At 53.5% G+C, this 70,531-nt stretch overlaps 1 protein-coding gene across 2 annotated transcripts; it reads right to left on the bottom strand.

The window, feature by feature from the left end:
• Window positions 1-12,341: 12,341 nt before the first annotated feature.
• TESPA1 (thymocyte expressed, positive selection associated 1) lies at window positions 12,342-40,520 on the bottom strand. 2 transcript variants are annotated; one of them, XM_075902084.2, is made up of 11 exons: window positions 40,368-40,520; window positions 31,212-31,451; window positions 30,523-30,565; window positions 26,501-26,550; window positions 26,131-26,184; window positions 25,585-25,621; window positions 25,104-25,205; window positions 22,983-23,191; window positions 19,721-20,943; window positions 19,247-19,331; window positions 12,342-17,550 (listed from the first exon to the last, which is right to left on the bottom strand). In XM_075902084.2, the coding sequence occupies exons 2-11, from the start codon at window positions 31,408-31,410 to the stop codon at window positions 17,300-17,302; spliced, it is 2,253 nt and encodes a 750-aa protein (XP_075758199.2). In that variant the 5' UTR covers window positions 31,411-31,451; window positions 40,368-40,520; the 3' UTR covers window positions 12,342-17,299. The 2 variants fall into 2 exon arrangements, with proteins under 2 accessions (XP_075758199.2, XP_014430863.3); XM_014575377.4 differs by lacking the exons at window positions 26,501-26,550; window positions 40,368-40,520 and having other exon boundaries at window positions 31,212-31,232.
• Window positions 40,521-70,531: the final 30,011 nt, after the last annotated feature.

The raw sequence follows: 70,531 nt of genomic DNA on the forward strand, positions 1-70,531 counted from the left end.
TCAGAGGCTGGAGAGGGATGGCAGGAGACAAATCGCTTGATCATTGTCTTTGGTCCACCCTCTCTGGGGCACCTGGTGCTGGCCACTGTCGGCAGACAGGCTACTGGGCTGGATGGACCTTTGGTCTGACCCAGTACAGCTGTTCTTATCTCTTCCGGAAAAGCTTCTTCTGAAAGAAGCCTGCAGTCTAGACAGATCCCCCATCCCAAACCCCCAATGCTCACTTCAACCTGTGAAGACTACATAAGAACATAAGAACAATCACACTGGATCAGACCAAAGCTCCATCTAGCCCAGTATCCTGTCTGCCGACAGTGGCCAATGCCAAGTGCTTCAGAGGGAATGAACAGAACAGGGAATCATCAAATGATCCAGCCCCTGTAGCCCATGCCAGGATTCTGGCAGTCAGAGGGTTAGGAACATCCAGAGCACGGGGTTGCACGCTGGGCCATCTTGTCTCCTGTCCTTCAGGAACTTTTCTCATTCTCATTCTTTTTTGAACCCACTTACAGCTTTGGCCTCCTTAACATCCCCTGGCAAAGTGTGTCATCGGCTGACTACACACTTTGAAAAAATACTTCCTTTTAAACCTGCTGCCTATTCATTTCATTGGGTGACGCCTGGCTCTCATGTTATGTGAAGGGTAAATAACCCTTCCTTCTTCACTTTCTCCACACCAGTCATGATTTGATAGACCTCTTTCATACCCGCCCCCACACACACACTTAATCATTTCTTTTCCGAGTTGAACAGTCTCAATCTTTTTAATCTCTCCTGTTCCAAACTCTTCATCATTTGTGTTGCTCTTCTCTGTACCTTTATCATTTCTAATAATGTTTTTTTGAGATCGGGCAAACAGAACTGCACTTAGTATTCAAGGTGTGAGCATACCATGGATTTATAGACTGGTGTTATGGTACTTACCTTTCCTAATGGTTCCTAACATTTTGTTTGCTTTTTGGACTGTAACTAGCATTTTTTGGTAAACAACTTCAAACAAAGAGTCATTATTATTGAAACGATGTCAGCTTGGGGAAGGGGGAGGGGCATGGGAGCTTCCACAGGCATCTGTTCTGGGTCCTGTGTATTTTAGCATCATTATGAATAACCTGGCTTTAGGAACAGAGAGTTTACTAATCAAATCTGCAGAAGACCCAAAACTGGGGGGTAAGTTACTCGGCTACAATAAAACAAACCCAGGCTATGTCCAGACTGCGGAGTTTTTCATCCCAGAAAAATTCCGCTATGTCCAGGGAGTGCATCTGCGCTTCTGACATTTTTTGTGAAAGAGCAGATGCGTGCTTTCAGAAGCCCTGTCTTCCTCATTTCAAGAGGAAGAAGGGCTCTTCCAAAAGAGAAGGTTTTTCTGAAATTTGGCCCCGTGTAGATGGGCCAAATTTTGGAAAAGCCTCTTCCGAAAAAATAATCAGAAAAAGGTATGCAAATTACGGAGTGCAATTTGCGTACCTTTTACCAATAAAAAGCGGCACACCAGCTAAGCCTAATGCACTCAAAGCATGTCCACACTACAAAGTTATTTCAAAATAACTTATTTCGATATAATAACTCCTGAAACAACTATTCCAAACTAGCATCTCCACACTACCTGGAAGCCTTGAAATTACTCTGAGGCACGCTCCCTTAATGTGGACACGCTACCCCCAACTTAGAGCCCCAGGAAGCTTGGGGAGTAATTACTTTGAATGACTCTGGGGAATAGTTATTTTTAAAATAGCAACAGTGGAGCATGCACACTATTGCTATTTTGAAATAACTATTTCAAACTAAGTGATATTCTTTGTGGAAAGCAGGAGTTATTATTTCAAAATAACCAGCCCCTTATTTTTAAATAACAGGCTTGGTAGGCTACATCTACACTGCACTGTAATTCAAAATTAGATACCCAATTTGAGCTATGCAAATTGCGTATCTTATTTCAATCTTATTTTGAAATAGCTTATTTTGTACTTTCATATTGTCTACATAGCACCAAATTTTAAAATAACCCGCTATTCTGAAACATCCCTTTCTCCTCGTGGAATGAGGTTTACAGGGACGTTGGAATAGCGAGCCCAAAATAATGGGCTTGCTGTGAAAACAAAGTACAGCTATTTCGGGATATTCTGATGTCCCGAAAGAGCATTGCAGTGTAGCCGTAGCCATAGTGTGGACACTCCACTTGTTATTTAGAAATAACTCTCTAGTGTAAACCAGGGCAAAGAGAAGTTGTTACAAATCATAATTTCTCATCCAAGTTCTCATTTCAGGTGAAGTCTTTTCAGGCCAGAGCTGTTCTTTCTGACTGGATCCAACAGCTCATCTCCACCTCTGTCCTTGGAGCACTTTTGTTTACAGGCGCTACATCTTCCGGCTGTGCTCATGGGCGCACTTTCACATCCCCCCCCCCCCCCGGCTGCCTTCACCACCATTGGAACAATCCCACATGTGCCTAGGAGCCCCACAGCCTACCTGGACTATTTTAAAGGGGTGGGGCGGGCCCAGCTGTCACTGTTGCTGTGGTAACAGTAGCAGCAGCTGAGGGCCCTGGGTCCCTTTTAAATTATTTGGGCCCTTGAGCAATTGTCCCCTTTTCCCCCACTCTGCCAGCGGGCCAGTGTACAACCAGGAAGCCCAGCCTGAGTGCCCCAACAGATCTCTACATTTCATGGATAAGATCAGAACAGGACCTGGGAGCTGGTCTACACCTAAAACCCAGCTTGACCTAGAAACATAATTAAGCTGACTTAAGCCCCAGTCTAGACACCCTGAGGCTGACAGAAGAATTCTTCCAGTGACTTAGCTCTCTCCTCTAGGATTATTGTCAGCTACTACAGAAAAACCCCTTTGGTCCTCGCAACACAAGTATCTACACCAGGGGTGGCCAACCCGTTACAGACTGAGGGTATGTCTACACTACCCCGCTAGTTCGAACTAGCGGGGTAATGTAGGCATACCGCACTTGCAAATGAAGCCCGGGATTTGAATTTCCCGGGCTTCATTTTCATAAGCGGAGCTCCGCCATTTTTAAATCCCCGCTCGTTCGAACCCTGTGCCGCGCGGCTACACGCGGCACGAACTAGGTAGTTCGAACTAGGCTTCATTTGCAAGTGCGGTATGCCTACATTACCCTCCTAGTTCGAAGTAGGAGGGTAGTGTAGACATACCCAAAGAGACAAAATAGTGGTGGATACAGCGCAAAGAGCTGAGGGAAAGAAGTTGTTGAGAAAAAAAAAGGCTGCCCCATTAAGAGCTGTGTGTGGCCCAAGCGGGCTTCCATTGGCCACAGCGCCAGCTCTCACTGCGCCAAGAACCCTGACCGGTCAAGGGAAAAAGGGTCAGAGCAGGGGACTGTGAGAACAGCCATGGGTGCTGGTGCCACAATTTTTCCTTTGAAGAGTTGCATGGGGCTCACGAGCCGTGGGTTGGCCACCCCTGATCTACGCTATGGGGTTATGGTTGCAACATCTTAACTGTGCCGTTGCAGGGTCTGTAGCATAGAAAATCCCTGTGCATCTCGGCGGGAATTCTATGTGCAGTGTCAGCCCAAAAACAAACAAGCTGTTGGGGTGCATAAAGAATAAGGCAATGGACAATCTGGGCGTAGTATACTGCATTTATATAAATCAGTGGTTGGAATACACGGTGCAGTATGGCTGCTGGTGTGTTGAGACCTATCATGCTGACCAACATCGTCTCATTGCTTCCTTCCATCTGCTTGTATCCATCCATTGTTACTTGTCTCAGTATGTCTACACTGCAGAGGTTTTTTTTTGAAAAAGTCCATTTTTCCAATAAAACTTCACTTACATCCACACTGCAATTAGGTTCTTTTGAAAAAAAATCAAAAGAACAGAGGGTTTTTTCTGGCATTGGTAAACCTCTTTCTACGAGAAAAAAGCCTTTTTGCAAAAGAGCTTGGAAAAAGGCATGTGTGGATGGGGAAGAGGGAGTTCTTTCGGAAGAAGAGGAAAGAGGAAAAAGCACAGGTGCCCTGGTGGCCACTCCATCCATAGCAATCACAGCTTACATGCGAGATAGCATCCATTCAGTGTGGATGCTAACTTTCGAAAAAGCAGGTCACTTTTTCGATGAGCTTTGGCAGTGTGGATGCTCTCTTTCGGAAGTGTTTATGGACAATCTCTTCTGAAAAAGCTTCTTCTGAAAGAAGCCTGTAGTCTAGATGTAGCCCCAGACTGGTAAGCTCCAAGCCAGTTTCCAATAGCTCCTTTACCTGGCAACGCATAAGCCGGACTCACACCTCTAAAAACCTTCTACTTTAGTGTTTCCCCCCTTGGTGCCTAACAAGAAACTCCAGCCCCAGACAATCCAATGAAAATGACAAAAGATAATGGAAGGTTCATATCTGCTTCCAGCTGACAGAACAAAGGCATGGTTTAGGCAAGTGGGGAGGAGAAAGAAAGAAAGAAAGAAAGAAAGAAAGAAAGAAAGAAAGAAAGAAAGAAAGAAAGAAAGAAAGAAAGAAAGAAAGAAAGAAAGAAAGAAAGAAAGAAAGAAAGAACCCCAGGCCTCACCCCAACTTTCCACGTTACAAGGTCTTTTTCTTAGCATAATTGTCAAGCAAATGGCAGTACAGTACAAAGACTGTCAAAGATGCCTGGGAGGTTATGGGCACCCCAATGAACATGAAAGGGAATGAATGGGATGTCCAGAACCATAGAGGGCTGTGTAAATTGCCATGTGTTCAGACATTCCTTGAAAATACTGTTAACAATGACAGCTCTCTCACAGTCTTGTAACTCCCTCCACAGCCACAAGGGTTGTCACCAGTCAACCTTATGCATTTTCCAAACCATTAGCTTCCTCTCAGCACTTAAGACAATGAGGATCAACGTTCACAAAATACAGAATCAACCTGTGGAACTCCTCGCCTGAGGCTTTAGTGAAGCTACACTACAACAGGGTTCAAAAAAAGAGCTAGATAAATTCATGGAGGATAGGTCCATCAGTGGCTGTTAGCTTGGTCTCTGGTATCCCTGGCCTCTGTTTGTCAGAAGCTGGGAATGAGTGCCAAGGGATGGATCACTTAATTGCCTCTTCTGTTCATTCCTTCTGGGGCACCTACATTGGCCACTGCTGGAAGACAGGACACTGGCAAAGATAGACTGATTCTTATCATCAATAGGCCCCTCCCAAGAGATGGGACATCTTGTCTGGGGAGCGTTAACTAAGCTAATACACAATTCTTAGGATAGGAGAGATCTGATACTTGAGAAAGAATCTTTCAACTATTGTTAGTTCTTCAAACCAAAGAGAGTCCCTTCCAGCTGAGAGACAAATGTAACTGTCCCTTTTCCTGGGTTTACACCTTTGCAAGAACCAAAGGCCGGGGCAGATATGGAAACCACAGGAGTGAAACTGCCTAGAAATAACTGGCTGTGAGTCCCAGAAAACTGAAGTGGGGCAAACTGCCTCTTACCCCATGAAACCCAACCCAAATTACAATTGTTTGCCTTGTGAATCAGATCTACCTCTTGATATACAGTCTGTCATGTTCCTCCATGTCTCCTACCCTATGATCAGCCCAGAAAGCTGTGAAATGAAAGGTACTAGCTGAGAGAAGCACAGGGACTTATTGGAACTCTGCCAGGCAGGGTTCCCTCTAAGATTTTCCATCCGTGAACAGAGGGAGTTTTGTCTTGTGCACCAATACCAGTTACTAACAAGATTACATATATACATAATATCAATTGTAATATAAGAACAAATAATAAAACAATGGATAATCAACAGGGTGCATGGCCCTGCACCCACTCACCCTGAAAACCACCCAGCTTGTTGGCCCCTGCCCCCAACATACACTGTGTGTGCCCCACTGACTGTGCCCCCATCAGGACCACACACAGCCAGCTGGTACCTGTACAAGCCTGGCTAACTGTCTACCCCCTTCCATACCCTGTAGTTGTGCCCAGCCTTGCAATCTTCCCCCCCCCATATGCCACCAGTATATATGCCAAGCACCACTGCCCAGAGACCTGTGCCCGCACCTCGCCTGTCCCCACCCCCCACTATCACCCAGAGACTTGTGTCCAACCTGCACCTTGCCCCCCTGAATTTACCTGCACCTCATACTTCCCTCCGCCACAGATGGCTGGTGCCTTTGCCCCTCACCTGGCTGGCTTCTGTGCTGGGATCCCGCTGTTCTTGGCTCCCCTGTCCCCCCACTGGTATCCACGCAGCTCCAGTCCCAGCTGCCAGAGCAGCCACCACCCGCCACACAGCCTGCCCTGGCCACAGCTCCAGCCTTGGGGAAGGGCTGAAGCTAGAGCCAGGGCTGTGTGGTGGCTCCCCTGCTGCTCCTGGAGCGGGCCAGCTGCCCACCACGTGGCCCTACCCCAGAACAGCTGAGCAGCCACTGCGTGGCTCTACTGAGGAGGTGGGTGAGCCTCAAATTCTTGGTGTGCACCTGTGCAAGCACTCACCTTAGCGGGAACTATTCTGCCAGTACCAGCTCCAGCTGGTGGCTCTGAACTTCTTGCTACACCACAACCTCCCTCCCCCGCCAATCAGATACAATGTAACACAGAAGGCAACAACTTAACATTATGGCCTAGTCTAAACTAGGACATTGGGTGGGTACGCTTACTTTGCTCAGGAGTGGGAAAAATCCACGCCCAGATCAACTGAAGGACCCAAGCGACAGTAGGTAAGTCCAGTGTACTGGAAGGAAAAGGCACATGGAAGAAATCTGTTATCCACTGGGGCCCTCTTCTGGATAGTGCGGGAAGCAGCAGAGAAGGGGAGAGCGGAAAGCTGAGTGCAATACAGCAAATGGCCAATAGCAATCAGAGGGCGGCCCCCCTCCAGGGGAGCCCAGGAGCAGGGTGAACAAGACTGAGGTCCGTCACCACGTGGGACCCCAGAGCCTCGCTGAACTCTCATCTGGGAAAGATTCACCCTCATCGAGGACCAGCGGCCTAAGAAGATTTGACTGAATCCACAAAGAGGCTGCAGAATCCAAATTTGCAAGGAGCACGCGGAGCAGCCTTGTGAGCAGCTCTGCCCTGCCGCAGGGCTACAGGACACTCGGGATGAGATTTCATTGCAGAGCTCGTTGCTCCCCTTGGTTCTTCAATAGAAATAAAGCCAGGGGGTCTTGCTGAGGCTGCACTTCCTAGAAGATCTCAAGTAGCCATGCTCTGTAGCATAGCCAAGGGATGCAATAGGTAGGGGGAATTCATGGCCGGGAAAAACACACCATGGATTGTGAAAGCTGGTCTCTTGTGCAATCTGGTCTATGTGTCTTTTCCCTTCACTGAACAGCTTCCACAGGGCAAACCAGCATTTCTCACACCAAGGGTCCTGACCCAAAAGGGAGTTGCAGGGGGATCACTAGGCTATTTGAGGGGGGTCACGGTATTGCCACCCTTACTTCTGCACTTCCCAGAGCTGGGCAGCCAGAGAGCAGTGGCTGTTGGCTGGGCATCATGCTCAGAATACAGCACCTTTCTAGAAGCAGCACAGAAGTAACGGAAATGGGTATTCACCTTTATTCGGCACTAGTGAGGCCATATCTGGAGTACTGCGTCCAGTTCTGGGCCCCCCACTGCAGAAGGGATATGGACGCACATTGGAGAGAGTCCAGCGGAGGGCAACAAAACTGATGAGGGGGCTGGATCACATGACCTATGAGGAGAGGCTGAGGGATTTGGGCTTATTTAGTCTGCAGAAGCGAAGAGTGAGGGGGGATTTGATAGCAGCCTTCAACTTCCTGAAGGGAGGTTCCAAAGATGATGGAGAGAGGCTGTTCTCAGTAGTGACAGATGGCAGAACAAGGAGCAATGGTCTCAAGTTACAGTGGGGGAGGTCGAGGTTGAATATTAGGAAAACTACTTTACTAGGCGGGTGGGGAAGCACTGGGATGGGTCCCTAGGGAGGGGGTGGAATCTCCATCCCTAGAGGTTTTTAAGTCCTGGACTGACAAAGCCCTGGCTGGGATGATTGAGTTGGGATTAAATCATTGGGCAGGGAACTGGACTCCATGACCTCCTGAGGTCTTTTCCAACCCTAAGACTCTATGATTCGCTGCAGGGTGGCAACTCCATAGCACGCCTCCCCTCTGTGCTTCTGCCTACAGCGCTGGGCAGCCACAGAGTGGTGGCTGCTGACTGAGGGCCCAGCTCTGCAGGGAGCAGCGCTAAAGTCAGAGGGGCAATACCATACCCTGCCATCCCTACTTCTGCACTGCTGCTGCTGGCAGTGGCCCTGACTTCAAAACAGGGCTCCCGGTCAGCAGCCACCATTCTCCAGCTGCCCAGCCCTGAAAGCATCACTGTAGGCAGCAACAGCACAGAAGTAAGTATAATAATAAACCAGGGATCTGTGGCTGGTTTCTCGGAACTGGACAGAACTTGTTTGGGGTAGGTGGGATTGGGTTCTATGACCCCCCACCTGTGCTCTGGGGCATGGATATTGCTGGGGTGTCAGGACCGGGCCGTGTCTGAGCACTGCTGAGGGCATCCGCTCAGGGCAAATTGCTCAACTTCGGGGCTCCTTACAGCCCCCAGACTGGTGACTTCTCCAAAGAGGCCACAAACCAGTCCCACAGAGCACTTCAGCAGCCTGCCGGAAGCCTCACGAGTTAAACCCCTCTGACACCCCAGCAATATCCATGCCCCAGATGGCCCCGGGCATCATACACAGGTGGGGGGTCATAGAACCCAATCCCACCTACCCCAAACAAGTTCTGTCCAGTTCCGAGAAACCAGCCACAGATCCCTGGTCAGTTTACCCTCTGGATCTTACCCACAAATCATGCTGAGCCAGTCCTTTAGCATCTAACATCTAAAGGTTTATTATTACAATAAAGAAAAGCATGAGAGTAAGGTTGTTAAAGGATAGTACATTACATGTATCGAATCTCCCAGTCCTCCATGCAGGCTCTAGCAGAGATGTTACAGCTGCTGGCTTAAAAGTCCTTGTTGCGCATCCTAGGATCAGGATGGCTCCACAGTTCTTCCCGGATCTTCGATCCCTGCAATGCTGCCTCTGGGATGAAGTGCTGAGCTGAGAACAAAAGATGGAGTCCACCACATGGCCTCTTTATACATCCTTCCTGGTCTCTTCTTGGCTGCAGCAGGTCATCTGGCCAGCGGCCTATCCCTGTGTTCCTTGCTGGCAGCCCTTATGTGTCAGCCCTCATTCTTTAGGTGTGTCCTTGGCCCATTGAATGCCATTGTCCCACAGGGCCTCGCTAATTAGCATGTCCATAGGCCCAGGCTCTGCCCAATGCTCAACCACATACAGAGAAATATTCAGTATCCACACAGATTACAGATTCCTAACTACACACACAGACATCACACAATCACACGACTAGCGTACACAGGGTTAGCAGACAGTAAGCTTCTATTCAAAACCTCACATGGCCCCCTTTTATACCATTTTTGGGGCCAACACCCCCACCTATGGGTGCATCAGTGATCTGGCTGCTTCCCTCAAATTCAGTAACACGACACAGGGAATGAACACTCCCAGCCACCCGGGTGCCCCAGTGATTCATCCGGGGGTTCGGCGCCCTCAGCTTCCCCAACTGCAGGGGGGCCATCGATGGGATTCACATCCCCATCTGTGCCCCGGAACACCAGGCCTCCCAGTACATCAACAGGAAGGGGTACTTCTCCGTGCTCCTGCAGGCCATGTGTGACCACCGGGGCCAGTTCACAGACATTAATGTGGGCTGGTCCAGCAAGGCACATGACGCCAGGGTGTTCCGCAACTCCTCCGTGTGCCAGAGGCTGCAGGCCGGGACCTTTTTTCTTGACCACCACATCAGGGTTGGGGATGTGGACATGCCCGTGTGCCTGGTGAAGGATGCAGCCTACCCCCTACAGCCCTGGCTGATGAAGCCGTACACAGGGCACCTCAACCCCTCCCGCCAGGCCTTCAATTCCAGGCTCACCAGGGCCCACATCGTGGTTGAGGGGGCCTTTGGATGCCTGAAAGCCAGATTTAGGTGCCTCCTCACCTGCCCCAACCTCGCCGAACACAATATCCCTCCCTTGGTGGCAGCATGTTGTGTGCTGCACAATTTGTGCGAGTGGAAGGGGGAGGCTTTCCTGCCAGCCTGGATGGCTGAGGCTTACTGCATGACTGGCCAGTACGCGCAGCCTCGCACTGCTGCCATCTGGGAAGCCCAGTGGGGGGCCGTCCGGATTCAGGAAGCCCTGAGGGAGAGCTTCCAGGTGGAGGAGGAGGACTGAACTCTCCCTGCATGCCCCACTGGGGCCTTCTTTCACCCTTCCCTCCTTCCCCTTTCCCCTCCCTAACCCCCCTTCCTAATGTCAAATAAAGACACTTGTTTTGCCAACAAAAATCTCTTTTTATTTTATATAACTGGGGTGGGGGGAGGGAGGAGGGAAGGTGGGAGAGGGGAGGAGAAAACCTGGGAGGAGGGAGCTGGAAGGGGAGGAAGGGAAGGGAAAGCTCAGGGTTGGGGGTCCTGCTGGCTCTCTTGTCTCACAACACTGCGGGTTCGGGGGCGTCGGGGGGGAGTGGGTATGGAGGGTGGGGCAGGAGGGGGAGCAGGGGTGGGAAGAGGAGCAAGAGCTGGGGTGGCCGCAGGGGCTGGAGCAGGAGGAGGCAGGAACCTGTCCACCAGGGTCTGGAGGTGCCCTCTGAGGGCACGGCTCTGCTCCTCCAGCACCTCCAAGCTCCGCTGCTGCAGCCGCAGGTCCTCCTGGACCCAGTTCTCCTGGATGCGGATCTGGTGCTCCAGTAGCTGCAGGTGCCGCCTCTGGTAGTCCTCCAGGTTCCTGGTGCGCCTGCTGGCCCGGGTGCGGGTGGCTGTTGCAGGTGGGGTGGTGCACCCTGCAGTCCCAGGTGCTGCGGCCGTGGTGAAACAAGAGCAGTGGTCAGTTCTTCCTGGGGACATGGTGGGTGAAACGAGCCCCCCTCTGCAAGGTGAGGTCGGCATGTGGGGAACGGTCCAGGGCCCCTGCATGACACCCAGCTGCTGCTCCATGGTGGGCAAGGCCCAGGTGCACGGTCCCTGGACTCCCTCTCCCCCCACAATCCCCATACTCATAAGGGGAGCATGATGGCACTCACGTGTGGAGCCCTCCCCGGCCTCGGACGACACAGCCGATGTGCTTTGTGGGGTGCCTTGGGGATCCTGGGTCCTGGGCAGGCTCCCTGCAGGCTCCTGGCTCTCGGCGTCCTCCTCCTCCGTGTCCAGGATGGGTCCCTCTGCCCCGGGGTCTATCACCACCCAGGGGGCATGGATGGCATGAGCCCCCAGGATGCAGTCCAGGGCCTCAAAGTGGGGGGTCGGCCCCTGACTGGGCGGCCCTGGAGTAGGCCTGCCGCAGGTCCTTAACCTTGCAGCGGACCTGCTCCCGGGTCCGCATGTGGCCCCTGGCGGCCAGGCTGTCAGCCATGCGGCTGTAGATGGCCGCGTTCCTGTGGCTATTGCAGAGATCATGGACATTGGAGGCTTCCCCCCAAACCTTGATGAGGTCCACGATCTCTGCACTAGACCAGGTGGGTGCCCGCCTCTTGCGGCCCTGGGCAGGCTCCTGTGAGCCGCCAGTCTGGTCCTGGGAAGAGGGGGAAGGTCTGCACTATAAAGAGAGGGGGTGAACCCTGAAGTTTATCCTTCACCTGGGGAGACAAGGAAAACCAGCTCCTTGAACTCTGTGGGGCTCCTGACTAAAGCTCGCCCACTGTTGCTGGAAAAGGAAGACAGGTGAGGATATGTCCTTGACTAGAGTGTAGCTTAGGTCAGAGCCTTCGGAAAGTGTGTTCGTACCTTGGTTTGTCTGCATCCCTTTCTATCTCTAGCCCTTGTACATATTGCTTGAACCTGCTCTCCGTTTAATTAAATAACTTGCTTTACTTTTTCTATAAGCAACCCTGGGCTTGGGTTGCGCTGGTCTCCAGTCACTGTAACAAGCTGTTTGTTTCCTTAAAGGAGCAATGAATTTATAACTCCTGTGCATGCTCTGGGAGGGTATGTCTACACTTGCCCCCTAGTTCAAACTAGGGAGGTAAATGAAGCATACCGAAGTTGCTAATGAAGCGTGGGATTTAAATATTCCATGCTTGATTAGCATATTCACAACTGGTCGCCATTTTAAAAACTGGTAGCCTGAATTAACTCACCGTGTGTAGACGTGGTAGTCTGATCCAAAACCCTTGCACGAGGAATAACAGTTAATTCGAGGGAAGGGTTTTGGATCAGACTACCGCGTCTACATGCGGCGAGTCAATTCAGGCTACTGGCTTTTTAAAATGGTGACCGGTCGCAAATATGCTAATCAAGGGCAGGATTTTAAATCCCACACGTCATTAGCAACTTTGGTATGCTTCATTTGCCTCCCTAGTTCAAACTAGGGGGAAAGTGTAAACATACGTGGAGAGGGTGGGACACACCTGCCCTACGTGTGCAAGAAGTCTTGCACAAGAAAACGTCCACGCTGCCATGTGCGAGCTGTGCTTTTGCACAAGAGCGCCCGTGGCAGTGTAGACGCTCTCTTGCGCAAGAAATCCCTGATGAGCATCCGCACTGCCCTCTTGCGCAAGAGCTCCTGTGCAAAAGGGCTTACACCTGTTAAAAAGGAGCGTAGCTCTGCGCAAGAAGTCCTCTCTTCCCACGCCGTACTGTACATTTCCTTGCACAAGAGTGGGTGGGCAGTGTGGACGCTCTGCAGATTCCTGCGCAAGAACAGCGGTACTTGCGCTAGAAGCTGCGAGTGTAGACATAGCCTAAATGTTTAGGATTGCTGCCCGTTTCATCACACGGGGGGGGGGAGGGGGGGCAGAGGGGGTAGGGAGAGCGTTGTTCCTCTGTTGTCCTCTGCCCTGGCTTTGTGTTTATGACAACCGAAATGGTACCATGCCAGCACAGGAAATCCTGAGATTCCAGATAAAGTTTTTTCGTGGTGGTACAGAGCAAGACGGGGGGTGGGGTGCACTGCATGCAATGCAATACAGGAGTGTTTCTTGGTTTACACAGCTCTTCTGTGAGGGGTGAAGGTCGGGGACAGAGTCCCTCTGGCTGCACCCCCCGGCCCCCTAGGGAAACTGGCAGCCCTCTTCCCTGGCTTCTGCTGGTCTGCGCAGCTGCCCTACAGAGCAGCCCTCCCTGCCTCGGAAATGCTGCTGCCTGCACAGCTCAGCGGAAGGCAGGATGGGCAGGTCCCGTGGAGGAAAGGCATCTGGGCTCCTCTGGATGTTTCCCTGCAGTGTGACAGTGCCAGCCCTGCCACTTCCAGGGCTTCTCCAGTAACAGGCATGGTGCCTCCCCTGTACCTGGAGGTGTAGGGCCCATGGGCAGATGCATGGGGAGGCAGATGCCGATCGTCCATCTAGGGATGCAGGACAGTGGCAGTGCTAGAGTGCTCCTGGCGGCCATATGGGACGTGGGCTGCTGCTTTCCCGCTGGGTGCCACCTAGACCACAGCCCAGATAGCACCGGCCAACGAGTCACTGCGCTGCTGTTCCCCTAGCGGGGGGAGGAGAGAGCTGAGCTCAAGTCGTGGACCACCTGGGAGCCAGGTGTGGACCACTAGTGATTCGTGGACTGTACTTTGTACCTGCCCTAGGGTGTGGTAAGAGCCGCCTATGGAGATCAGGCAGCTGTGGAGCATCCTGGGTACCAGGGTGCCCAAAAGCAGGCCCCGACCCATGTCTCTGCCCCCCAGGGCATGTGGCCCAGGGCAGGTGGAGAGTCCAGGGCTCCACACAGCAGCCCAGGCTACCTGAGCAGCTCTTACCACAGTTGAGGTTCTGGCCAGGTCAGGGCGTGGGGCGCTTAGGGAAGGGAAGGAGCAGGGGACAGGGCCCCAGAGGCTGGGGGGCAGTGTTCTCTGTAAACTGAGAACTTGGGCAGCCACTTTCAGTAGAGATTCAAATACCACCCACCTGATTAGCAGAGTGCCCACAGCTGGCAGCACGTGTTTCCACTGGTGGTGCATGTCCACACATGCCTTGATGCACAGAACAGCACAGAACAAAATTTATTCCATGCACGAAAGGGAAAAATTAAAGGGAATGTTGCTGGGGGGTTGGGGGGGGAGACCAAATGTTCTTTGTGACTGGGGCCCCAATAAATCTCCATCTGCCTCCGCTCGGAAGAGGCTGTGGGAGCCCCAATCAGTGCAGACCCTGCATCGGCTTTGGGAGCCCCATTTGAGGGACACTGGCAGATTATGGTGCATGTCAGGTGTCTCCTCCCTTTCCGAGACAGTTCCATTGATGAGCTTTCCCTGGCTGGAAATCCCATTCACACCCACAGGGTTCTGGGGCAGCCACCATGACACGCTTCACCCCGTACCCAGCGCTGCCTGCAAGTCGGTTCTCTGTGGGTGGATTTCCTGTAAACACTTATTTGCTGGCTTAGAAACTGCAGAAGGAAACAGCAGCTGGGATTTGCATAAACTGGTTTTAGGGGCTCTTAGAGCCATCGCTGAGCTGCTGGGGGAACCACAGGGTGGCTACGACTTGGGTATTTGTACACCCCTCCTGGCTGACCTCGCTCTGAGCAAACCCACCCTGAGTGAGAGCTGGGGGCTGTGCCCACACCTGTGACTATTTCAGTGATGGTAACCAGCAGCATGGCTCAAGCTGCTTCTCTTTTCCTGTCCTAGATGCCTCTGCAGCGCTGAGTCCCTTGCCCAGGTCCACAGTGGGACTGAACCTCGGGTGCTAAAAGCAGAAGCCAGCACAGCTAGAGCTAACAGACCATCTGCACTCGCTTAGGGGAGCAGTAGGTTCTTGTCCTCTTCTGTCTCGCACACCCAGAGGACACACGCTGCACAGACTCAGGCGGTTTGGGTTGATGAACTAAGTGTCACATCCCCTCCTGCCAGCGCGGGGCTGGGCAAACCTGCTGGGATCAGCTCCCGAGTGACTGGAACTGTCACTGCAGCTCCTGACGGGCCTGCTCCCAGCTCTGGGGATGGCTGCTTCATGCGTGAGGGGCTTGTGATGGGGCGTACAAACCCCACACGAGGCAACAAGGGATCATTTGGGGCTTACCTGCCTCACCACACCTGTGGCAAATGCTCCATCTCCATTTGCTCCTTTGAGTGACAGAGCTGGAGCAGGCCCACAGCGTGAGCAGAGGGAAGCCCAAGACTCTGATGTAACTGACCAAAGGGGGACCCACCCCAGAGACAACCAGAAGGGAAAGTACCTGGTGGTGGCCCATGGGCCTTGGGAACCCTTCTTACCTGTTGTGGGTTAACTTTCCCCATCTGGAGAAAACCTTGGACTAACCTGGAGGTTCTCAAACTTCACTGCGCCACAACCCCCCCCCCCCGACAATAACAATTGCTTCATGACCCCAGGAGGGGGAGGGGCAGCAGCCCTGGCAACCCCATTCAAAGGGAGTTGTGACCCACGTTAGGGTCCCTGCCCCACAGTCTGAGAACAACTGGACTAAGGTGACCCCAGGGGGGCAGGTGGGAGGAAGAGGCGTAGGGAGGACAATTTTAAGCAGCGACTACTGTTAGCCCAAAGGGCCCTGGATCAGAGCCCAGTGAAGTGAGAGGGCCTGGCCTCCCCTCCTTTGCAGTCTGGTGTTACAGCTGTGACCATTAGGCCACATTTCCCAAGGGGGAGCTGTTACAGGGTGCCTGCGCTTACAGGTGGGAAAAGGCATGAGAAGCGGCTTGTGAATGTGCTGAGGTCCAGGCACACCCAGAGCCCTCCAAGGTGCCAACTCTGCGGGTGCTCTGGAACTGGGAAAATAGAGGGGGGGCTCAGGACCCACCGATCAGCTCCTCCCCCTCCCTCCCAGAGCCTCCCACTTGATGTGATCAGCTGTTCAGTGTGCCGGGAGGGCTGGGGGGAGGGTGGGCCTTGCATGGCAGGTGGGGTGGGTGGGGGCGGCACGGGGTGGGGCCTTGGGGAGGGAGTGGAGTGGGGACACCCATGTTGAGATAGTGGAGAGCACCCATGGCCCTGCCCTGTGGAGAGAGGGGACTGCCGGGGGCCAATCTCTTTAGTCCCTCGGGGCCTGTTTCTAATCAGTGAGTGGGGATCAAGCCTCCCCATGTCACAGAACTACAGGGAGTGTCGGGGCAGGGCTCAGCCATGGGCAGCAGGGCAGGCATGGCCTGGTCTGGAAAAGGATCACAATGGTCACCCCCCACCAGTGCCTAGGAGTGCTGTGTGGGGGCAGCATGGAGCCCTACCCCTGGGGGGCACTGGCCATGCCTCAGGCAGTGCAGCTGAGTCACCATGGCAAGAAGTAAGCATACAGCCCAGGGAGGGAAGGTGCAGGCAGCAGCTTGTCCGGACATTGCAAAGCAACCTACAGGTACCACTCTCAGGAGCCTACAGCAGGCGGGGATCCAGACAGACCTAGCGCCAGGCTACAGGTGGGGAAACTGAGGTACAAAGAAGAGACTCACAGTCAACCAGCAAGGACTCCAAGCCCTGGCTGTAACTACCTGTATCCCAACCCCCTTGCCCAGTGACTGTGAGGGAGGGATGGAGGGAGGGGAACAGCGACTGAGGGAGAGCATGGGGGCTCAGGAGGTGTGCGTGTCAGGGCAGGGGACTGGGCATGGATGTTCGGTTTTGTGCAGTTAGACAGTCTAGTTGCTGGGATTGGTGAATTAACCCACAGAATCAATTCTGTCCCCCCACAGCCAGCCTCTGGGGTGCGGGGCACCCAAAGCTGGCGCCTTTGGGCCTGGAGGAAGGTACCTTAAACTTGTATCCAACATACAGCTCCACAAAAGTGCACAGCCATCTTCTCCCATGTGTTTATTTACAGTGTGCATGGACTGTTGCTGGGCACTATCCAGCTGTCCTAGTGTTGCAAGCGCTACAGCGTGAGTAACAAAACCAGTCCCAAAGTGCTAGTGAGGGTGTGAGCGGTGAGCCCTAGACCCCATGGATCCGTGGAGCAATTTGTGCCAGCAGGGGGCACACAACAAAGACAAGTGAAACCCCATAACTCCATCTGACTGTTACTCATGGCGGTGCCCAAGTGTTGCTGATGGTGCCGGTGAACCAGGGGCTGGGGGAGGAAGGACAATTTGCTGCTTTTGGCAGAAGTTCTGAGTCCACTTTTCTTTTTTAAACCCCAGAGCTGTCCCCACAAGCCCACCACACCCTGCCCCTCTGGGTCACCATGGCTGCCTGGCAGGTGGCTATCCCCTGCCAAGCTTGCTCTGGGGAGCAGTGCCCCTCCTCCCACTCTGCACGCCTGGGCTCTTCCCAGGCCAGGCACTGTTCCATGCCCCATGACACAGAGTGCAGGGGATCTAGCTCCCCCTGACCCAGGAAGCCATCATCCTGCTGCCCTAAGGGACATGTCCAGACCCTGTCATAGCTCCAGAAGGGGCTTGGGATGGGCTGCGAAGCCGTGTGTGACCTGGAGACAGCTGGTGTCTCCTTGCTGCTCAGATGAATTCTCAGCCAGGGAGACCTGCCCTGTGTCACATGGACCCTCCATTGGCCTGCAGAGCGGGGAGCCGGCCGTGCCAGGAAGCTGGGTGCTGGGCGTCAAGTCGGGCACTGGCTCCTCCACGAAACCGCTGCTGTCAGACTGTGCACTGTGGGCATGGAGCATGAAACCTAAAGCCAAGAGAAATACAGGCTGGGACCAGGCCAGGCACGGCACCTCTCTTCATCAGTACAGTGCACCACCCCTCTGTACACGCTACAACTGCGCAGGGAGGCTGTGGGCAGGGCTGTGCTGGACGCAGGTTTGGGGACAGGGCACGGCAGGGTAGGGCAGGGCTGTGTGGCTGTGTGAGGGGCTGTGGGCAAGGCAGTGCAGGACTCAGGGATAGGGGTTGGAGGCAGGGCTGTGCGAGGGGCTGGGCTGTGTGAGGGGCTGGGCTGTGTGAGGGGCTGTGTGCAGCAGGGCAGGGCGGTATGAGGGCTGGGGGGCAGGGCTGTGTGAGGGGCTGGGCTGTGTGAGGGGCTGAGGGCAGGGCAGCAGCAGGGCAGGACTGTGTGAGGGGCTGGGGGCAGGGCCACGGCAGGGCAGGACTGTGTGAGGGGCTGGGGACAGGGCAGCAGCAGGGCAGGACTGTGTGAGGGGCTGGGGGCCACATGCAGAGCTGGGGGCTGGGTGAGGAGCTGAAGATCGTCTGCAGGGGCTGGGTAGGGGACCGAGGGGACAAGTGCAGGACTGGGGGCTCAGCGCAGGGCTGCAAGTGAGGCTGACTCTGCTCTCTCCACACCCAGCCTACCAAGACAGGATCTCCAGGCTCAGTTGGGCCCTTTGAGATCCCAAGCCCAGAAGGGCCCACTATGATCATCTAGCAGCCTGACCTCCGCTGTCACTCTGATGAGAGACCTGCCCCCAAAACCATTCCTAGGGCAGAGCTGGGAGAAAACCATCCAGGCTGGATTTTAAAATTGTCGGTGCCAGAAAATACGGTTGCCAGGTGTCCGGTATTCACCCGGACAGTCCGGTATTTTCGGCTCCTGTCCAGTAAAAAAAATTCAGAGTGTGCCGGACACCTGAAATGTTGGGTATTCTCTGAAATTTTCCTCGGCCAGGAGGCGAAAATGCCGGGCACCTGGCAATCCTACAAACACTCAGCGCCCGGCCTCCCCTGAGCCCTCCCCTGGCTCCCAACACCCCCAGTCCCTGCTTACCTGGTTCCCCAAGGCTGCCGGTCAAAAGACCTAGGAGAAGCAATGCTCAACCGCTCCCCTGTTCCTATCCCTGCGCTCACTCTTAAAGGGGACAAGCTTTTAGTGCTGTTTTATTTTAATTTGGGGGGGGCTTACTTGGAGTCTTTTTTTTGTTGTTTTTGCTCAACAACTTTGGTCTCCTCCCCCCCTTTTTTTTCCCCCTTCAACAGAATTTTTTCCCTTTTTTGGGGGGAGGGAGTTTGGTATTTTTGTTTCAACCATCTGGCAACCCTAGCCAAGGGTGAGTTCTCCTCGCTGTCAAATATGTACACTCTGGATTTGTCTGGCTTCAACTTCTAGCCCCTGGGAGGCGTGGGACCTGTCCCAGCGTTCCCCTTCTGGTGTGGCTGACACCCCGGCTCCCAGACTGCCTGGCTCTGTTGGGCGTAAGGGCCTCCCACTCAGCTGTGCATCAGGGCGAGATTCTGAGCACCCATCGGCTCCAAACAGGGCAATGCCCAGAGCCATGCCTGGCCCAGCTCCTCTGCTATCTGCAGCCCCCAGACATTGCTGCTGTCCCCTCCCTTCTGGTCCCAAGACTCTGACCCAGCCCCCTCCAGAGAGCACTGGCAGCTGGAGCACGGCCATTCCCTGCACATGGCCCCAGCCAGAGCCTACTTACTTCTCCGGTGTCTTGGCAAGGCTGGTGCAGGCAACCAGGCGTCTGCCTCGGGGGCACCATCCTCATCCTCACTGGCGCTTTGCACCTGAAATCAAGAACTGGTTGAGTGCAGGTCTTGCACTGAGGCCAAGGGGGGCTGGGGCTAGCAGCTCGGAGTGACCGGGGCACCCGCACATGGCCCACAGCTGTCTTTCAGTGCATCTGTGACAGGCAGCTGGGGCATCCTGTGCTCTGTGACCAGGCGAGGGCATGACCAGTGTCCCAGGGGAGTGCTATATGCCCTGCTGTGGGACCTGCGTGCTGCGCTCTGGGAGGTGAGGAGGTCCAGGCATACCAGGCCAGGGGGAGGGTTGCTGAGGCATGCAAGCAGTACCTGCGGCTGTCTATGGGGCACTCCTTGCTGGTGGGGAGAAGGTCTTGGCCCCCCGAGGGGCTCAGTGATTAGGCTCAGGGCATCCACATGGCAACACCCACCTCTTCCATTTCAAAGGAGTCATCCTCCTGGAGGGGCAGCGTCAGTGTCCGTCGGGGCCCGTGGAGCATGGAGCCCCCACCTGCTGCCCACGAAGCAGGAACCTCCCCACTGGAGAGCAAGGCTGGCCCTGAGTCTTTGCTGTCCCACACTTGGGGACATACAGCGTCCTGAGAGCCACACGTGCGGGAGCTCCCTGTGGGCGGGGCGTGTGGTTTGCCGTCAGCCCTTGGCTCCTCTTCCCTGCGATCCTCTCGTCCATCCTTCTCAGGGGCTCCCCTTGGGTCGGCCAGACAGGCTACGCAGGCTCTGGCATTATCCCAGCTCAGGGTCCTTGACAAGTCTAAGGCAAACCCAGCCTCACTTCTGAGCCCCTCTCTGGGCTCCAGGTGCAACCACATTGTCCCAAGAGTGCCCCTGGCGTTGCCGGCCTCGCAGTGTGTCCCAGGAGATGGGATGAGATAAGACCATGGTGCAACAGTGTCTCCAACCTGGGAACCCTGCTCATCAGACCCTGCTCCCCGTGAGGGGCAGGACACGTCCAAGGGCACCTCCCATTTGGAAGGAGCTACCTCCAAAGGGGCTTCTCCAGGGCCTTTCTTCTCCTTCTGGCCTGGATTACTTAGCCCCTCTGCACAAGCCCTGCCTCTTCCATCAGGTAGCCCCTGTGGGGCCCATTGCAGCCTGCGCAGGGCTGGCACTGTGTGGCGCTCTCCTTGCCCTCCTGGGGGCGTGGGGACTGTCTCACCTCCATGGCAGACATGCTCTGGACTGTTGTTCTCTGGCTCTGATAGCTCTTGGGAGGAGCTCTGCTCTCTGTACCAGCACTGCACTGTCCCTGTGGGCATCTCCCAGTCTGCCCCTTCCATGCCCTCTATGTCTGTTTGGGCAAATTGGAACCGCTCTTCCCTTGCCCTCTCCAGCACCTCCTGCACTACCCTGCCCAAGCTGCTCCTCTGGCAGCTGGGTGCCTTGCTGGCTCTGTGTGGGGACTCAGATTTGGGTGAGGTGTACAGGCACATCTTGGAAATGGCTTTCTTCAGACGGTCCACAGGAGATGTAGCCTCAACCTTTGTGGGCACAACCCAGGTGCTGGGGATTTCTGGGCAGCTCCAGAAAACCTGGGCTGGTGAGATCTTCTGCAGGGGTGTCTTGGAGACGTAGGAATAGAGGCAGAAGAAGGCGTCTGCCGTTGCAGCCAGCGCCTCCACCTGCTGGAACCGACCTGGCAGCATGGAGAGGAGAGAGAACGTCAGAGCAAAGATCGGGGATGCTCATGTGTCAAGAAGAACATAAGGACATAAGAATGATCAAATTGGGTCAGGCCAAAGATCCATCCAGCCCAGTGTCCTGTCTGCTGACAGTGGCCAATGCCAACGCCCCAGAGGGAGTAATCGGAACAGGGAATCATCATGTGATCCCTCTCTTCTCATTCATTTCCAGCCTCTGACAGAGGCTAAGGACACCATTTCTACCCATCCTGGCTAATAAGTATTGATGGACCTAACCTCCATGAATTTATCTAGTTCTTTTTTGAATCCTGTTAAAGACCTGGTCTTCGCAACATCCTCTGGCAAGGAGTTCCACAGGTTGACTCTGCACTGCATAAAGAAAAACGTCCTTCTGTTTGTTTTAAACCTGATACCTATCAATTTCATTTGGTGACCTCTAGCTGTTATATTATAGGAACAAGTAAATAACTTTTCCTTATTCACTTTTTCCACACCGGTCATGATTTTATAGACCTCTGCCATATCCCCACTTAGTCTCCTGGGGTATGTCTACACTACCCTCCTAGTTCGCACTAGGAGGGTAATGTAGGCATACGGAACTTGCAAATGAAGCCCGGGATTTGAATTTCCCGGGCTTCATTTGCATAAGCGGGAAGCCGCCATTTTTAAATCCCCGCTTGTTCGAACCCTGTGCAGCGCGGGTTCGAACTAGGTAGTTCGGACTAGGATTCCTATTCTACGAGGTGTACTGGTAGTTCGGAATAGGAATCCTAGTCCGAACTACCTAGTTCGAACCCCGTGTAGCCACGCTGCACGGGGTTCGAACAAGCGGGGATTTAAAAATGGCGGCTCCCCGCTTATGCAAATGAAGCCCGGGAAATTCAAATCCCGGGCTTCATTTGCAAGTGCGGTATGCCTACATTACCCTCCTAGTGCGAACTAGGAGGGTAGTGTAGACATACCCCTGTTTTCTAAGCTGAAAAGGCACAGTCTTTTTAATCTCTCTTGATATGACACCCATGCCAACCCCTAATAATTTTTGTTGCCCTTTTCTAAACTTTTTCCAATGCCAATATATCTTTTTTGAGATGAGGCAACCACACCTGTACACAGTATTCAAAATATGGGCGTACCATGGATTTTTATAGAGGCAGTAAGATATTCTGTCTTATTTTCTATCCCTTTTCAAATGATTTCTAACATTCTGTTTGCTTTTTCGACTGCCGCTGCCCATTGAGTGGATGTTTCTGTGAACTATCCACAATGACTCCAAGATCTCTCTCTTGAGTGATTACAGCTAAATTATTCCCCATCATTTTGTATGTGTAGAATTTACTTGGCCAGAGGTAAGAGTCCCTGGGCCACGCCCCAGGCCACACTAGATGGTCAGAACAGTCCCTGCTGGCCTTGACTCGTGTGGATCTTTTAGCAGGGTTGCTGTGAGGGGCTTCAGTATCCAGACTGTTCTGATGGCCTGTTCAGTATTGGTTGACGGGGGGCAGTGAGAACAGGAGCAAACCTCCCCAAGGATTAGAGAGGCTCCATGCACTTTCCTGTAGCAGATCTCATTCTGCCCAGCTCACAGGTGAGGAAACTGCAGCCCCAGAGAGGAAGCACCTTGCCCAAGGTTGCAGTGTGATGAGGTGGGAATAGAACCCAGGAGTCTTGGCATCTAATCATCTTCTCTTACCACTATAGCCCACTCCCCATCCTCCACTGCCACAACCCTTTCCACCACATCATTCCCCCACGGGCATGCCCCACCCCCACCAGCTCAGGCCAATCCCTGCTCCAAGCACCCACCTGAAATGGGAACCTGCCTTAGGGGGGTTGAATCCCCGGAGCGCAGTGACAGGAAAATAAGCGGGGCTGGGGCTGGGGCTGGGCTCACAGTCTGTCCCAGCTTTGGATACAGCTCATGGCCCCTTGCCCCTGACTGCAGGTGTCTCAGCCTGGCTGTTTTAACCCCCTCTCCCTTCCAGGCTCCTCTGGAACACCCAGATATCCCCACGGTAACCCCAGCAACACCTACTGGCCAGGGTCAGGCAGGGGTCCTCCATCTCCAGGCGCTGCACCTGGGCCTTCAGGAAGAGCTGGAAATTGATGCCTTTGGCTTGGGAAGGAGCCGAGAAGAAGCGAGATGGGATCCGGGCTGCGGCCTGAGGTTCATCCTGCACAAAGCCCAAGTTGAAGAGAATCTCCTCAGCATCCTCCTGGCACCACTCCAGGATCTCGGAGAGGCTGCAGAGGGAACAGCAGGATTTACACCCCATCCCCACATGTTGTCCCCACTGCCACACCCCTTGCCTACACACCAGCCACGGCCCTTCCTTCTGTCCCTGTGAATACAGGCTACCCCCTCCATACACCATCCCTCCACCACGCCCATCTCCACATGCCATCCCCCTGCTACATCCCCATGGATACAAACTACCCCCACCACACTCCGTCCCTCCACTACGCCCATCTCCACATGCCATCAGTGCCGACTTATCCATTAGGCACAGTAGGCACAGTGCCTGGGGCCCACGATACTTTTAGGGGCCCACGAAAATGTTTTAATTTCTTTTAAAATCAGAAGAAAAAAAATGAACTTTTAAGGTCAAAGAAAACGTTTTAATTTTTTTCTCACATCAGAAAAAAATGAAACTTTTAGGGCCCACGAAAATCTATTTCAAAGAAGGGCCACTAGGATGATCCGAGGAATGGAAAACCTGTCTTATGAAAAGAGACTTAAGGAGCTTGTCTTGTTTACCTTAACCAAAAGAAGGCTGAGGGGGGACATGATTGCACTCTTTAAATATATTAGAGGGATAAATACCAGGGAGGGAGAGGAATTATTTAAGCTTAATACCAATGTGGACACAAGAACAAATGGATATAAGCTGGCTAGTAGGAAGTTTAGACTTGAGATTAGACGAAGGTTTCTAACCATTAGAGGAGTGAAGTTCTGGAACGGCCTTCCAAGGGAAGTAGTGGGGGCAAAAGATCTATCTGGTTTCAAGATTAAACTAGATGGGTTTATGAAGGGGATGGTTTGATGAGATAACATGATCTTGGTAACTAATTGACCATTCATTATCAGTGGGAAATAGATCAATGGAGGGATGATAGGAGTTACTATAGAGAACTTTCTGGGTGTCTGGCTGGTGAGTCTTGCCCACATGCTTAGGGTTCAGCTGATCGCCATATTTGGGGTCGGGAAGGAATTTTCCTCCGGGGTAGATTGGCAGAGGCCCTGGAGGTTTTTCGCCTTCCTCTGTAGCATGGGGTACAGATCACAGCTAGAGGATTATCTGCATCTTGGGGTCTTCAAACTATTTGAAGGCTTCAATATCTGAGACATAGGTAAGAGGATTATTCTAAGAGGGGTGGGTGAGATTCTGTGGCCTGCACTGTGCAGGGAGTCAGACTAGATGATCATAATGGTCCCTTCTGACCTTAAAGTCTATGAGTCTATGAGTCTATTACATTTTTCCTAAAACAGAAAAAAAATAAAATGTTGAAGTATTTAAAGTTATATCAAAAATAATTTTTAATATTTTGCCACGAAGGCAAAAGTGCCTAGGGCCCACAAAAGTCATAATGCGGCCCTGAATGCCATCCCCCTGTTACATCCTATCCCCATACTCTGTCCCCATGGATACAAGCTACCCCCACCACACACCATCCCTCCACAAGGCCCATTTCCACACACCATACCCCCACATCCCCATGGATACAAACTACCCCCACCACACGCTGTCCCCACCACCACACCCTCTTTCCATATCCCCACCTCACACACCACCTCATTTCCACATCATCTCATCACACAGCATCTCCATGTGCTGCCCCCCACCACACAGCTCGTCCCCACCCCTCCATCCCCACCCATTGCCTCTCCAAGTGCCCTAGCTGAGGCCGGTGTGTGTCAGGTTGGAGGATATTCTGAGGAATTTGTTGCTTGCTGCTCTATAGATACCAAAGGCGAATGCTTGGCTGTATCTGAGAGACCCCCAAGCAACCTGGCTTGGCTGCAATGGAGAGACCTCCACAGGGCCAGGACTGACTGCAGTTGCCTCACCAGAGTTCAAGGGCCAGATGGACTTGCTGCCCCTGGGAAATACCAGCCAGTTCCCAGGACCCTGTCCTGAGGCCCTCAGGGTCCTACCTGGAGGCGGTCTTGTTGGTGCCGCTAGAGAGGGCACTGGATGCCATGCTGTTCCCGAGGTGAAGGTTCTGGCCTGGCCAGGGCTTCGCCAGCAGGGTCTTTCTGTGGCACAGAAGGCAGAGGAGGTCACAAACAGGGGTAGTGTGGCCTGGCCAGAGTCATCCGCGGCCAGAGCCCCGGTCACCATTTCCTGAGCAGTAATGTCCCTGCTCCAGATTGTGTCCTACATCCCGCCAGGGCTCAGGCCCAGCGAATGGCACGCACAGCAGGGTGCAGGGCCTAATGGGAGCAAGGCCTGCAGATGGGAGGCAGGCCATGCAGAGGGCTTGTTGGGCGGGTGAGTGAAGATGGGGCCTGAGGGGGTGGGCAGTCTGGGTGCAGGGCATGTTGGGGCACAAGAGCCAGTGCTCAGGGCTGGAAGTGGGAAGAAGAGGCGGAGTCAGAGCTTAGAGACCTCTGTGGTGGTATTAAATACTCTCACCTGTTAGCGGCTTTGTCATTGCCAGGTAACAACAGAGCTGGAAGAACAAGGCAAAGAAACAGGTGAGTAACACAAGGTGTCTCCAAATCCCAGCTTGACACTCTCAGCACATACACACACAGCCAGGGCTCCCCCGATTTGGGCACCAAGAGGCAGGCCTCATGGGGGGCAAACAGATAGCACTGGGGAGGCCTCTACCAGATACTCTATCAGTGCCTGCCCTATAGGGTGGCTGGGTCAGATGTGCTGGACCAGGGGGATGGGCCATCACACCGCTGAGGGAGGGACAGGGATCTGAGGATACCCAGCCCCCTCCATTCTCCCCCAGCAAGCACCCTCCCGCCTCCAAGTCGGGGGATCTGGCCGTGGCTCATTCTTAGTGCCTGGTCTCCTCCCCCTGGAGGTGGCAGGGCTGTGCTGCCCTAAGGCAGCTGAGACTGGTGAGAGCTGATGTGTATGGCACTGCACTGCACCAGGAGTGACTCTGCCCCCGCTCTCTGCTGTTGGGGGAACTGGCTGGGAGCTGGCATCCCTCACGGCTGGTACCTTCTGCTCCAAGCGTCAAATCATCCTCAAAGCTGGTCCCGTTACTACTGCATCCTGCAAGAGAGCAATGGCTGAGTAGTACCCTGGAAGTTGGGCTAGCAGGCTCTGGGCTGGGCAGGGCGCTCACCCTGTAGGCTCTGGGCTGGTCACTGGGAGCAAAGGGGGTTGTGCTTCTGGGAGTGCTCAGACTTTCCCCAGGTCCTTGGTACACATGGGACACCCCAAGCATAGACTGCTCCCTATGCAGTGACCTGTCCCTGGGATCTGCGGTTCCCGCCACCAGCACCATTCCCCTCTGAGCTCCACAGCTCCAACCAGCTCCCAGTTCCTCATGTCTGGAAGGGGTCAAGCACAGGGGACAGCAACCTACCAAAGGGGGCAAGCAGGCCAGGCTCCTCAGGCGGGACCTCCATGGACACCCTGAGCCAGAGAGAACAGCCCATTAGTGTGACATTCTATACCTTGGGGAGTGTCCTGTCACCAGCATATCCCTCAATTGTACGTAACGGTGAGCTCGCATCTAAAGCAGGCCATGTGCGGTAGCAGGGAAAGGGTCTGAGGCTCTACCTGAACATGTCTCTCAGTGCATATGAAGCTATGCGATTGTGTTGTGTGGTTGTCACTAAAACATGCTGTAAGTTGGAGAATCAGCCCCAATATTAGCTCCTCAGAGAGTAAGAAAGTAACCTGCACTCAGGCGGGTGACAAACATTGATGACCATTGTCCAGCCAGGGAGCTACAATTCGATGACTCACCTGCATAATGCCACTGCAGGAGAACTGCTCAGCCTTCCTGGTGACTCAGCAATGCCCCTGGATGTGCCTGGACTTCTGTTCTCAAGGTACATGGACTAAACCAAATCAAAACACAGGAGCCCATGTGCTGCCTTTCAACTGCCCTCACCTATGCTGCAAGCAACAGGGACACTGAACAGGAAAGTGTGCAGACTCCAACAGAGGATACTTGCCCAGGATTCAAGGGTAAAATATCCACTGGAGTGTGAAAAACTGATTCATCTAGTGGTTGCCCAAACTAATAGGGTTGAGAGTTTAGACTGCGTGCTGAAATTGTATTTTCTTTTATTATTTTTCTTTTCATTTTCAGATTAATTAACTCTGACTTTTTGTCTATCACTTAAAATCACTTAAAGTCTATCTTTTGTTGTCAATAAACTTGCTTTGCCAGTGAGTTTGCCTTAAGCACCTGGAAAATCTGCTCAAATTATACAAACGGGTGTATTGAGGAACAAATTAATAAAATCTAAGCAGTGAAAGATGATATATTCCTGAGGTACAAGGGGATGCCTTTCTCTGAGTAATTCATGAGCCGCTTTGGGCACAGTCATGAAATCTAGCTGGGCGTGGGGGGCCACATGTTGTTATGATAAGTGAAACAGCACCTGGAGGGGTTTCCAGCTTGTCACTAGCAAAGCATTGTGAGAAACAGCCCAGGATGGCAAGCTGGGAGAGCGGTAGCTCAGTGGTTTGAGCATTGCTATGGGCTTATGAGCTCAATCCTTGAGGGGGCCACTTGGGGATCTGGGGCAAATCTGCCAGGGATGGTACTTGGTCCTGCTGTAAGGGCAGGGGACTGGACTCAATGACCTCTCAAGGTCCCTCCCACTTCTATGAGATAGGTATATCTCCATATATTATAGTGGTCCCACAGTCCCGGGCTGCAGCCTGGGGGTCCTGTCCTAGCTATCAGCTGTTGTTGTTATTTCAATGGCAGGATCTCCCAGTGCCCCTTGCATACTGAGGGGGGTCTCTTCCTACTGCCTCTCAATGCAACTTCTTGACACTAATCCACTTTGCCCCCAGAGAGAGTACAAAGCATTCAGCCCCATGGAAGAAGGGAGTGAAGTACAATGAGTAAGGGGGAGGGCCAGAATGGGGGTTGGGAAGGGCATAAGAGGGGCAGCGATGATGGGAGGGAAGCATGCAGGGGGAGGGCCGGAACGGATGTGGGGAAGGGAACAGAATATGTGCGAGGGAAGGGGCTGGGATGGTGATGGGTGTAAGGGGAGGGCTGTGATGGGAGCAGGGATGAGGGATATGTAAGGGGATGTGTGTGGGAGAGGGATGAGATGGGGACAGATATGGTAGATAAGTAAGGGGATGGTGTGAGTAAGGGGATGGGCTGGAATGGGGGCAGGATTGGGGGAGGTGTAAGGGGATCGGTGTGGGGGGAGAGCTGGAATTGGGGTAAGCAAGGGGGAAATGGGTGTGAGGGGTGCCCCTTGGGCTCCCCAAATGGAGAGCATTGAAGGGTTCCAGGAGAACAGCTCTGTCTGTGCTTGGGGGGCCCTGGAGAGACTCCGTCCATCCGTGTGCCCGCACCCCCGGGCCTGGAGCCTCTGCCCTGCACCAGGGAAGTGCCTGCAATAAACTAGTGTGTTCTGCCCTTGGAGCTGGCGTGTTGTGGCATCATCATGTGGGAGCGGAGCCAGCTGCACATCCTGTTCAGGGAGCGGGCAGGGGGTGATCCAGGGGCAGCATCTCTCTCTCTCTCTCTCTGACACACACACAGAGCGTGGGCAGCAGAGACATATGCACACAGTAGTCTCTCCACAGGAGGTGGGGAGGAATGGACCTGCAGGATGAAGGGATTAATCACTAGCAGCCGGTATGGATTTACCAAGAACAAATCCAGGTCCATACGTGGTGGGAGGTTGCGCCCCCCCCCCCCCTTGGTCGCCCAAGTAAACACGCTCCAGCTGGCCTGGGGAAGGCAGGAGCAGTGCGCCACCTAAATCTCCCTCCCCCGTGCTCTGACCAACCAGCGGAAGGCTGGGGCTGATTTCTCTGCTTACTTGGGGGAGCATGGGGGGGGGGGTGCATTCACACCCTTGCAGTCCACATTTACAAAAAAAGCACACAACCCCACCACAAAAATTCCTGCATACAGGCCTGAAATCCTGGCTCCGTGGTGTGTACATACATTGGTTAAACAACTACAAACGAAGCCTGGCATGGGGCAACTAGCTGCAGGTAGGAGAGGCCTTGGGGCAGGACATAGGTGGAGCTGTGCAGGGCTGTTTGGAGGGGCACAGCCGTCATGCTGTGCACTGCTCATGACTTGGATGTTGGGGTAGAGTGTGCTGATCAAATGTACAGATGACACACAGCAGCCAGGAAGGGGAGGGGCTGCCAACACTTTGCAGAATAGTGCGAAAATTCAGAAGGATCTTTATAAACTGAAGAACTGGGCTCCAGACAACAAACTGAAATGCCACAAAGACACATCAGGGGTACACTTAGGGAAGCAAAACCAAATGCACAAATCCAGACGGGGGCTAACTGGCCAGACAGCAGCACAGCTGAGCAGGGTCTGGGAGTTGTGGGTGGACCCAAACTCAACACGAGTCAGCAATGCACTGCAGTTTCAAAAAAAATGCAACTTTAGAATGCCACTCTATTCAGCATTGGCTAGGCCTCCTGGGGAGTACTGAGTCCAATCTGGGTCACCGTTGTATAGAAAAGATGGAGAGAAACTAGTAAAAATCTAAAAGGGAGCAATATAGACGAGCAAAGAGGAGGGAAGCAAAGGCTGAAGGAATTGGGTCTGCTTCACTGGAGAAGAGGCAATGGAGCAGGGACATGAGAGTGACCTTCAGATACTTGAAAGGCTGCCATGAAAAAGATGGAGAAAAGTTGTTCTCTCTTGCCACAGGGGCCAGGACAAGAGTTAACGGGCGTCGCTGTAGATTGAATCTCAGGAAAACCTTCCCAAGGCTATGTCTAAACTGCAAGTTAATTTCGGAAGAAGCTTTTCCAGGCGAGATCTTCCGAAAAAACTTCTTCCGAAAGAGAGCGTCCACGCAGCAAAAGCGCATTGAAAAAGCGATCTGCTTTTTCGAAAGATAGCATCCACATTTAAGGGATGCTATCTTGCATTTTAACTGTGATTACTGTGGACGGAGTGGCCACCAGGGCACCTGTGCTTTTTCCTCTCTCCTCTTCTTTTGAGAGAACTCCCTCTTCCCTGTCCACACACGCCTTTTTCCGAAAGAGCTCCTTCCTCGCAGAAAGAGGTTTACCAATGTTGGAAAAACCCCTCTGTTCTTTTCGATTTTTTTTCGAAAGAACGTGATTGCAGTGTGGATGTAAGTGACGTTTTTTCAGAAAAACAGTTGTTTTTCTGAAAAAACTCTACAGTGTAGACATACCCCAACTGTAAGAGCAACAGGACCGCGGAACAGAGGCCTTGGAGGTTGTGGAAGCCAAAAGGAGGCTGGAGCCATTTGCCTTGGATGGTTCAGACACAACAAATCCTGTATCATGGCAGGACTTAGACTAGATGTCCCTCGTGGTTCTGTGGTTCTATGATTCTGTCACATGCGCCAACACACACACACACACAACACACATACACAGGGCAGCTGGACTCACCCACAATCCTGCAGCCAGGTCTCGATCTTGCTGGAGGAGCTTCCTGTTGGAAATACAAAAGTCCATCAGATAAACCAGGGAGAACCCTTCCCTCCCCCACCCCCAACCAGTACCAGCTGCCCCATGACTTCTCCAGGGCCAACCCCAGAACAGCAGCTCATTGGCATGAGCAAGGTGGGTGCACCAGCCTGGGGCTCCCAGCATGTCCCCCTGGGCAGTGGGCCCTGCTAAGGCTGGGAGCCCCACCTCCTGGGCTGAGCACTGAGCCGCGTCCTCCTGTGGAGAGAGGATGCAAGGCCAAGAGAGAAGGGCCAGTCCTGGCCGCTCCACAAAGAGAGGTCTCGGCCCAGGAGCAGGGACAGGGGGTTGGCACTGGGGGCTGTGGCATCAAGAAAGAGCAGGTGGGGTCAGGGATGCAGCCACAGGCCTCGGCACAAGATGCAAGAGTTTGAAATGGGATCATCAGGGACAGGAACAGGGGCATTTGATGGGCATTTTTTCCAGTGACTGAAACTTTCCCAGGGGTGTTTTTGCAGGCCCCAAAAAACCTGAGGGGGAGGGGTGGGGGTGTTCAGACCAATCCTGGGGCAAGTGCAGTACCAGTCCCACTATGCATGCTGGGCACAGGAGTTAAAGAAAGATCCCAGCACTCCCCAACACATACAGCCAGTCACACACGCTCCACCCACCTCTGTCCACTTCCCCGCTTGGTCTTCCACCATCGAGGAAGACATCATCTAGGTGCGGTGGCTGTAGCTCAGGCACATCCTGCAGGACCACTGCTGCCTCCTCCTCCAGGAGCACGGTGGTGCGCCAGCACCGGCTCTGCCGGACCCATGCTCTGCGTTTCTCCCAGGAGGAGGGGCTCAGTGCTGATGCCCCCTCCATGGCTGGTGGGGCCGCAGGATGTTCTGGGAAGAGCCAAGAACCTGAGAGAAACCAACATTCAGTCAGTGTATCAGGTCTCAGCTGAGCCACCTCCTCTGCCACAGCACAGACGGGGCTCCGCTTCTGCAGCTCGCCAGCTGAGCCATGCCTCCCAGCACCCGGAACTGCTCCTGGACTCCAGCGCCTGGAACCCCTCCCATTCCCCAGCATCTGGAACCCCTCCCATTCCCCAGCGCCTGGAACCCCTCCCATTCCCCAGCATCTGGAACCCCTCCCATTCCCCAGCATCTGGAACCCCTCCCATTCCCCAGCGCCTGGAACCCCTCCCATTCCCCAGCGCCTGGAACCCCTCCCATTCCCCAGCATCTGGAACCCCTCCCATTCCCCAGCATCTGGAACCCCTCCCATTCCCCAGCGCCTGGAACCCCTCCCATTCCCCAGCATCTGGAACCACTCCCATTCCCCAGCACCCAGAACTGCTTCCCTTTCCCAGCACCTGGAATCACTCCCATTCCCCGGAGCTTGGAACCCCTCCCATTCCCCAGTGCCCGGAACTGTTCCCATTCCCCAGCACCCAGAACTGCTTCCCTTCCCCAGCATCTGGAATCACTCCCATTCCCCGGAGCTTGGAACCCCTCCCATTCCCCAGGGCCCGGAACTGCTCACATTCCCCAGTGCCTGGAACCCCACACATTCCCCAGCACCTGGAACCACTCCTGTTCCCAGCACCTAGAGCAGGAGCATGGAACCTGTGGTCCCCAGCTTGCATGGATCCAACACCCAAGGCTCAGTCTCCCCCCCCAGCATTGGGGAGCCTGTGCTGGCACTCCACGCACCCCCTCACCCCCTGCTATCCCACTCTGGGCGAGCACACAAAATGTACTTGCTTGGGGGTCAGTAGCCCCTGACCCAGAAAAGGTTCCCCACCCTAATCTACAACCTTTATTTTTCCCTAGTGTCCAGGACCTCTTCTGTTCCCAGCACTGAAAGCTCTCCCATTCCTAGAACCTGGAATTTCTCCCATTCTCAGCACCCAGATCCCCATTGCCCAGAATCTCTCCTGGAACTGCTCCCATTCCCTGTGCATGGAACCACTCCCATTCCCTTTGCCTGGAACCACTGCCATTCCCGTGCCCAGAGCTGAGAAGTTTCTGAGTGTTTTCATCACAGTCTGTAAATACCTAGAAGGGGAACAAATATTTCCGAACAGGCTCTTTGTGGTCTAACATGATCCAGTGGCGGAAAGGTGAAGCTAGACAAACTCAGAGTGGGGAAAAGGGTAATTAAGTAGTGGAACAGTTTACCAGGCCCCTGGTGGATTCTCCCTCACTAGCAATTTTAGACTGGATTGATTTCACGCTCTGGTTCAATGGGGAACTATTTAGGGCAGCTCTCTGGCCTGTGTCACACAAAAGTCACACTTGATGTTCCCATCTGGCTTTGGAACCGATGTATGAATTGCTGCCCATCCCAGATCTCAGAAGGATTCCCGAGCTGAGCGGAGCAGGCTGGGAGAAGGCAAGGGGGTAGGGTAGAATAGAGCACATTGCCAGGTCACTCCAGCTCCTGCCACCCTTGGGAGAGCAGGGGGCCGAACCCCTGCCTCGGCCCCATGCCAGGCTCCCCTGGAACCTGTCCATAGGATGGCTGAGGTGGGCAATAGGAGAGTGCAAAGCATGGGGCCTGGGTCTGTGAGTGATGCCCCCCAGGCATCTGTAGTAGTACCAGTGCTGATCAACATATTCATAAATGGTCTGGGAAAAGGGTGAAGTGGCAACATTTGCAGATGATATAAAATTACTCAAGATACAAAGTCCAAAGCTGACTATGAAGAGCTACAAAAGGATCTCACCAAACAGGGAGACCGGGCAGCAAGCTAGTAAATCAGATGCAATGTAGGGACTGTCCCTAAAAGAATCAATGGACACAAATCTGATATTAGGAATGGCAACATAGAAAAACCTGTAGGGGAACACTTCAATCTTCCTGGACACACAATTGCAGATCTAAAAGTAGCCATCCTGCAGCAAAAAAACTTCAGGACCAGACTTCAAAGAGAAACTGCTGAGCTACAGTTCATCTTTAAGTTTGACACAATCAACTCTGGATTAAACAAAGACTGTGAATGGCTTGCTAACTACAAAAGCAGCTTCTGTTCTCTTGGAATTCACACCTCCAGATCAGCTGCTAGAAGTGGGCCTCATCCTCCTTGATTGGATCCACCTGGTCATCTCCAGCCTGATCCTGGCCTGCATATTTATTCCTGCCTCTGGAAATTTCCACTACATGCATCTGACGAAGTGGGTCTTTGCCCACGAAAGCTTATGCTCCTACACTTCAGTTAGTCTATAAGGTGCCACAGGACTCCTCGTCGCTTTTGCAGAAATGATGAGGGGGATGAAACAGTGTGTACCTGACGAGAAAGTAAAAAGACTGGGACTGTTAACTGAGAAAGGAGGCAAGCGACCAGGGGATGATAGAGGACTTTCAGGTGGCATGGAGAACATTGAATAAGGAAGAGTCATTTACCCTTTCACATACCATGAGACCAGGGGTCACTCAATGAAATAGGCAACCGATTTTAAACAAACACACACTGCAGAGCCAACCTGTGGGACTCATTGCCAGGGGATGTTGTGAAGGCCAAAAGCTTAAGTGGTTTCAATGAAGGAGGCCAGTTCATGGAGGATCGGTCCACCTATGGCTGTTAGCCAAGAATCCCAGGGATCTCCTACTCAGGGTATTCTTGAACGTCTGAGATAATTGCCCTGTTCTGTTCATTCCTTCTGAAGCATCTGGCATAAGCCACTGTCAGAAAACAGGACTAGAAGGGCCATTGGTCTGAGCCAGTATGGCCATTCTCTATGTCCTTACCACGGTGGGGTGTATATCACATGGCCTCCCCTCCCCACACAAATACCCAAGAGCAGGTGAGGAGAGGCATGGCCTGTGATAACCCCACCCAATCACTGAGTGGAAAATTGCGCCCCACTCTTGTAGATGGAAACTCCTGCAGCATGACGGCTGCGCAGGCACCAGGTGTCCAGGCAAGGGAAGCGAGCGACTCCCCCAGCGTCAATGTAGTTCGCGGATTCCTTCACCAGCTGCCGCTATGGAAACTACCGCCCACCCCCTGCGGCCACGCAGATATCAGAGACGCCGCTTTGCTACATCGCATGCGTTCCAAAGAAGATGGAGAGAGGCTGTTCTCAGGGGTGACGGATGGCAGAACAAGGAGCAATGGTCTCAAGTTATAGTTGGGGAGGTCCACGAGGAGTTCCACGAGGAGTAACTGTAGTTCGGAATAGGAAGCCTAATCCGACTACCTAGTTCGTGCCGCATGTAGCACGGAGTCCGCACTAGCGGACATTTAAAAATGGCGGCGCACGGAAAAATGCAAATGAAGCCCGGGAAATTCAAATCCCGGGCTTCATTTGCAACTCCGGTTGCCTACATTACCACCCTAGTTCGAACTAGGGTGGTAGTGTAGACATACCCTTAGTTCAGATTAACTTCTGACTGCCGCGTGTAGTCACTGGCAGTCAGTTCGAACAAAGGGGATTTAAAAATGGCGCCCGTCCAGGAACATGCAAATGAAGCCCGAGATATTTAAATCCCGAACTTCATTTGCAAGTTCAAATGCCTACATTAGCCACCCTAGTTCGAACTAGGGGGCTAGTGTAGACATCCCCCTCCCGCCTGAGTTTTGTGAGGTTCCTTTGTAACTCTTTACTGTTCTTCTGGCACTTAACTCTCCTGAGGAATTTTGTATCATCTGCAAACTTTGCCACCTCACTCTTTGCCCCTCTTCTTAGGAACACAGGGTACGTCTAGACTACAGGGTTTTGTCGACAGAAGTTTTGTCGACAGATACTGTTGACAAAGCTTCTGTCGACAAAGAGTGTCTAGACTACATTCAGTTCTGTCAACAAAGCAAGCTGCTTTGTCGACATAACAGTGTGGACGCTAAGGACAGTTTAGATGCAATCGTGCCTTCTATTGACAGAACTCTGTCGACAAAAGGCGTTATTCCTCGTAAAATGAGGTTTACCAGCGTCGACAAAACTGCTGAGTTCTGTTGACGTTATGTCGACAAAAGTGGACTTTTGTCGACAAAATCCTGTAGTCTAGACACACCCGTGAACAGCACTCATCCCAGACCTCTTTACTTCTCTCCATTCAGAGAATGGACCGTCTATTCCTACTCTGTAGATGCTGTCATGAAGGTACCATGAGCTCGGAAGTGGGCTGTGCCACTCGAAAGCTCATGATACCTTCTACATTTTTTGTTACTCTATAAAGTGCTACCAGACCATTTGTTGTTTTCTCAGTGTATCCTGCAGAGACTAACTCAGCTACCCCCAAAGCTTCTATTCCTCCACTGTCATTCCTTATCTTGTAACTGCATTCCGGGAGCATCATCCAACCTCCCTAATTTAATGTAATTTAATGAGAAGACTTTTGTTCTCTTGATCATCCTGCCTCCGTTATAAACAGACTCCTGGGGGGGGGGGGGTGCTGTTAGCAGCACGGACTCATCATATTCCAGCCACACTCACTCCTCTGACTCCTGGGTTCTGCTGGGCCCTTGCCCCTGTGGTGACCCTGGGAGCCCCCCATGTGTCTCCCGGGTTGGGAGGGTCTCAGCCCCATTCTAAATTGCCTTCTCTGCCAGTAATGAGGTACCCAGCCAGTGTAGAAGGAAGAGCTCTCTGCCCCACTCCCTGCGGAGGGGGAAGCTGCTCTGGCCCTGCCGCCGCCAGACACTCATGGAGAGCAACCCCCAGACACCTGTCACCCACCTGGGAGAACTGCCATGGCCAGTCGGGCAGAGAGACAGCTCTGTGCCCCACCCCCACCCCACTGGATGTGTGGTCATGCCCCATGGCTTGCAACATGCCCCCCGCTCCACCTCCAGAGCCAGGAGCTGGACTGGCTCTCCTAGCTCCTGCCACAGTGAGGTCTGGTTGTGACCCGTGCTCTCCAGGGGGTCCTGAGGGACAAGCAGGACACTCATATTTGGGGAGCCCTCCCCCCATGACTCAGGGGATGCCAACGAGCTAGAGTAACCACAGGCTCCCTCCAGCTGTGTCTGATTTCTTCTGGCCGACCCCGAAGAGGGTCTCCCTGTCATTGCTCTTCCTCTGGCTCCTCCCCAGCCACTCTGGTGCTCACGGCGGGGCACAAACCCGCATGGGTTCTCCCAGCATCCATGCAAGTGGGATGGTGTCTGCGCACACAGCAGCAGCCCAGGAAGTGCTGTGAGTCCTCCTGCACTCCCTGAGGGCGGGGCTGCAGTTCCGGCCTGGCCACTTTGTGGAGCAGCCCCGTCACGGGCCAGTCGCACAGCTCAGCCAGAGCATCGTGAGCAGCCCACGCTCAGAGCAGCACCCCCGGCATCCCCAGGAGCCACGGGGAAGTTATTCACAGATCCACATTAGACCCTCTAGTCTGAGTCCTCTTAGCGCAGGGCAAGGGATGCCACCCACTGCGCTGTGCTGAGCCCGCTGCCGGGGGTTTGCCTAACGCCTCTTCCAGAGAAAGGCCTCCAGTCTGCATTGGCGAGACCCAGAGACGGAGCCTGCAGCCCTTCCCGTGGGCTCCTGGTGCTGTTCAGGAAGGGGAAGTGCTCGGAAGGACTGGCCACGCTGTCGCCACCTTCCCTCGAAGGCTGCAGCCCTCGGCGCTCAGAGCCTCAGGGGGCGGTGGGACTCCACTGTGTAAAGCTGCTTTTCCCCTCCCGCTTGCTGGGAAACTCTGCCCCTCCTCTCTGGCTCTGGCCACAGGGATCAGGCCTGTCATCAGCCGCACGCACTGGCTCTGAGGCGGAGGGAGGTGCAGGCCGGGCAGTGTGAGCAGGGAGACCATGGTTCCTTGGTTCAGCCCTGTCCACCTGGACATTTGACCAACCGACTGACCCTCCGTGGGGAGAGCAAATGGAACCAATGCCCAGTTTTGCCCCCAAAGGGGGGTGAGCTCTTTCAGAGCACAAAGGAACTTTTGGGGGGAAGGCAGCAACGCCAGTCCTGCCTGGGAGGGAGGGCTCAGGAGAGGAGAGTGGCTCCTCAGGCCGGGCTGGTCCCGCAGAAGCAGGCAGCAAGGGGCTGGGGAATTGACTCCTTGCTGCCCCCAAACCCAGACACTGCCCCCTTCTGTTCCCAGAGCACTGAGCCCCTCCTGCTCCCCACACTGCCCCCCTCCGTTCCCAGAGCACTGAGCCCCTCCTCCTCCCCACACTGCCCCCTCCGTTCCCAGAGCACTGAGCCCCTCCTCCTCCCCACACTGCCCCCCTCCGTTCCCAGAGCACTGAGCCCCTCCTCCTCCCCACACTGCCCCCTCCGTTCCCAGAGCACTGAGCCCCTCCTCCTCCCCACACTGCCCCCCTCCTCCCCACACTGCCCCCCTCCGTTCCCAGAGCACTGAGCCCCTCCTCCTCCCCACACTGCCCCCCTCCGTTCCCAGAGCACTGAGCCCCTCCTCCTCCCCACCCACACTGCCCCCCTCCGTTCCCAGAGCACTGAGCCCCTCCTCCTCCCCACACTGCCCCCTCCGTTCCCAGAGCACTGAGCCCCTCCTCCTCCCCACACTGCCCCCCTCCTCCCCACACTGCCCCCTCCGTTCCCAGAGCACTGAGCCCCTCCTCCTCCCCACACTGCCCCCTCCATTCCCAGAGCACTGAGCCCCTCCTCCTCCCCACACTGCCCCCCTCCGTTCCCAGAGCACTGAGCCCCCCTCCTCCCCACACTGCCCCCCTCCGTTCCCAGAGCACTGAGCCCATCCTCCTCCTCCCCACACTGCCCCTCCCCTCCATTCCCAGAGCACTGAGCCCCTCCTCCTCCCCACACTGCCCCCCTCTGTTCCCAGAGCACTGAGCCCCTCCTCCTCCCCACACTGCCCCCCTCCGTTCCCAGAGCACTGAGCCCCTCCTCCTCCCCACACTGCCCCCTCCATTCCCAGAGCACTGAGCCCCTCCTCCTCCCCACACTGCCCCCCTCTGTTCCCAGAGCACTGAGCCCCTCCTTCCTCCCCACACTGCCCCCCTCCGTTCCCAGAGCACTGAACCCCTCCTCCTCCCCACACTGCCCCCCTCTGTTCCCAGAGCACTGAGCCCCTCCTTCCTCCCCACACTGCCCCCTCCGTTCCCAGAGCACTGAGCCCCTCCTCCTCCCCACACTGCCCCCCTCCGTTCCCAGAGCACTGAGCCCCTCCTCCTCCCCAGCCCCCCTCTGTTCCCAGAGCACTGAGCCCCTCCTCCTCCCCACACTGCCCCCCTCCGTTCCCAGAGCACTGAGCCCCTCCTCCTCCCCACACTGCCCCCTCCATTCCCAGAGCACTGAGCCCCTCCTCCTCCCCACACTGCCCCCTCCGTTCCCAGAGCACTGAGCCCCTCCTCCTCCCCACACTGCCCCCCTCCGTTCCCAGAGCACTGAGCCCCTCCTCCTCCCCACACTGCCCCCCTCCGTTCCCAGAGCACTGAGCCCCTCCTTCTCCCCACACTGCCCCCTCCGTTCCCAGAGCAGGAGCCCCTCCTCCTCCCCACACTGCCCCCCTCCGTTCCCAGAGCACTGAGCCCCTCCTCCTCCCCACCCCCCCTCCTCCTCCCCACACTGCCCCCCTCTGTTCCCAGAGCACTGAGCCCCTCCTCCTCCCCACACTGCCCCCCTCCATTCCCAGAGCACTGAGCCCCTCCTCCTCCCCACACTGCCCCCCTCCGTTCCCAGAGCACTGAGCCCCTCCTCCTCCCCACACTGCCCCCCTCCATTCCCAGAGCACTGAGCCCCTCCTCCTCCCCACACTGCCCCCCTTGTCTCCTAAACCCAGACATTGACCCCCCTTCAGTCCTGCCACTGCCGGAAGTGGAGCCCTCCCTTGACTCAGAGTCAAACTTCTGGCTGCTGCAGGCAGAGGCTCCATCCCTCCCTGCAGTCGCGCGGCTCCCGCCAGGCTGGGCATCCCTGGAGTCATGGCTTTGCTCTGTCGCCTGGGGCATTGCACTGGGGTGGGCATCTCCTGGAGCACAGGGCTCCCAGGGCACCGTACCAAAGCCACAGAGAGCCAGGGCCGTGCCCCGTCCCCCAGGCACTGCCAACCCCCGCGCTGCCACACGCTGCAGAGCCCATGGGACGAGGTCACTGGGACCCAGCCCTGGCTCTTGGGCAACTAATGCTGCAAGGCCCTGCCCTTCCCACCATGCTCTGATCTCCTGCCCTCCCCCCCTGCCCTCCCCCGCTCCCAACTCTGCCCTCACCCCCTGCCCTCCCCCACTCCCAACTCTGCCCTCACCCCCTGCCCTCCCCGCTCCCACCCCTGTCCCCCATCCTGCCCTCACTCCCTGCTCTGACTCCCACCTTGTGACCTTCCCTGCTCCATCCCTGCCCCTCCCTTCCTGCTTGCCCCTTCCCTCCCTGCCCTGCCCTCAGTCCCTGCCCTGCACCCCCTATCCTCCCCCGCTCTGAACCCTGCCCCCTACCCTGCCCCTCCTGCCTGCTCCACCCCTCTCCCCCCGCCCTCACCCCCTGCTCTCCCCACACTGCCCTTCCCACATTCCACCCTGCCCTCACCTTGCCTCTACTGCCTGCCCCTGCCCTCACCACCCTGCTCCCACCCTTGTCCTGACGCCCACCTCCTGCCCTTCCTCCTGACCCTGGCACCACTGCCTGCCCTGCCGGACCCCGCCTTCCTCACTCTGCCCCATCCCCTCCCAATCCCAGCCCCCCACTCCCAACAAAACCGCCCTTATGGGTAATTTCCCATTGCTTTGGGTGCACTGTGCTGCCCACTCACTGCACAGCTGCTCCTCCATCCCCCCTCCCCATTCCCACCTCCCACCCCACAACCTCCCTCTTCCTCCCCCGCCACGGCCCCCTCTTGCCAGCCGACCCTTGCCCAGCATGAGGTTCTCAGAACAGGTGCCCAGAGCAGGTGGTCTGGGCCTCCCAGCAGGGCCCGTCACTCACCGGGGCTGGGGGGCGCCAGTGTGACCCTGGACACTGGCTGACCAGTGCAATGCTGTCTAGCTCCAGAGACGCGCCATCCGGCGTGGCGTCCCGTCACAGCACTGAGGCGCGACGGCCCACGCAGGCATCTGTCGTCAGCCGGGAGGGAGGAAGCTGATCTGTTTTGAAGAGGAAACTTAAAAAAATCAACAACGAAACCTCAAACGTTGACCCACATCCGCTGCCTAGACGGGAAAACTTGATGATCCGCCAACGCAGGAGGGGGCGGCTAATAATAGCACACAGCCCAGATATAGCCCTTTGTCTTCGCTCCACCCAGAGGGGAAATTGAGGCACAGGGCGGGGAAAGGAAGTGCCACAGCGGGCGCTAGAACCCAATGTCTTGCTTGGGGGCTATAATATCCATCGCTCCACAAGATTCAACCAACATTGTTCCTTTGCCTACTCGCATGCGGTGCGGCGCTGACCGCTGAGGGACTCTCGGCACACTGGCCAAAGACTCCTTTATCCCTGACTCCAGCCAGGTAGACGGCAGGAGGAGCAGCTGGTGGCAGGGCTGACAGTCAAACCCAGCTCTCCAAACTCTTAGTTCCATGTTCTCATGGTGATCTGGCCAGGCGGGGGATAAGAGAGAGCAGTGAGTTTGTCCTGATGTTCTGCACCTGTGATGGAGATGGGACATGGCAGCTGAAACACTTTCCCCAGTTCAAAGCCCCTGTAAATTGGCCTGGATCTTCTATAAAGCATCAGGCCAAGCCCTGATCCTTCTTCCAGCCTGGCACCTCTCCTGGAGAGACCCTGATGTGAGCAGCACCCAGGTGCCAGAGAGACCCTGCCACAGAAATTGGGGAGCTCCAGTGTCAGGGTGTTTGCCAGCAGTGTCAGCCTCTTGCCTCTCACACTAACTCCTGCCATGGGATGGGAGTGCTCGGGGGACACCCTGGACCTGGGCTCAGGCTGCAGGATTGGGACAGAACCATGACCTTCCCCATTGACGAGCCAGGGACTCCCACTGAGGAAAGACCCGGCCTGCATGACAGGGGACGTGGCAGCATCGTCCACACGTTAGGCCTTGTCTACAAAGGAAGTTTGCACCAATGGGTTTAACTTAAACTGGTTTCGCTAACCTGGTGCAGACCCCATGTGGACGCTCTGATTTGTGTTTAATTGCAATTTAGTTTAAACTGGTTCCAATTTGGCTTTGTGTGGAAAGTGACTGAGCTGGCTAGGCCGACCGGAGCCAGGCTCACGCGGGTACGTCAGTCCATGCACTTGTGTGTGTCAATGAGTGTGTACACGTTCCTGAGAGCGCCGTCCCCTGGAAGAGCCACCCGGGCACCGGGAGAGCACAAGGGCCTGGCACCAAGCCTGTGCACACAGGGGACCAGGGCACCCATGCTTATTCTCACACCATTCCACACCCCAGAGTTTCACACTTCACAGGGGGTTTGGCAGGAGGGCCCCAAACAGTCGGACCTGGGCAGTGACTCTGGGCGCCCAGCTCGTCTCTGACACTGTTGTGTGTCACTCAGGGGAGGTGGCTAGGCCGCCTCGCACTATCCAGCAGGAAACGGAGCGACGTGGCTGGCACAGCAGAGTGAGCTGGGGCCAACTGGATCTACTTCCCTCCCCCGCCAACCGCTGGTGCTGCCTGCCAGCAGGCCGTGTCGTCCAGGGCAGGGGCCTTGCGGGGAGAATGGGGCAGAGCAGGGTGGGGAGGAGGCAGAGGGGGATTGCCCTGCCCTTTCCCAGGCTAGAGGTGGAACAGGGAGGTGTCATGTGGGTCCTGCCATGAGAGCAGGGGTCTGGACTCAGCCTCTCGAGGCCCCTTCCAGTTCTGCACCATGTGAGAGAGGACAGGAAGCTGAAGCATTAGGACAAAGTGCGTTGTCTGTGAGCCTATGTGAGGCCTCCCGGTTTGCTGAATACTGTGCGTGCCTCAGTTTCCCTGTGCATTGCACCAATGTCTACAGGGTAGGAATAAGTGTTTGTGATTTTTGCTGAGGGGGGTGAGGTGGCTCCAGCTGCCTGCACTGAAGCGATGGCCAGTGCCCTTTGTAACCTGAAAGCCAGGAAGGGGATGCGACGGGGTGTCTGGCCCAGGTTCCCCATGATGGACTTTGCTCATCCTGCACTAACAAGCTCTGTTCTGTGTTGTGTTCCTGTTGCGCAATAACTCCTCCATGCTATGCACCGGCTGAGGGTCACGGCTCCCTGCAGAGCTGGGGTGCAGGCCCTCTGGCTCCCCGGGGACCCGCCAAGGAGAAGTGCACCGTGAATGGGGGCTGAATGCTCTGAGGTCACACCCAGGAGGGCCCCTTGCCGTGGACACAGCTGCCCGGAGCCCTGCCTGGCTTCATACAGAGCAGTCCGAGACTCAATGGCAGGCGCATGAGGGAGGGGGGCCATTTCCCAGCACCAAGCACGGCAGCTTGGACACGAATCCTTCCTCGTCAATAATTGATGCTCTCTGATGGGATCAGCACAGGACGCGGCTGCCAGACACAGAGAGGGGAGTGGGTTCGGCGCAAGGTTTCTCAGTCCAGGGTCTCGGCTCAGAATTGGGTCACCAGCATGTGACACGTGGCACGTGAGGCTGCGGCACAGACCTCGCCCTGCGCTCACCCTGCAGAGGCCGCTTCGGTGGCTCTGGCCCTGTAGGGACAGCTGGGCTGGGCTCCCCGACCTGCAAGCCATTCCGGGGGTTACAGCGCGGCTCCAGCCACGCGCCCTCTGTCGGCAACAGGGGCCTTCTGGGCACGGACCCCAGACACCAGGCTGAAATGCCACTCCCACAGCAGGGGAACTGGACCAAACCAGAGTGGTTCTGAGGCCCTGGAGATCACAAGGTCCAGAGCAGGGAGCCGAGCCCAGCCCGCCCCACAGAGTGGGACCCACAGGAGCTGCTGCTCCGGTGAGCACAGGGCACTTACTGCGGCAGGTGCATGTGAGGGTGGGGCCGGTGCCCGTATCGCCCTGGCACAAGGAAGCTGGGCCCAAGGAGCAGCACTCCAGGCTTCAAAATCTCCTGCCAGACACAGGCAGGTCCTGTGCCGCCACCATGTGCCCAGCCTGCTCCTGGATCTCAGTGTGCCCCAAAAGCCGACACCACTGCAGGGACCCCAGCAGAAAGGTGGCTCAGCCAGGTCTCTGGTGCACTGGGCAAGTGGGGGGAAGGAGAGAGGGAGGGAAAATCCCCTGGGATGTCCAGAGAGCAGGCACAGCATCCTGGCCATCCCCTCCTCCCGGGCTGATGGAGGAGCCAGCAAGTCAGATCAGACTCCACCCCCCCATCACTGACCTAGTTAGTTAATTCTGCCTGCTGGAGACTTGCAGAAACCAAAAGAGCCTCCCTGTTGCATGAATAAGTGATGGGACTTTCATTTACTTGCCGCGGCTGCTGCAGCTGTTTGACGCAGGTGGCTGCGGGCCCCCGCCCACCCCACGCCTGTGAGTCTGGGCCAGCCCCAGCAGTCTGCTCTGGCTGGGAGCCTGCTGCCTCTGGAGGCGCTTGCAGGCTGTGCAGGGGCTGTGGTCTGGGGCTGTTGCAGATGGTCTGGGTGGAGGCAAGACAACAAGGAGAGCAAAGGGACAAAGGCTGCCATGAGCTCCATGTCCTTAGTTAGGGTTTGCACCCGGGTATCCAGGTTCTGGCATTGCTCCCAGAGTTCATATCTCTCTCTCTGCACCCTTATCAGCTCTAAGTTCCAGTAGCTAGTGCAGGCTGCTTGCCACACACCCTTTAACAGCCAGATGCAAGCGCCTTTCCCTAACATCTCTTTATCCCATTTAGGGTTGCCCCATCCCTCTTGGGCAAACTCTTTCTCTATACAGCTAAAATCCATGTCCAGCATGACAGGCTTCACGTTGCTGTATGTGAACCAATAACACAATCCTGCCGACTACGCCAATTCTGTCAGCCGACGGTCAGGGCAGTGTGTGTGTGTGTGTGTGTTTCCGAGAAAAGGTTTAACGTCCGTGTCTTTACTGCTAGGACCGGGGTCCCGTCGCAGAGGGTGGCCAGCAGGCCAACAGACGCCCCATTATATAGGAAGAGCTTATTACACCTTAGATTTTAGCTGCTAGAACACAGGGGTTCCTTCGCAGCAGGCAGCCTAGGAAAGGCTGAAAAGGTGCCCCAATGGATCTTGTCACCTGGGAGTGACACAGATCCAAACGCCCAAGCTCTCCCTATGTCTGTCCCTTTATGACTGGCTGAAGTTCTTTTAAATTGTGCTTGGTTCTATTACAGCAACTGAAGGAGTCAGGTTAAAGCTTAAACAGTTACAGGTTTATTAAAGAAGCGTATAAATCATATGGTTACAATGGCTATTGCTCTATTTCTTAAATGCTAGCAAATATATATATATATAGGTCTTAAAAATGATTACAGGAAAAAGGTAAAGATAGAAAATAGAAATAATGGTACCAAGTGACAGCTTAATCTTTAAAGAGCTCTAACACTATGTATATATATACTTAAGCAAAGGACCACATCCAGGCACAATCTTTACCCCTTTCTGTGCCTCTCGACTCCAGCGTGTCAGGCCAGGGCCGGTCTCTCAATTCCTAGGAAAGACGAATACGAGGTGGGCGTCCCCTCTGGAACCTCGGGAGATCAAACACCTAACCCGACCAGCAGATAGATGGTAGATTGACACTCAGAGAAAATGCGCTGCTGGACCCATCTTTATACCCCTGGGGGCCCGTATCCTCTTTCTTATCTAAGATGCCAAATTGTACTGGTCCGTTTTGTGGCGCCAGTTCTTACAAGCAAGTTTCAAGTTAATTTACACTTGCAAGAGAGATAACTAAATTGTGAGTACTAGACATTTTTTTACTGGGCGAAAGATTCCTCCCCCCGCGGACAGCTGTGTGTTCGTATCAATATGGGTTAAGTCAAGGACACTCCTTGGCAGCATCTTGGTCAGCAATTGGCATATCTCTGTTTACAGCCATTCACGGTCACACAGCCTGGGCCTTCTGCTCTGTGTGCCCTGTATGCTCCAGGCAAGCAAAAATGGATGTTACAAGGGGGGTTCCTGTCTGGCTACAGCTGTCCCTGCTGAGACCCCTTTCCTCTCACCTCCAAGGGGCAGGCCCACGACTCACTGTCTCTTTGGGGTGGGATCCAGGGGGCCAGCGGCTCCCATTGGGTCTCTGGGGGCATGTTTACACTGCACACTAAGCCAGGTGCAAGGGATGTTGGCTTGGTCTGTCCTCCTGGTTCAGCTGGCTCGGGTTCCTGGGGCTTGTGCTACTGAGCAATGTAGCTGCAGCGGCCGCGTCTACACTGGAGCTGTCCAGCGCTGGCGGTTACTGCACCACTCCCGGCACGCTGCAGTGGAAAAGCTGTTGGGTGTCCACACTGTCAGCCGCCAGCGCAGTTGTGAGAGCGCACCTGTGGCACTTGCAACAGCTTTCGGAGCAGTGCATTCTGGGCAGCTCTCCGGCCGAGCTCCTCTTCCTCTTCCACCACAAAGCGGGGAGGTGCGGAGCATTCTGGGTCCTGTCCCAGTGCCCTGTGGTGCATCACTTCACATCCTAGGAGCCTCTGCACTTCCATCTGCATTTGGCATCATCTTTTCACAGCTTCTGTGCTGAGCGCGCCGCCTCCTTGGCCTGCGGGGTGGATCCCTGGCAGGGGATGAAATGCCGATGAAATGCCGATAGGTCTCTGTCAAGGCTGTTCCCCACTCTGGCATGACAAATGCAGAAGTGGGGGCCCGCAAGAGCACTCCAAAACCTTATTGTGGATGAGTGGTGGGGTGCGATCACCCCCTACTGGGTGGACAGGGGGCTTAGCGAACCCCTTCATCCTCTAACCGGGCCCCCGGCTGGGATTCCCGGTAGTGCATCACGTAAGTTGGGTGCGATCACCTCCTCCCTGCAGGGCAGGAGAGGGGGGTTCAGCGGACCTGGTGTCTATACCCCGGCTTAGAAGGGGGGCTTGTGCCCCGAGACTGGCCCCTCAGAGGGGCGATAATCTGGCCGGCCCTGCCGTCCAGCCGCCACTGCTCGCACCTTTGTGTGCGTTCCGATTCTGGAAGGGGTTGGGTGCTCAAGGGGATTGGGAGGGGAACCCTGGCCCGCCCTCTCTCCGGGTCCCAGCCCAGGGCCCTAAGTGCAGGGACTCGCTGTCGCCCCTGCATGGCAGATGGGGGGGAAGGGAAGTTCCTCCCGTAATACGTCTGCTCAAGGTCGCCAGAAGGCCCCCGCCCCAGGCTGCTTCCTCCCTTCCCCTGGCCCCTGGAGTACCCCTGCCGTTCCCCAGCACCTACCGGGATTCTGTGTTCCGGGTCCGGGGTTGCTCCACAGGAGTCCCGTTGGTCCTGCTGTTTCCTTGGATCTTGTCCCAGCCAAGTCGCTCTCTCTGCGGGCAGCGGGATTTATCCTGGTCATCCTCCGACCCTGGACTGGCCGACTGCCGGCCATGGGGGCCGTCCTGGGAGCCCCTGGAATGGGGACGGGCTGCCTGCCGGTCTCGGGCACGCACCCGGTCTGTCCTGGGCTCCGGTCCGCTCCTACCTCCCTGGGTGGAGGCTGCCCCCTCCCTCTCTGCCGGCGGGCCTTTTTGAAATGGCCCGCCGGTCCGGATGCAATCCAGAGGTCCTGCCTCTCCAGTGACGTGGCGGCTTCCCCCACCACGTCCCGGCTGTCACTCCCTGCCAGTGGAGAAGCACGTGGCAATCACACTGTGGCTACTCCAGGCAGCTTCCACTCGGCCGCCAGTCGGTTTGGTGGGAAAGTCGGCTGTTGGACTCGTGCAGATGGGAGTGTGCAGGGCCATAAATCGCATCCTCCTCCTAAAGGCTGTGACTCTGGGCATCGTACATGAAATTGAGGATGGCTTTGTTCGGATGGGCTTCCCAAACTGCGGGGGGTGGGGGGAGCGATAGATGGCACACACACGCCAATTCTGGCACCAGACCACTTAGGTCTTACAGTAACTGCAAGGTGCTTGTGGATCACAGTGGGCATTGCACGGGCATTAGCACTGGCTGGTCTGGAAAGGTGCATGATGCTTGCACCTTCCAGCACACTGGCCTGCTGTGCTTGGTTTGCATGAGGCCCTGCCCGGCAGAGCTGAAGGAAGAGCCGAGCACTGGATGCAGAGAGAAGCTGTGGCTGAGTTTCAAAAAGCACTTAAGAAAGGAAGGAAGCTAAAGGGAAAGTCCAGACTTACAGATGCCAGCTGGAATGAAGAGCTGTGCAGGTCAGCGGCTGGGTGAGGAAAGCAACCAGTGGAAGTGTGTGAACACAAAAACCAACGCGAGGGGAAACAGCCAGTACAGCAAACCAGAGCTCAGGAAGAGCTTTGCTACTAGGAAAGAAAGACAGGGTGCAGCAGGCGGGACCAGCAGGTGGGAGGGCAGTGTAGAAGGGAGGAGCAGGTACGCTCACAAAGGGAGGGAACAAGTGAGGGACGGTAGCCAGAGTTCTCAGCCCCAAGAGCCTAGAGGAAGGCTCACAGCAGACTGCAGGTGAGAAGGAAAGACAAGAGGACTTGTAGTGTGCTAGCCAGGTGATGTCTTGGTTCGTACCTTTATGATGGCTCATAACTTTATGTTGCTGTGTTTGTTATTGCAACATACTGGGAGTATGGGAATAACCACAGACCAGCCCCTCCGAGACACAAAGGGCTGGTCCCCAGTGTCAGAATGTGATTAACTGCTAATTGTAAAGAAGATTTACGCGTGGCCCCCGCCAGTGGCACGGGAACACTTTTCACCAAGAAGATGGATGGTGACAAGATGCCTAACATAATGAATGCTAGTGGAAATGGGGTAGGTTTAGAAGTTAAAATTTAAAAAAGGACAAGTTAAGTATGACTCAGAAAAGTTAGATGTCTTCAAGTCACCGGGGCCTGATGAAATGCACCCTAGAATACTCAGGGAGCTGATAAAGGAGGTATCTGAGCCTTTAGCTATCATCTTTGAAAAGTCATGGAAGTCAGGTGAGATTCCAGAAGACTGGAAAAGGGCAAATATCGTGCCCATCTATAAAAAGGGAAATAAGAACAACTCAGGAAACTACAGACCAGTCAGTTTAGCTTCTGTGCCAGGGAAGCAAGTAATTAAGGAATCCATCTGCAAGCATCTGGAAGATAATAAGGTGGTAGGTAACAGCCAGCATGGATTTGTAAAGAACAAATCATGTCAAACCAATCTGATAGCTTTCTTTGATAGGATATCAAGTCTTGTGGATAAGGGAGAACGGTGGACATGGTATATCTAGACTTTAGTAAGGCATTTGATACGGCCTTCTTATCAATAAACTAGGGAAATACAATCTAGATGGGTGCATAACTGTCTGGATAACCATTCTCAGGGGCTGTGTCTAAGCTACACCCCTCTGTTGGCAGAGGAATGTAAATTAGACACATTGAAAGTGCAAGTGAAGCGAGGATTTAAATATCCCGCACTTCATTTGCATAATCCCGTCATGGCGCTGTTTCAAAAAAGCGCCATTTCGAAACTAAAACTGCAGTTTAGATGTAGTTTTTTTGACCACAGAGTGATTTTTTCAAAAGATCCTGTACTGAGGAGTTCAGGATCTTTCAAAAAATCGCCCCATTGTCAAAAAAACTGTGTCAGTTTCGGAATGGTGCTTGTTCAAAACAGAGCCATGACGGGATTATGCAAATCAAGTGCAGGATATTTAAATCCCTGCTTCATTTGTACTTTCAATGTGTCTAATTTACATTCCTCTGCCGACAGAGGGGTGTAGTTTAGGCATAGCCTCAGAGAATAGTTATTAGTGATTCACAGTCACGCTGGAAGGGCATAATCAGTGGGGTTCCGCAGGGGTCTGTTTTGGGACCGGTTCTGTCTAATATCTTCATCAACGATTTCGATATTGGCATAGAGAATACGCTCATTAAGTTTGCAGATGATACCAAGCTGGGAGGGATTGCAAGTGCTTTGGAGAATAGGGTCATAATTAAAAATGATCTGGACAAACTGGAGAAATGGTCTGTGGTAAATAGGATGAAGTTTAATAAGAACAAATGCAAAGTACTCCACTTAGGAAGGAACAATCAGTTTCACACACACAAAATGGGAAGTGACTGTCTAGGAAGGAATACTGTTGAAAGAGATCTAGGGGTTATAGTGGACAACAAGCTAAATATGAGTCAACAGTGTGACACTGTTGGAAAAAAAAAAGGAAACATGATTCTGGGATTCATTAACAGGAGTGTTGTGAGCAAGACACGAGAAGTCGTTCTTCCACTCTATTCTGCACTGATTAGGCCTCACTTGGAGTTCTGTCCAGTTCTGAGCACCACATTTCAAGAAACATGTGGAGAAATTGGAGGAGGTCCAGAGAAGAACAACAAAAATGATTAAAGGTCTAGAAAACATGACCTGTGAGTGAAGTCTGAAAAAATTGGGCTTGTTTAGTTTGGAAAAGAGAAGACTGAAAAGGGACATGATAGTAGTTTTCAAGTATCTAAAAGGGTGTTACAAGGAGGAGAGAGAAAAATTGTTCTCCTTGGCCTCTGATGACAGGGCAAGAAGTAATGGGCTTAAATTGCAGCATGGGAGATTTAGGTTGGACATTAGGAAATACTTCCTACCTGTCAAGGTGGTTAAACACTGGAATAAATTGCCCAGGAAGGTTGTGGAATCTCCATCACTAAAGATATTGAAGAGCAGGTTGAATAGGCATCTATCAGGGATGGTCTAGATGGTGCTTGGTCCTGCTGTGGAGGCAGGGGCCTGGACTTGATGACTTCTCAAGATCCCTTCCAGTTCTAGTGTTCTATGATTCATCCCTGCTGCCTTTAAACCACAAAGTCATTTCCCCAAAGCAAAGGAAATGGCATGTTTGTCTGCTGACGCTAGACACCCAGCACCCGGCCCTTCCTGTGTTGGAGGCAGAGCAAAGTTGTTTGCACCATGAACTTCATCCCACGTTTCACACCTTAGGACAGGAGTGGGGAACCCAAGGCCGGAGGCCAGATGCAGTCCCTGGTTTGACTGGATCTGGCCCCCAAGGCTGGGGCTCCCCCACCCTCACTGTCCCCTGTGGGGCTGGAGCACACGATATCCACTAGCCTAGGCTTTGGTGTGCGAGGGAATGAGGGGTGTGTCTTTCTCCTTCGCAGTTGGAAGGAGACCGTGACCCTAGAATCCCAGGGCTGGCAGAGACCTCAGGAAGCATCGAGTCCAACCCCCAGCCCAAAACAGGACCAACCCCAACGCAATCATCCCTTGTGGGCATTCGACAGGGTTTCATACCACAGGGTTTAATGACAGTCTTACCAGTCCCCATATCTCTCCATCCAGCAACCGTTTCCTGTTAACCACTGGGCTTGACGCCCTGCCTCCAGGCATAGCCACTAATGCCATTGACAAAGCGGCTGTGTGACTCTCTCACCCTGCTGGGGAATTCTGGGACACTGGAGCGGGCCCTGACATTCGGGTGGAGGGGCAATGACAGGCTGTGCTAGCTCAGAGTCTCCCCGCGATGCCCCACCCTCCTCCAGACACGGGGCTTTGCCTGCAGCTGGGCATGAGCACAGGGCGGCTCAGAAAGTGGCAAAGCAGAGCAGCCTCTCTTTTGGAAGGGCGGGCGCATCGCTGTGGCCTGGATTCCAGGTGCCACTCCAGGCCGCCATGGCAGCTCTACACCCCTGCTCAGATTCGGGACCTGGTAAGGACCTTGGGCAGACAGTCCTGTCCAAGGCTGGATCCGAAGGAGGCCATGAGTCCATGCAGACACGTCAGAAGCCCTTTCTTTGTCTCACCAAAACCCAGTTTGAACCAGTGTAAACCGTCCTTCCCAGGGACAGCGCCCTCTGAATGTGTTTAAAACCCGGCTGAGTCACCTTAACCCTGCCCCTGCACACACCCATGTGGAGCTGCATGCAATCCTGGCGCACAGTGAAACATTCACGGAGAACAAAGAGGTCCCAAAGGGTATGTCTACACTAGCTCGTTAGTTCGAGCTAGGTAGGCAAATGAGGGCAACCGGAGTTGCAAATGAAGCCTGAGATTTAAATATCCCGGGCTTCATTTGCATGTTCCCGGGCACCGCCATTTTTAAATCCCCCTTAGTCCGAACTAACTGCCCGTGGCTACACTCGGCAGTTAAACGTTAATTCGAACTAACTCCTTAGTTTGAATTAACTGTTACTCCTCGTTACTCCTCCGTCGAGCCGCGGGCAGTTAGTTCGGACTAAGGGGGATTTAAAAATGGCGGCGCCCAGGAACATGCAAATGAAGCCCAGGATATTTAAATCCCGGGCTTCATTTGCAACTCTGGTTGCCCTCATTTGCCTACCTAGCTCGAACTAACGAGCTAGTGTAGACATACCCAAAGATATTTCATGCAACTGCAACTGTGATGGGCGAGCTGGAATTGTGAATGGGCTGCGTGAGTGGCCCTCCTTCACCTCAGTGAACAGCCCCAAACAGCTGATTCCAGTGTTCCAGCTCTGGGAGGAAGGGGGAGGAGCAGGAAGTGTGGGGCTCCATTGTCCCAGTATGTGAGAGGCATGTGGGGGTCTGCAGGCTGCAGGGGGAGCCCCAGTGAGCCTCAGGTTGCTCACCACTGGTTTGCAATATCACTCAGAGACTGTGTGGCAGAAAGTCCTACCCACAGAGGGATTTCTGCCCGGCTAGAGGCCAGCCAAGACTTGCATGCTGTTACTCTATTCTTCTTGCAACTCTTTACATTGTGGGATGCCCCACAAACTGGCATCACCTGCCACTGGAGAACAGGGCCTGGCAGACCTGTGAGTTCCCTTGTGTGAGTTGTGTGCATTTTGGTGAAATCTGGTTTTAAAATTTCGAAGGCCCGCAAAGCAGCTTGCTATGTTTGGGCAGGTGATCCTAATTATAACCAAGGACAACTTCCAACAGCCAGCGGCAGCTAGATAAAGAACAAAATATTCACCATTTCCCCCTATATTCCCCCACCACTGGTCAGCAATCGAGCAGCTTGGCTTGCCTCAATTTCAAATCTGGGAGGAATTTTTGTGTTTTAACAAAAAAAAACCCAAACAAACAAGATCCAAACCGTGTTTGAGCAAAAGGCTGTGAAGTCTTCCCTGGTTTTCAAGCAGCCCTTTATCATACAAGGACTTTCTGGTGAAGCTGTTTAAAAGTGATGATGTGCTGGAAAAGGCTTGTCAGATGCCCCTCTCTTTGCCAGCACATACCCAACTGCCCATCGACACACTTCAGTGACAATGCGCCTCCTCTTTGCTTTATACATCTGCCACCCAGCTCTGGCACAGGGAGCCGGATTCTCTTCTGGCTCACATGTCAGCAGCAGAACTACTAGTATTTCAGATGAGGGGACAGATCCTCCTCTGACTCCCTCTTTGCAGCCCTGGACAGATAGGAGGAGCTGCAACTAAAAAATATTTAAGGCACTTCCCTAAGCCGCTTCCTAGGAACTGGCCCCCCACCCCCATCAGTGGCTGCAGGGGCAGATGACCATTTTGCGGGGCCCAGGGCAGCACAATTTTGCGGGGCCCCCCTTTGCCATGGTGCATGCGCGGGGCTTCTTGAAGCGTGGGGCCCGGGGCAGCCGCCCCGCTTGCCCTGCTCTATATCCACCCCTGAGTGGCTGGCAAATGGAGCCAACTCAAGCCCAGGGGAGATTTATAATCCCTGAGGTTCCTGGTCTGCTGAGGCTACTTGTTAGGACATAGCTATTCGGGCCTGCCTGCAAAGGCCTATGAAAGAGCAAAGCCAAACCAGTAAGGAAGGGGAATTCCAAAAACTCCAAACCAGTCATTGAAACTTAGGTTGATGGTTTCTGCTTCCTCTCTGGCAAGGAGCCACTTGCCAATAGTTGGGGTTGGCAAATCTGCGTTTCTTTATTGCTTTGTCCTTATGCTCCCCATCTCTTTAGCGCTGATCTGTATGGCTCTGTCTGGTTCTTTGATTGTTTCTGTCTCCTGTATAATTCATTTTCCTGGGTGTAAACCAATTAAGGTGGGGGGATGTAATCAGTTAGACAACCATGTTACAATATGTTAGGACTGAAAAAACATAAAAACCAGTGAACAGTCCTGCAGCACCTTACAATGCATCTACACAGTTGCACGTAGCTCAAAATAAGCTATGCAATTTCAAAATTTGGCACACTCTACATAGTGTGGGAGAAAAATCAAATAATTCCAATTGTGTCTAAGGGGGGGACTGTGCAGGAAATCAAAACTCTCTAAAAGAAAACTTCTGTAAGGGTTAAAAGTTTTCCAGGCCTCTCTCCCTGACCCTTACAATGCCTCCTATCTCAACTTCATGAAGACTCCTAGCCTGTCACAATTTGTCATGTAAACCCTTATCTTTGTCACAGTTTGCCTTGTAGGCTCCTCACTCAGGTTCTTATGTGCCTTTGTACTGTAAACTTACTTCTAGCATACTCAGAGTACTTCTGCTGAGACTTTGATATGTTAAAGAAAACAATCAACAACTAAACTGTCTGAGCGTACTGTATAAAGGATCCCTGAACCTGTCTCTCAGGGCTGTTGCTGCTCTCACTGGTAGCTGTCAGCCTGCATGCATGCATAATAAAGTTTTCCTTCTAGATTTCTCTCCTGCCTCACTGCTTTGACCTCCAGCCTTGGACCCTTCTGGGGGCTCTGTACTCCAGGGGAGCGAGATTTCCCCAACAATAGCACCGATTTTCAAAATAGAGTGCTATTCCGGCATCTTCCTTATTCCTTGTGCCATGAGGTTTACAGGAAACTGGAATAAGCTGCCTGTTTTTTCAAATTATTTCGAAATAACCGGCTTGCTGTTAAGACATGCCCAATACTATTTCGGGATAATGTCCATTATCCCAAAATAGTGCTGCTGAGCAGATGTACCTATCGAGACTAACAAAAATGCAGATGGGATCATGATCTTTCATGGATACCACCCACTTCTTCAGATGAATGGAGTAAGGGGGTCCAGGGTACAAATAAATAGCAAAGAAAGAGAGGGGATGGGGAGAGAAAGAGAAGAGAAAAAATGTTGCCCATTACAGTGTCCTTGCTAAATGAGGCTAATCGAGTGGGCTCTAAGTACTCCAAGTACCCGGTACTTAGCATTTCATGTCATTAGGATGTGGAAAGTAGCAGCCTATTCAGGTCAGGTTGGTTAGTTAAATTTCAGTAGAATGATTGGTTAAGGGATACTGAAAATACAGCTATCTCTATTAGGGACAAACAGGAAGTAAGTGGGAAGAAACAAGGGGGTGACCAAAGGCAAAAGGAAAGGAAACTGGACTTCTGCTGGCTGGAAGCTCATCCCAACAAACATCGAATCGTTTGCATCTCCGGACTTCGGGGATCGCTGTTCCGTGGCCAGGGGAGAAGGAGCAGGTGAGTGGGAGGGTGAAGGGATCAGCCCTCTTGCACTACTGCCCTGGAGTGTGCGCACGTGTGCATGGGTGTCTGTAAGAAGAGACTAGCACGGCCCGGTGGCCTGAGTCCCCGCTCTCATTCGCGTCTCATTCAGGGCCAGTGGGCCCTGCTATCCCAGCATAGGAGCTGGTGAACAAATTGTCACAAACCTGTCCCCAGGGCGGTGATAAAGCACAATGGGACACACCCAACGCCACGGAGAGCCCAGCCTCACTCAGGGCACTCGCTTGAAAGGGGCAGCTGGATTTGAAAATCGAGGCTGGGGCACAGAGTTTCACCAATTCACCTGTTGCCAAGGGATCAAGCCCCTGCTTGCACTGGGAAGAGGACAGGATCCGGCGCTAACTGCAGAATCTGGGCTGGTAAATTCGGCGAGGAGCCCTCAGCGGGTGTGAACATAGCAGTGCTCACGCACACTTCGGATCCAGCCCATTCTTCTCTGGGCCTGTCAGGGGAAGTTCACTCCACTTGCAGTGACCTTCTGTGCAGGTAAAAGGCCCCCTCCAGCCAGGCTGGGCTGGAATAGGAGGCTTAGCCTGACAAACCAGCTTCATGGGACCACGGGGTCCACCTACCTGCAGAACTGCCCCCTGCCCCTCTCCAAAGTGCCCCTCCCCCCAGTGAGTTTCACTCAGTGCAAGTTGCTGAGCAATATTCATAGGGCAATCTCAGGGCTGCATCCCCAGCTGCTGCAAATCAACCTGCTGAGGCCTATGAAGCTTCGTGATATGCAGGGAGGGTTCCAGGTATCCTTGGGTCTGTACGTTCAAATTCTTCTGCTTTTGGCCCCAGTTTGCTGAGGGAGACGCTGGAGCGAGCCCCGTGACCGGTGCCGTCAAAGCAGCTCGCTGTGTTCCTGTAGACGTTCCTAACGATAACGAGGAGCAATATCTGGCAGCCAGAGGCAGCATGTTCCTAACGATAATGAAGAGCAACTTCCGACAGCCAATGGCAGCATGTCCCCAATATGACTGAGTCTCACAGGGAGATATGAGGCTCAGTAAAGCCAGCGACCGGCAGACCCTCTATCAAGGGCGTCGGACGCACCTGCTTCCTGGTGCCGCCAGGCAGGCGCAGCTTCAGCGGTGGCACGGGAACAGGCCAAGCAGGAAGCAGGCATGCCCCCAGCAGTCGGTGGAGCTGGGGCCTGCCAATTTAAAGGGGAAGGCTCCCGTGCTCAGTCTGAGCTGTGCACTTTGCAGACAGCATCCCGGAACCTGACTAGGCTCTTACAGCTCTGGACAGCGGGAGGCCAGACGGGGCAATCTGAGCATCCCGACTGCCCTTCTGTGAGGGCACAGGCCAGAGAAGGTTCCCTGGTCCCCCTGTACTGAGCCCGGTGGTTTGTGTTTGGCTAACGCCTCTTCCAAAAGGGCCCCCAGCCTGGATCTGACCACAGGAGCCGCTTCCCTGCTAAGTGCCCAGCTTGTTTGTTCCTCTGGTTAATCCCCTCCCCGTTACACAGTTCTGCCTTATTTCTCACTTGAATCTGCCTGGCTTCCGCTGCCAGCCACTGGCTCTTGTTCTGCCTTTCTCTACCAGATCAAAAAGTCCCCGGGGAAGGGGCCCACTTGGGGACCGATGCCCAGCTCTGTGGGATACGCTTGCTCGGCATCGCCCTGTCAGGCCGTTTCTCCCGCCCACAGGTCATTTTGTGGCTCTTTGCTGCCCCCTCACCAATTTCTCAACATCCTATTTAAGCTCCTGAGCTGAACAGCTGTGGCCACTGTCATCCAGGGCTGGCACAGCCCCATCGCCCCAGTGCCTCCCCACACCCTGCTCACAGGGGGAAACCCCTGCAGTGCACGAGGCATTTCAGTGGGGCCTGCATGCCAGTCACTGGAACCCAGGACCGCTACTCTGGGATTCAGCCAGGCTTGGGGGAAGGAAGAGGGGGCTTGAAGGAGCTTCGAGTCCCGTGTTTTATGCTCCAGAAATGTGTATGCCCTGGGCACAATCCTGCACCTATAGATAAAAATAGTGAGAGCTCAGCATTCAGTGGAAGTGGGGTAGGGTGGGGGCTTGCTGGGAGGAATGGAGCATGGCAGGGCCTGGGGTGGGGCGAGGTTTGAGCAATCCCCAGCAACTTAGCCTCTGTCTGCACAAATCTTCAATGTTCCCATGATCACACCAAACCAAGGCTCCTCTCCTCGGCCCGCCAGACCCTGGTTCTATTGGTCCAGCAGGTCTCATCAGGCACAGAGGGGGCCAGCCTACCCAGCTCTCTGCACATCCTGTCACTCTGCTCTGAACTCCCAGGTGCCTCAGCCATCAGCCTGGGATAGCGAAGGTCTTGGGATACTGGGCCTGACAGGCGCCTTCTGCAGTTCGGTCTTTGTGGGTTAGCAGGGACCGCTGAGACCCTCACAGACCCCCTGAGCAATCTGGCAGAGGGCCACTGCTCTGTGACTCCTGCCAGGTCTGAGACGCTCGCGCACTAATGCACTGCTCTCGTACGGTACATCTGCACAGCAAAGTTATTTTGGAATAGCGGCCATTATTCCAAAATAACAATGTGAGCATCGACACAGCAATTCTGTTATTTTGAAATAATTTTGCAATAACGGACGGCTTATTCCGACTTCTGTAAACCTCATTCTATGAAGAATAACACCTATTGTGAAATAGCTATTTCGAAATAAAGCGTGTGTAGACGCTCCACTTCTGTTTCAAAATAGCCCCTCACCAGGGCCATTCTAAGGGTATGTCTACACTAGCCCCCTAGTTCGAACTAGGGAGGCTAATGTAGGTATTCAAAGTTGCAAATGAAGCCCGGGATTTAAATATCCCGGGCTTCATTTGTATCTTCCCGGGTGCCACCATTTTTAAATGTCCCTTAGTCCGAACTCCGTGTCCACGGCTACACGCGGCACGGAGTAGGTAGTTCGAATTAGGATCTCTAATTCAAACTACCGTTTCTCCTCGTGGAATGAGGTGTACCGATAGTTCGAATTAGAGATCCTAATTAACATCGCATTAACAGGGCATTAACATTGTTCCAAGGGGTTAGGATTCTGTGCTGGAGACGTCAGCCTGCAATACGTTTTGCGGAGTGCAGGGCAGGCTCTAGGCACCAGCAAATCAAGCAGGTGCTTGGCGGCACGTTTCCAGGGGCGGCATTTCCTGGTAAGCAGCCACCCTTGGCAATGCCCGGCCCCAAGGCTCCCATGGGCGCTGCTGATTAACACCCCACAGGAGTGTTACCCAATCTCATACACTGTGGCGCCTACATCTTCCAATGCCGCTAAGAGCGGGGGTGTCTGAATGGGGCTTCCCCAAAGGGAGGATCTGGGCCTCCTGCACAGGGCACCCTGGGAAACGCAGCAGGATGAATATTTTTAAAAAGTAAAACCGATTATCCCCTTCCCCGCACCCACACCCAGACTCCGCCCTCCCGCCGGCCGGTCCGCGTGTGAACGCCCGGAGGAGCCGCACACTTATTGAGGTTTGAATTGGGCCACGTGATCTGGCTGTTCCAATGGTTCGGCAGCTGCAGGCCCCGCGCAGCGCCGAGAGACGGGGGCACGCGCAGAGGGCGGGAAGAAGGGGGCTGAGCCTGCTTTGGGCAGAGAGAGCTCTCCCGCAGTCAGCTCCCAGCCCACGTCACGGGCCTTCTGTTCCACTGCTTGTACGTCAGCCTCCGACAGCATCTCTCTTGGCTGGGCAGTGGGAACGGACACCACAGCTTCCCTTTTGCCTCTCGGCTGGGGTCTCCAGCCTCTTCGGACCCGAGATCATGCTGTAAATGTCAGGGCAAGCCAAGATCTCTCCTGTCCCTTCCCCGAGACACCTCCCTGGAGCTCCTGCTCCTGCCCTCTCCGTTCCCCTCCTCTCCATGATGTTTGTAATTGTGATTTTGTTAACATTAAATGAGTTCACTAGTAGGAAATTGTTTTATTTCACTAACTACAAATTTTCTGTTTTCATTTAAAAAAAATTTGAAACAGTAAAAAAACAAAACAAAAAAACATTGCGAAGTGCAAACGTGTAAAAGCCAACAAAAAAAGGGGGAGGGGCGGCCAAAAAGTTTTTTTCTTGAGGTGGCAAAATCCTAGAGCCGGCCCTGGTGGAGTGTAACGAACGAGTTTCTGCTACACAAAGGAATGTTGCTTTGGCCCTTTGCGTGGGCCAGGCCCATCGAGGGTGGAGACAGAGGGCAATTGCTTCAGGGCCTGGTGATTCAAAGGGGCCTGGAGCTCCCAGCTGCCACTGCTGCTAAGTCGCTGCTGGTGTGCGCTGCAGAGCACTCCGGGCAGCTCTTAGGGCTGCTGGAGGGGCAGGTGCTGAGGGTGGAGGGAGGTGGAGCAGGATGTGCCGCAGTTGGTGCATGCTGAGGGCTGGTGGCCTCAGCCCTGCTGCTCCTGCCTTCCGGGGGCCCGGAGCTGGCTCCACACACACCTTGCCTGGGGGCCTGCGGCGGCTGACGGCTCCTCTGGTCTGGGTCTCTGGTGTAAATTGAGCATGAGGATGCCAGAGGCGATGGGCAGCTCATTTTCATTTGAGGTCCACACCAGTTACCATGGGGATGAGGAACCAGCTGGGCACCAGCACTCTGGAGGGCACCCTGCAGTCTGGACCTCAAGGGTCCACGCTGACTCTTGAGACAAAGACAAAGGGAAGTAGAAGGCAATGCGACAGGACAGCGCTCTTTGCCCTGGAGTGGTGGATCCCCAGCTGTGTGGGCTGGTGACCCTGAAAAGTAATAGTAGGTAAGAAAACTGCTGTAGACCAAGCTTGGAGACTGCTAGGGCTGTAGCTAGTCCTTATGCGTGTGTTATATTTTTATTGCATTCATATCCATTCCCTGTTTCTATTACCTCTGCTTAGTGTTGCCAACAGCTCTTCTTTTGTAATAAACTTATTGTCAATGCATCCCACTGCTGCTCTAGGCAAGTACGGTGTGACTACTCTGCTCCCGAACAGGCGGCTGTGTGTGTTGTCTCTCTGGAGCTAGAGGACAGGATCATTTCTGGGAGTGTCCTGGGTCTAAGGTGGGATGCTCCAGAAAGCACTTTTGGGGCACTCGGGAAATGATGCATACCCTGCATTGACCTGCAAGGGAAGGACTGGTGAGGGACTAAGGGCTTTGTTTGGCTCGCAGACTAGGGTGGGAGAGAGCTGCCACTCTTCTGCTAAAGGAGAAAAAGGACGGAGTGTTTTACCATTCGGGAAGCATCAGGGTGGCGTAGTGGGAAAGGATTTGCACACAGTTTGCGGGTTGACTAAGGTTCACACTTCAAAGCACTGACAAATTATAGCCTAAGAGATTCATGAGTGAGAAGACTGGAAACAGACAGAAAGGTCAGTTTCATTATTTTCTGCTAGTTTATTTCAAGTGAGGAAATAGAACAAAAGAAAGAGGGAGGCAGAAAATCGGCAGCAAGAAGCAACACACTGACCCCCGGAGCTGGATGTGCTGGAGTGTGAGGAGAGGCACCAATTCAAGATGCTGACAGTGCAGATAGAAAACACGCAAGCAATAATCCATCCTTCCCACCCCCTATGCAGCTGGGACAAATTGTGCCCCACTTATGAGGCAAGGAAAATGCTTCCTCTCACCATTGGGTTGCAGGGATGCAGTGGGTGAGATGTGTATGACACAAGGGAATGTGATGTTTTTATAATGTCTCTGTTAAAATGATTTCAGATTACACCAGAAATGTGTTGTTTCAGGTTCAGTCACCTTAGGCAAGCAGGTAAATGAAGCCATAGGGAATTTATGGATAAAAAGGTGGGTTGGTAGAAAAAGCAGATTAAGAATAAAGGGGCAGCCACTGAGGGTAAACTGGTAGATTTCATTGCACTAATCATTGTGTGGGAGAAACGTCCAGGAGCCGTCAAAGCTGCTGCTGAATGAGCTGACTTGTACGTACAGGCAAGGCTGTGCAGGGAGAGAAAGCCCAAAAGAGATGGGCAAAACACACCCCTGGTTTGTCTCTGGAAAATGTTGTGTGGTGTGGAGTGTGGAATGTGAGGGAGCCGACGGGCTCCGCACTCCCAGGGCAGAGGCCGCACTGGAGGAGACCTGCACGGCGGCATGGCTACAGGGAACTGGCGTGGGCACTGCTTGTGGCGGAGCCGCCACGCTCCGTGTGCCGGGGCCGGAGGTTGCGCCGGAGGAGGCAGGGGGGACGGCGCTGTGGCAAGACGCCCGCGCATACACCGCCGAGGCAAGCGGCCACAGCGAGCCTGCCCTTCCCTCACGTAAGGGGAGGGAGAGCGTGCGATGGGCCAGCGTGCATTCCGTACGGCTGGGGCGACATTGCAGTGCAGTCTTCAAAAGGGACCCACCACTGGTCAAAGGGGGAGGGTGACGGACCCCCCCTCCCCCGTGCTTTTGGAAGTGGACTCATGGACATGAATATGCGTAACTCAAAGGTGGTTTGAGCAAAATATTTCGTGTAACCCATCGATCTTCATGTCATGATCTGCTGGCTCTGTTGATCTTACTCTGTTGTATGTATCATTTGCGTGTGGAAAATTAGACACATGCAGTGGGGAACACTTTGTGAGTTTCCCATGTGTGAATGGGAGACATGAAGGGTGTTACCTGCAACTTCTAGATGAGCCCCTGTTAAACAATCTTTTGTCCTTAAGTCTGAGCAGTGGTTGGGAGGGAGGGGCTCAATTCCTTAACCAAAGCGATAGGAGAGGAGAGGCCTTGGTCTTTTGGCTGGGCTGTACCTGAAGGAAGGAGCCTGAGACCCCAGGGTGGGGAAGACAGCCCTGGTTTAGAGGGGCAGCTGGAAAAGAGGTTTTCGGGTGAGTTTAAGTTTGCACTGAGGTTTCAGTGGAGAATTAGCCAAGCGGTTTTGTTTCTGTTGATTATTTGTAACCTACTTTGCTCTGCTGCTTTCTCTTATTCCTACTTAAACCCTACTGCTTCCACTTAATAAAACCAGTTTTATTTTCTATCAGACCCAGTGTAAGCGATTGTTACCTGGGGGGGGGGGGGGGGGGGGGCAACCAGTGTGCACATTCCCCCTTTCATGTTAAAGGGGCTTACCTCATTCTTTGGGGTTTGATCCCATCTGGGGAGGGCTCTCTCAGGAGGCTGGGCCCTGAACTGCACTCTCCTTGGCCCTGCAGTGGTTCAGTGTCTGTGCTGCTTCTCGGTGGGGGCAGGAACCTCAGCTCGGGGCCTTGGCTGGGGGAGACCAGCGGAGCTGGCCCAGCAGGACCGGGTAGTGAGGAGCCCCAGAGAGCAGGAAGGTGAGTGGCAGTGGCCGTGTCAGCACCCCAGGAGGCTCCCCAAGGGGTCGTCTGTGACCGGACCCTGTCACGGGTGGGGGGAGCAGGAGAGGTGAGTGGGGACGGAGCAGTGCACGGGAGGAAGGTGGGGGAGTAGGTCTGACACCGTGGCAGTCGTGATATAATGGGCCAAGCGTCAGGAGTCAAGCGAGGAAGGAAGAAAGCAGGAAAGGGGGTGAGTAGGAACTGGCCCAGGGCAGGGCGTGGAGCTTGTGGGTTGACGTGTTTCGGGCAGTGTCCCCGTCAACCGTAGGGAGAAGAGAGAGAACGATCTCACCCCCCTTAGGGCCCTGGGACGGGACCTGGAGGAGCGGGCAGGCCCGGGTCCCCCTTCCTGCTGTCTCGCTGGCGTGAAGTGGGACGTGGATAGGGGCGACTATTGTTTTATCTGGAGAACTAGTGACTACCTTAAAGACGCTAAGGCGGCTGTTGCACTGGTTTGGGGGGAAATAGCCAGGCTCGGGCGGGCAATAGGACCCAGACCAGGACCCCGGGGTGGCACGCCCATAGGGTGTGGGACGCGCCTGCTTACAGGGAGCACTAGCAAATCAACAGCTGGTTCATAGCCCTTCACAGACCTCTGCCACAGGACAGTCCAATAAAGTGTTTTCCGTGTAACTCCACAGAAGAGATGAGAAAAAATTGCCCTAAGCAAGGGGAATCCAAGTCCACACCCCCTTCGGCCCGTATTCATTATAGAACCATCAAATCCCAGGCAAGACCAAGCACCATCCCCGACAGGTGTTTGTGTAACCTGCTCTTTAAAATTTCCACTGATGGAGATTCCATAGCCTCCCTAGGCAACTTATTCCAGTGCATAACTACCTTGAAGTTAGAAAGTTTTTCCTAATGTCCAACGTAAACCTCCTTTGCTGCAATTTAAGCCGATTGTATCTTGTTGTATCATCAGAGATTAAGGAGAATAACTTTTCTCCCTCCTCCTTTTAGACACTTGATCATCAAGAGCTCTATCTCCTGTTGCTCATTCTCAGCTTTTGACCCCCCACCCCAAAAAAATTGATGGACCTGTCCTCCATGAATTTATCTAGCTCTTTTTTCAACCCCATTATACTCTTAGCCTTCATAACATCCTCTAGCAAGGAGTTCCACAGATGAAATATTTCCTTTTCTTTATTTTAAACTTGCTACCTATTAATTTTATTTGGTGACACCCCCCCCCCCCCACACACACACACTTCTTGTGCTATGGGAAGGAGTACATAACTCTTCTTTATTCACTTTCTCCACACCAGTCATGATTATATAGACCTGGCACACAGTGCCTTGATTTGATGGCTGAATGCCAGCACGAACATCAAGTGACCGCACTGAGACATGTAGAGCTCATCTAGATGGACAGGGCAGACATTCCGGCTGCACTGCAAAGCCACAGGCAGGTGGCAGTGCTTTATATGGCATCTCCAGGCTTGGCTGTTCATAGCCCCATGCCTCAGGCTTTCTGCATCACTTACAAGTGCAAACCTCATTGCTTGAGCCCAGGCACCTCTTTCAGGACACATCAGGCATTGGTAGATGTTCTCTAGCATGCCAGGGAGGGCTCCTACGATGTGGATAATGAGGACCCCAGCCTGAACCAAGCAGGGCGTATCCAGTCACTGGGAAAGCACCGGAACAGATGCTCTAAGCCAGCAACCTTTTCAAGCACGAGATCACTTTTTGAATATAAGTGCAATCCAAGATCTACCTCAACCCTAGCTACTGAAGGATAAACTTAACTTTTGTCAATATGACCCCTGCTGTTAAAGTCTGGTCTTTGTAAAGAGGTACGTGCTTGAGCACAGGTATACAAAAGGAGGGGACAGGTGAAACTGGTTTGAACCTGTTGTAAGGCCTGCAAAATGACAGTGAGGGGACAAATGATGATTGGAGGGAATTTGGTGCAAAGGGGCATGACCTGTATATGCATGCAATTGTAAGTGGTCAGTAAAAGGGGGATAATTACCATGTAAGAAAGTACAAAAGACCTTGCCTTTTGTTTGGGCATTTGCAGAAACTTTGCAGAAACTTTTTTTTTCTCCTGAGTATCCTGGAGGTTTTTGCCCTGGAATGCATTCCTGAATAAAGCTGGTTGCTTAAGAAGGGTGTCTGGAATTGATTTGGTAGGGGTTTTGGGCCCCCATCCGAACCCTCGGATTAAATTCTCCGTCACTACCCTTGTCCTGCCTGCTTCGTGCCCCTTCTCCGAGGCCCCTCGCTCCCCCATCCTCCTTCCCTTTCACCAGGCAAGGGCTGAGGGTTGGGGTGCAGGCTCTGGTCTTGGATTAAGGGATTTGGAGTGTGAGAGGAGTCTGATCTGAGCTTGGGACAGGCAGTTAGGATGTAGAAGGGGGTTCTAGGTGCAAGCTCCAGGAGGATGTTTGGATGAAGGTGTACTGGGGGCTAGGGCAGGGGCTTGGGGTGCATGACTTGGGTAGAGTTTCAGGATGTGGGCTCCAGCTGGGCCCTGCTGACCTCAGGTGGCTCCTGGGTGGTGGTGCAGTGGGGCTAAGGCAGGCTCACCCCTGCCCTGGCCCCACACCACTTCCAAAAGCAGCCAGCAAACTCCCTCCGAGACCTATTGTGTCCCCTCTCTGCTCTGTGGAGACAGGATACAGAGGGGGAGAGGGCACCCTGGCATCAGCACCCTCCTCTCCCTCCCCTGCGCAGCACAGAAAGCAGGAGGCTCCTGAGGAGACAGCTCCAAGGCAAAGGGCAGGAGATGTGCAGCAGTGGGGGGAGAGGCAGCTGGAGTATCGGCACTTGGTAGCCTCATGGCCAAACCAGTCAGGATCCCCTGTCAGAGGCTCCAAGATCTACTGGTAGTTCCCCATCTACAGAGTCTGCTGGATATGGGAATAAATCTAACTGCGTCTGGGCCTCACCTGTGGTGTTGGCTCCTAAACCAAATAAGACGGGGGGGAGGGGGTTGTGTTGGTTGTAGAAAGTTAGATGCCCTCTCAGCTCCTGCTGCTTATCCCATGTGTAGACCCGATGACATGTTAGTGCCGGGATGGGCAAGACAGGGCCCACGGGCCCACCAAGCCATTTGATCCAACTCACAGCTGCCTGGCTCCCCGCCACTCCCCTGCCCCCAGGCCAATCGAGACCTTGAGACGGGGCAGCGTGCGAAGTCTCCTCCCCCCATCAGGAGAGTGCGGCGCCAGAGGGAACCGCCAGCTGTTCAAAATGGCTGGAGGTCCTCTCTAGGAGCCGCATGTCACTGTCAGGGCGGGGTCAGGGCGTGAGGGTCTTCACATGCTCCCCGGCTCCCAGCCCAGTCTGGGCTTGGTGTGGGGGAGCACACGAAGTCTCCTCTCCTAGAGGGAACAGCCCTTTTCCGCCCAAGGTCCTGCCCCTTGGGGGTGGGGGACAGCCCACAACCACAGTCAAAATTCATGAAATGGCCCCCCTGGAAAAATGATTGCCCACCCCTGTCTTTGTGGTTAGTGCCGTGCTGTTCAGGACTCCCAGAACTGAGAGCTACTGTATTAATGCAGCGTCTACATGAGAGGACTTTGCTGGAGATTGGTCTGCGTGTCTGCTCTGCGGGCTGCCTCGCTAGCCAGTGCTCGAGGCTCTGCCGCCCTCAGCCTGGCCTCGCAGGTAACCTAGGGGACGTCTACACAGCACCTGAAGCTCAATAGAAGATACGCAATTTGTGTAGCTTATTTCAAGCCCATTTTGAAATAGCGTATTTCGTCATCTGGCACCCCATTTCAAAATCCAGCGCTATGTCAAGCCACCCCTCACTCCTCGGAGGATGAGGGTTACAGGGATGGCGAAATAGCACGTCCGCTACATTTTGGAATAGTGGACGGTTCAAAAAAGGCGGGATAGCTATTTCGGAATATACCCCTGGTACCCTGAGATAACTGCTGTGTAGACATACCCCTGCATTGCATGCTAGTTCCCCAGAGACTCTCCCTGCAGGCCTCTCCTAGAACACACAGATCAGCGAGTTTGCTGCTCTCTTAAAGCAACAATACCTGCAACCCATTAATGTTCCTGGGGGCTGGCAGCCCCTCGTGTTCCCATCGCAGCTATGTTCTGGTTTATATGGAGAGCAATACGCACTTATTGAACAGAAAGGCATCAGCTGAAGTGATACCGAGAACAAGGCAGCTGCAAGCAAACCAGGGTCAAAATACCCTCCTGAGACTAAAACCACATTTCAGTCCCTTATTCAAAGAGGCGTTTCTCCAGCATGGCTGACCAGACTCTCTGGCCAGGGCCCTTCACAGAACACAAGTGCTTGTTTCCTTTGTCTCTTCAGGAGAATATCTTAGGGTAGGGATTCACACCCCCTCTCTCGATAGTCCACTGTCCTTTGAAATGTATTCTGCTGAAAGGTAGCCCCAGACAAAGACCCATTCCCTACAGGGGTGGATGCTGGTGGTCTGGTGTAGCCTCCATGCCGTCTCCCTGCTGGTGATTTTTACAGCGCAAGTGATCTCTTCCTCCAACCTCTGATATAAATGAAGAGCCCATTGATTTGGCTTCAGCTGCTTTGAAGTGTTGGCCTCTTCTCTTTCTCTGGGGAAAAACTTTAAATAACTCCCCAACATGCTTGTTAAACACCTTTTAGTCAGCTATTTTCAGCCTATCTGTAAAGTTCTTTGTGTGTTAACTGTACCTATATCGGGCAAGTTGTTATATAATAATCAGCAAGTTGTTCATTTTCCTGCGATATCTGACTTGCCGTCTTCTGGGTAACTGTTCGTACGGTTATAATTAGATACTTCAGGCACAGCAAAATTCCTGAGCATGATAGGTAAAAGGTCATTGGCAGGTTCCTTTAAGCAGCAAAAATTTACTTTTATTACTGACTTGGGACACTGTGGCTACGTCTACACTGGCCCCTTTTCCGGAAGGGGCATGTAAATTTCAGCAGTAGTCGTAGGGAAATCCGCGGGGAATTTAAATATCCCCCGCGGCATTTAAATAAAAATGTCCGCCGCTTTTTTCCGGCTTTTAAAAAAGCCGGAAAAGAGCGTCTAGACTGGCCCCGATCCTCCGGAAAAAGTGCCCTTTTCCGGAGGATCAGGGCCAGTCTAGACGCTCTTTTCCGGCTTTTTTAAAAGCCGGAAAAAAGCGGCGGACATTTTTATTTAAATGCCGCGGGGGATATTTAAATCCCCCGCGGATTTCCCTACGACGACTAGTGAAATTTACATGCCCCTTCCGGAAAAGGGGCCAGTGTAGACGTAGCCTGTGAGTTCAACATGCTGCCATATGAGTTAATTCATTGGGGGGGGGCACTTTTCAACGGCTCAACAATCAAGCGTTAAATGGATTACGAGACTTTGTGGGAGCTGATGTTGATGATAAAGCATTAGTTATCTGTGCTCAGATTACAAAAAGTACTTGGGAATTGTGTTAACAAACTGAGAGATAAAGGCATCCATATGCAAAAGAGGAGCTTCCAAGGTTCCTTATTTGGGACACTGGGTAGGGAGTGACCAAATGTCTCCTGATCCCTTGAAAGTGGAAACTAATATCAATTGGCCTGTACTCTGACCAAACCGCAGGGCCAACCTTCCATAAGATTGCTTGGCTATTATCACTGAAAACTGCCTGCATTCAGTGACTGTAATAAGGTGCTCAGACGTCCACGCACCCAATTGTTAGTGCATATGACTTCCAGCCTCTTACTTCCCTGGCTGAGGGGCATGGTTCCTGACCTTACGCCAAGAACCTTCCAGCCTCTACTGCCCTCTGGGCCATAGCCCTTAAGGGGTATGATAGAGGGAACTTGGCCCTGCTTCTGCAGCCCATGTCCCTTCAGTTTTGGGTATGGCCTATTGTGTGCACAATCCCAGGGGGCCACTCTGAGATTCTCAGTTAGGGCAAACTGCAAAGAATGGGACAGACAATCCCCAAAGCCAGTGGTTATTCTAATATTTAGAACCACCAAACTAGCCAAAAAATAGCTGATGTAGCAGGGTCTGAATCAATGCTTCCATTACAGCCAGTTGCAATGGGAAAGGAATCTTGGGTGTGGTTATGTTCACTCAGTTTGCTTAGGCCTGCTAGGTATACAACAGTTGTTATGTAAATACAGTTCACCCTGGAATAGGAAAGAAATCCTGGGTGTGGTTATGTAAATACAGTTCACTCAGTTTGCTTAGGCCTGTTAGGTACTCAGTTGTTAAAATGGTGTTTTACCCATTGTAACCAATTTGACTGTTGTGGGATCACAAACCCTAAATGCAGGAATTGTAAGATACAACCACCAATGCTTGCAATTATTGGGAATGCAGAAAAGTCAGACTGTGTTTAACTAGGTTCAAAGGCGAGACCCTGTCAGTGTAAAGAACCTCAGATGGACAAGGCTTCCTCAGCCAAACTCTGTGAAGTCAACTGAGGGGAAGGGCATATCTGTGAACCAGCAGGCTGCATGTCCTCTGTCCTCCAGACATGAGATGTAAAGATGATTTAATCTGTCTTCCCCACCATTCTAATGATAGAGCTAAAACAGACTCCAGAAGGCATTTCTTTGTTATTTTAAAATTATGTTCTCGTGGCTGCTGGAATCTTTTGGCTGGACTGTGCTTTGGGCCAAGAGCTGGAATCGCTGAGAAGCTGAAATTGCAGAGAGCTGAAATCACTAGGTTTGGCCCACAAGGCTGACAGGAGCAGGTGGGAGTGGGCAGTAGGTGGCTGGCAGGAGCAGGACGCAGGTGGCCTTGCCACATGCTCACCAAGGAGAGATGTCATGATGATGTACCTATGAACTCTGGGTCATACTGACTGGACAGAGCTGTGAGTGGAGTGTTTGAAGTGGGGGGGACCACATTATATGAGTTGGGGGTTGAACTAAAGATCTTCAAGCAAAAGACTCAGGCGATGGTATCTTGCTTACGGGTTTTCTTTGTTTATGTTTGTTTCCATAGAATGATGCTAGATTATTGTTATTAAACAGACTGTTTCTATCTCTTAGGGTATGTCTACACTAGCTTGTTAGTTCGAGCTAGGTAGGCAAATGAGGGCAACCGGAGTTGCAAATGAAGCCCGGGATTTAAATATCCCGGGTTTCATTTGCATGTTTCCAGGTGCCGCCATTTTTAAATCCCCCTTAGTCCGAACTAACTGCCCGCGGCTAGTCGCAGCAGTGAAATGTTAATTCGAATGAACTCCTTAGTTTGAATTAACTGTTATTCATCGTGGAATGAGGAGTAACAGTTAATTCGAACTAAGGAGTTAGTTTGAATTAACATTTAACTGCCGCGTGTAGCCGCGGGCAGTCAGTTCGGACTAAGGGGGATTTAAAAATGGCAGCGCCCGGGATTCCCGGGCTTCATTTGCAACTCCGATTGCCCTCATTTGCCTACCTAGCTCAAACTAACCAGCAAGTGTAGATGCACCCCGACTCAGTGCTTGCGAGAGGGGAAGAATTGCCTCCAGGGCCCTCGGGAGGTCTCCAAGCCCAGTGGGTAGGTTGGAATTTTCCCAGTTCACTGGTTGGGGGCTCAGGCTAGTTTGGTTACACTGCTGAAAGTCCACTCCCCCTAGATAGAACTACAACACCTTACTGCCAAGACACAATTCCCTTAAAAGCAATCCAGCCCCAGAACTTACCCAAATACATGCTTACTGCCAGTTCTTACTAAACTAAACTAACATTTGTTTAAAAAGAAAAAAGAGAGAGAACTGGTGAAAAGTTTGGCAAACTTCAGTTGCCAAAAGTCCTTTGAGAATTTGTCCATATGTTGGGACTGGAGACCTCAGTCTTCTTGAGGATTAAACTTTTTCTCTGATGAAGTTTAAGCAGATTTGAGATTTGAGCAGAGTCCAAAAGTTCCTTTTATAGTCATTTTTATTTTCCAGCCTCTTGACAGCATGCAGTCCTTGGGTAAACCTCCTATTTCCTAAGCATCACTTGTAATTGGATACATCCATTAGCATAAGGTAATTGCCCATCCTCAGCCAGTTTACTGCAAACTTCAAAGAGAAGTAAGAACAGCAATATTACCACATTCACAGTTCATCAAACCATTCATCTCCTTTTCATCTCTGAATTAACAGAATGCAGCAATAGACAGGAACCCTTTGGTTACATTGTCAACCTCTGTGGAGATAAACACCCCAAAACACAGCTATTATCTACTAAACTGTCTCTAAAGGTTGAACCTGGGACAGTTAGCCAGGAAGTTGCTTAACCCTTTCTGGCCCTGTGTCATACCCATAGGGCACATCTACACAGCAGCGTTATTTTGAAAGAACTAGATGAGCATCCAGCAAACCCATTATTTTAAAATAGTTTTTAAATAACAGGTATCTTATTCCAGATTCTGTAACCCTCATTTTATGAGGGATAATGGCTATTTCAGCCTTATTCTGGCCTGCATATTTATACCTGCCTCTGGAAATTTCCATAACATGCATCTGACGAATTGGGTCTTTGCCCACCAAAGCTTATGCTCCAATACATCTGTCAGTCTGTAAGGTGCCACAGGACTCCTTGTGGCTATTCCAGAATAGTTATTTCAAAATAGGGCATGTGTAGATGGGGCAGTTGTGGTTGTTTCAAAATAAACGGCCT

This window comes from Pelodiscus sinensis, chromosome 31, assembly GCF_052426305.1.
Source record: "Pelodiscus sinensis isolate ZL-2025 chromosome 31, ASM5242630v1, whole genome shotgun sequence".
Classification (NCBI taxonomy): Eukaryota; Metazoa; Chordata; order Testudines; family Trionychidae; genus Pelodiscus; species Pelodiscus sinensis.

Coding starts and splice junctions, on each gene's coding strand:
- TESPA1 (XM_075902084.2), bottom strand. CDS start 31,410: ATGGAGGGGGCATCAGCACTGAGCCCCTCCTCCTGGGAGAAACGCAGA. Junction 25,622..26,130: donor TTTGACGCTTGGAGCAGAAG/GTACCAGCCGTG, acceptor TTGTTCTTCCAG/CTCTGTTGTTACCTGGCAAT. Junction 25,206..25,584: donor AATGACAAAGCCGCTAACAG/GTGAGAGTATTT, acceptor TCTGTGCCACAG/AAAGACCCTGCTGGCGAAGC.